At 44.6% G+C, this 72,089-nt stretch overlaps 1 long non-coding RNA gene across 2 annotated transcripts; it reads left to right on the forward strand.

Annotated features, from left to right (window-relative positions):
• The first annotated feature begins 254 nt into the window (after positions 1-254).
• LOC125425247 lies at positions 255-34,889 on the forward strand. Of its 2 annotated transcripts, XR_007243337.1 has the most exons (4): positions 255-384; positions 1,784-2,060; positions 22,032-22,105; positions 33,639-34,889. It is a non-coding gene; the product is annotated as an uncharacterized LOC125425247 (long non-coding RNA). The 2 variants fall into 2 exon arrangements; XR_007243336.1 differs by lacking the exon at positions 255-384 and having other exon boundaries at positions 1,114-2,060.
• The last annotated feature ends 37,200 nt before the right edge of the window (positions 34,890-72,089 follow it).

The raw sequence follows: 72,089 nt of genomic DNA on the forward strand, positions 1-72,089 counted from the left end.
GAATTCAAAACTTCACCCCCCCTAAAGAATCTATGCTCTGCATTCCGATGCAGATCTACTAGAAGAACGAGGGGAAGGGGGGGGGGAATGAGACAAGCAGCCCAAACTCCTTACAGACATCAGTGGGAGGGAACGGGGTGAGAAACGAGATACACAATTAAAATGGGGAGGGGGCGACATCGCGTGACTTAGCCCATTCGAGGGACGATCATCCTCATAATTCGAAAGGCTGCGATGGGCGATAGAGGGAGAGGAGCCGAGAGCCGGACTCCCAAACCGGTGGGGCTCTTTTCACGGAGCAGTCCCCATGAAATAAATGCCAAGTGGCAGATGAATAGGTCCAATCGGGAGAGCTACTGGACTGGAAGATCCTGGCCGGATTAGGTATTCATCACTTCCCCGCCGAACTGTCAACAGGGGTGTGTGCTACCTTGCCACGCATTCCTCATTGAAAACATTAAGGCGGCCGCTCCATTTTTCGCAGGGCGCTTAAACACCTTCTGTGGACAGCCAGGCCCTAAGAAGTGGCGCGGGGGTGGGGTGGGGGAGGTTTGCAGAATTCTTTTAACCAGGACCCCCTCCCTCCTCCTCACAACTCCATACCTGCTCCCAGGTTATGTTTCAAGCTAGGGAATGCAGAGACCTTGCCGGATTTTGTGGCAGAAAGGACGGGCCTGCTGTTGAGTTAAGACAACCACTAGAATTTAGGGCAGCCTATAGCACAGCTGCTTTGGCAAGGTCGAAAGGCATGGCCCGTTCTTGGGCACAGGGGAACAGGGTGGGTGCCTTGAGATGTCCGTCCGTTTCCCGAACAAAAGCACATCAGCAAAGATAAGTCAGTGGGGCAGACTTGACCCCTTCCTTCCAATAGTAGGATCAAACTCGCTCCTTGACAAACCCCCACAACTATTTGGCGAGATGGCTCTCCAAGAGCTCAGTTCTAGACGTGTTTACTTCTGTAAACTCGTGGGCCTGACTTCCCGGTAAGCAAAGATAATTCGATTCGGGGCACCCAATCCGCGGTGCACAGAATCGAGGATTTCCCTAACTTTTTGGGGTGACCCCGGAGGTTAACCGTCCCGTGCAGGAAAACTACCCGGGTGGTCTTGACTCCCACTTCAAACCAGGGGCACAGGAGAGCGGCGTTTCACACACGGAGAGAGGCAGGCAGACCTGGCCCCACACAGCCTGGCTGGGGAGCCTTTCCAAGCAACCAGTTGGGCGCCTTTCGCCAGCCCCCGAGCCGAGGATAGCGCTGGAAGCGTCCCCACACACACACCTCCTCCCGCCGCCTCTGCTGAAGACCTGGCCCGGGCGCCTTTGTTGTTGCTGCTGCCAGAGACCGAGCCGGCCGGGCTGCTGCTTAAGACGCGCTGATCCTTAGCTAAGCTGGCCCCGAGCTCTTCCTTGACTCCCCGCCTGCGCCCCCGGACCTCTCCGGCCATCCCTTCCAGCCCGAGGTGGCCGCGCTCGGCCTTCTCGAACTTCTGGACGCCGCTCGCCTAGGGCAGCAAAAAACTTGGGGCCTTATTCGTGGGGTGGGGGGCAAGGGTTGGGGGCCGGCCCAGGTTGCTTCGGCTGCGCCTAGCAGGGCGACGGAGCGCTCCCTCTCTCCTCTAAGCCTGTTAGGGACACATTCTCATGTCCTTAAACGTACAAGCAGATAATTGTTGGCGCTCTAGCTTTGTGCGAAGGGGGCCAGGGTGTAAATGCCGTTTAATGACTGCAGCTGCTGGCTGAAAACTGTCAATGGAATTGGCTAATGCAGAGGCCCCGGGAAAAGGGGGCTGTTTTTTTGTTTTTTTTTTTGCAAGCGAGCTGCAGAAACCGAGCGCCGCTGGAGCCGAAGAGGGAGCTGGAGAGGGCAGGAGAGACAGACAGACCGACCGACCGAGGGACGGCAAGAAAAGGAAGACGCAAAGGAAGAAAAGAGACCGGGGGTGGGGGGGGGGGGCGGATAGAGAAAGAAGCCAGGATCGCAGCAGCCAAGCCAAGCGCTCTTCATCCAGGCCACGGAAAGCAAAGACCTTCTGCTCTTGAGAAAATCCTTTCCGGATCCTGTAAGTGTTTTCCCCCTCCCCAGCTATTATTCAGCGCAACCACTTTTCTCAAGGAAGGCAGTTGTAGTTCACGCAAAGTTGTTGATTTCTGTTTAAGTATATATATGTGCCCTTTCTTTTTCTTTTCTTTTTAAAGCACGTTTTCCTCGTGTCTCAGGCTCGGAGGCTTCAGAGCCCCCAGACAGGGGAGAGGAGCCCTCCCTGAGAGCTCCCGTTTCCTAAAAGCCGCGGGCAGCGGAGAGGGGGGTCCCATTTCTCCTCCCCGCTGGCTCCTTAGGGCTCCTGGGTTCCCCGGATGGCACCCTGCTCTTGCAGGCGCTGGGTCTCCCGGTCAGTTGCAGGAGTTTCGGTCCAAAGAATGCGCTCAGGACAAGGCTGGGGGAGCCCTCGAACCACTTTTCTTCTGCGCCACATTTCGAAAGAGTTGTGTAAATCTTAGCTTTTGGGGTACGACCTTCCGACCGCTCGAAACGGGGTGTGTGTGTGTGTGTGTGTGTGTGTGTGTGTGTGTGTGTGTGTGTGTGTGTGTGTGTGTGTGTGTGTGTGTGTGTGTGTGTGTGTGTGTGTGTGTGTGTGTGTGTGTGTGTGTCCGTGCGCGCTGCAGACTGAGATGGGAAGGACATGGGAGTCCGTTCCCTTGGTTTCAAGGTAGTCAGTCCCTCTGAATTCAGTGGGGTGATGCTTAGTGCCCAGGTGGCAGGCTGAGGGCGTGGGGAGCATGGCCGAGGAGTCCCCAGATCTTCCTCGGGTCGCTTTCGGAAGACTCTTCTCCGGCATTTTACCATGAAGTAAATTCGACCGGGGTCAATTGGACTTTGGCCAAGATCTGCAGGTGCCCGCCAGCATTCCCGCCGCCCCTTGTCTCAGGTGCAGTATAGGAAATGGGGGCTCCATATTCAGTGGCTTGTTTGTTTACGGCAGTTCCCGGTACCCCACTACAGATCTCATGTCTGTCCGAAACGCCTGACTCGGTGGATCGACATTAGATTTCCCCTTCCTCTCTCCCCCTCCATTCAGAGGATGCTGGGCTCCCTCTGAAGATTTTAAAGGGCTGTGGGGCTGGGAAGGAATCGAATAAAAGAAAGAAGGGGGAAGAGAAATCAATCATTCACAATCACACTTCTGCACAGATCTGTCCTTTAATATGGGGCTTTCTTGAGTGGTACCCAGTGACAGTGTACTTTCCCAACTCTTGAATGACAGAGACTAGATTCCTCTCCGGAACAAAACACAAATGTTTGGTTCCTTTTTAAATATGACCCATGTGACCACTGTATTTAAAAACGCAAAGAAGAAAAACCGAGGCAACTTTCGGCACTTATTCAGTGACTTTTCTTCATTAAATCTCCTAAGGCTCAACTTAAAACTTTTTTTTAAAGTCCATATTATCTTTTTTTTAAAAACCCATCCCCATTTACAAATAAATTGAATGATTTCGTTTGGGAAGGTGAGAGGATTAAAGAAGAAGAAGAATGTAGTTTTGTAGGCAAAGAGTTCTGTAGCAACAAACTTCTTTGGGGGGGGGGGCGGTCAGAGGGAAGTCTGTGTTTCCAAAAGAGTTTCCTTGCCCTTGCTCCCCTTTCCCAGTTTTGAAAACGAATCTTGCAGCAGAGTCGGAAAGCTTTTTTTCTTCTAATTAAACTGTATCTTTGACACTTTTCCTTGAACATAGGGACTTTCAGCTAAGACCCATTCATTTCAATGGCACTGAAGTCCCAGTCAATGTCTTTTTGGCTTTGCTTTGTTAATATTCTACCCGTTTGTTGCCCTGAACCCAATGCGTTGGTTTTCCTATAAGGGGGTTACATTTCCACACCCTGAAGATCCAAAGCAAATCTGCTTTAAAAGAATACTCACTCCTTTCAAAAAGATGTGTTTCAAAGTTAAAACTTATTTACTTAGCGCGTTTTTGGGGAGACTCGCAGCGCAGATCCTTTGCAGGTCATGGGGAATTCAAATAATCTACTCCAAATTAAATAGGCAACCTTACAGTATGCATATTCACTTGTGAGTAAGTTAGTTTTACTCCAGTTCAAAGGGACTTGCTTCCAGGTGAGTGTTGATAAAATCCCAGTCGTTTTCACACTGGGGCCTCAATTCAGAGTTAGACACCATTGAGGGACTTATGCGGTCCTGTTGTACATATACCTGGGCTCATGGGAGTAAATGTATGTGTTTACTTGGACCCCTGGCCTCAGTGGGGCCTACTTACGAATAAATGTGAATGGTCCAGGATTTAACTGGGTTGCAGCTGATGAGTTTAAGATCAAAATAAATCTCACTGACTTCCTGGTAAATGGCCTGACCGTTGGCCTTATTTTTGTACAGCACCTTGCATTCACTAGAATATGTGTGCATGCATACAATCACACATGGGAAAGCAGGACGGTTTAAAGTAACGAGTAGTGGGGCACTATTGAAGAGGTGAGACTGACTCCCAAGAATAAAGTGGTTAAGGGTATACCTCCTTGGTAGTCATTTCCACCAAGCGCAGGAGGGTCTACTTGTGAATAAACGTGCCACATCCGTATACACAGATCGGTGTCAGGGAGGTCTTTGATCTAATTGAGAGCGCGATTTTGCAGTGATAAATAATAGAAATGCGCTGGGGTCGGCGAAGGGGACCGTCGTCTTCGTCGCTGTTCCTGGAATGTGAAAATGTTCTGTCACTTTCGCGGGAGCGGCGCTCGGTTCTGCAGGGAGGCTGACACCGCATCCGCAGTCAGGCCGCGCTGATTGACGGGCGCGTCATTTCGCCATCGGGTTGGCTGTTTTTAAGAGTTCTCTCCCAAACACAGGCAGGGCTGCTGGAGACGGGGTGTTGGGCCTGTGAATCAAAGGCCAGGAGAGAGAGGGAAAGTTAGAGTGGGCGAAAGACAGGGGCCACTGGAGCGGGCGGGGGTCTGTTTCCCTGTTTGCTCAGACTTTTTAAAAAAGTTATAAGTAGATGATGGGTCGAAACTTTTCCTTTCCTCTGTTTTCCCCCTTCCCCCTTTTCTTTTTGTGTTAGAGGGGGATTTCCCATTTCCTGGAATGGGCGGGTGGGGTGGGGGGAGGAATGGAATATTATCTGTTCTGTCTCTGGCGGTGACCCTCATTAGGGGGGCATCCCGCGAAAGGCCCCGCAGTTGGAAGAAAGCTGCCCAATCGGAGCGGTTGCACGCCTTGTTAGGGACGGTTAATGAAGCCTCGCCAGCGCCTGGAAGAAAGGTTCCCTCAATGGCGACCTACCTTATGTCAAGTCGTTACTTCTAATGAATCGCATCACACTCCTGCTCTGAATGGGAGAGGGGAGCGGAGGGAGAGCGCGCAGCCTCCCACCGACCCTCCCTCCCTCTGGCCGCGGCGTCTCCCCAACCTCTCCCAGGCTGCTTCCCTTCAAGGTTTCTCCTGCGCAGGACTGTGGTCCCGATTCTCCAGCACAGGCCGGCAAAAAACCGTGAGACCTCGTCTCCCACGGGACTGATACCCTGATTCTGCCCGACATGACTCGACCCTCGTGAAGACTTACTCGCGAGCAGCATGACTCGCAGTGCGGCCTCGGTCACGAGGATGGATCGAGGCTGGGACAGTGGTGCGGACAGAAGCGATTTGGGGGGGCGAATACGTGGCCCCTTTAAATCCGGGTGCTCTGGCCTTTCGCCAGCACCTTCGCTGCCTCTCCAACCTCTCGGCAACCTGCGGTTGTCTCCGAGGCTTCGCAGCTATCAAGGTTACCTTTCTGCTGTTTGCCTTTGATTTTCCGGTCTCCCCACCCTCCCCCCACGCCGACACTTTAAAATCAATTAGACACACACACACACACACACACACACACACCATTCTGACGGCAAATTATTCAAACAAATGTTTGGAAAGACCCCGAGGAAGAATTTGGCTACGACAAAAAGGTTTGATTAGCCCATTTCCTCCTCCCCCTCTGCCCCCTCCCTCCGATACACACACCTGCCCCCAAGCCCCCAAGCCAGGCACTTCCGGGGCACCAGCAACGGAACACCAACAATTAACCGAGAGTCACTCGCTTGCTCCTCCTTAAGGGACCCCAACTTGGGGCGAGGCCCTGCTTTGGAATATTGGTGGCCCCGAGATGGTCAGGCCACAAACAAACAGGCCTAGATCAAGTGGCGACGGTGGGGGCGCTCGATCTGCACAATAAATGCTGATGATCCCATGCGCCGATCCTCATCCATTATCTGCCCTCCACACTGTCTCTATATTGATTTCCTGACCTGCGTTACATGCCTGTGAAAAAGCTGCAGTCAGAGGTTGATCTGCAACTCACACGTGGAAAGCTGGGTGGGGTAGGGTAGGGTGGGGTGGGGAGGGGGGTTCTCCTTTGTCAGGAAATCTTACTTTCAGGACAGTACAAAAACAGTAAAATAACTCATCTGCTTGCCCACGAATGAGGGTAGGTGGATGCGCACTGCTTCTTCCAGGTTTCTTAGGGGTGCTCATTACAAAGGAATGACTAGCAGTGGACCTGGGTCGAGGTGAGGGCCAGGGTTCCCCAAATATGTCTCATTAGTCTCCCATCTCCATTTTCTCTCAGCTTCCCCAAGATCAGCCTTTGGGGATCGGTAGATGTCAGCGTTAGGGCTGGGTGGGGGGGGGGGTGTCTATAACCGTAACAAGGCGATCCTCGGGACGAACTGAGACAAACTTTTTTTCCTAGCCAGGAATACCAACAAGTGCAAATTTAGAACCAGAGTTTCGAGTTAATGTTGTCATCAGCCCTGCTGAGGTGTGTGATGTGATCTCTGTGTGTGTGTGAGTGAAGGGGAGAGAGAGATTCCGCAACACGGTTGCGGCCCAAACCGGGGCTGAAAACAAGGGATCATGGGAAAGGTGAGGAAGCGGAACAGAGGAGGAAAGGATACTTTCAGCAGACTTTGCAAAGGTGTCCTAAAGCGCGGTGTTTAATTGCTTGACTACCCACGGTTGTCAGTCACCCGAGAGCTACTTGCTCCGGAAGCCAAGGCGGATCCTCCTAGAGAGATCATAGAATCTGCATTACAGAGTGTGGGTTGGAGAACACTGCAGGCTGTGTGTGCCTTTAAAAACTCTCAGACTGGGCCTATATAAATGGAACTGCTCCAGATGAGTAAACGTCATTCTCTCTCACCCATACTCACACCTTGCAGGATCAACCCACCAACATTTCCCTGTATGTGTGAATTGCTTTAAAAGCTTCTTAATAGGGGGAAGAAGGGACAGATTTCCTCCTCTTCCGCCTCTGTATATTGGCTTTAATTAGTAGAGCGCCAAAACCATGATTTTAAAAAACCCTCCTTCCTGCTTGCCAGTCCAGCAAGCCACTATAGCTCCAGCGGTTCAAAGTGGTCCTGTTTGCTCAAACTCCCTCCAGAGCGCACTGAAGGAGAAATGTTGGCGCCCTGTACAGTTGAGGGGACCAAAGTCAGCCCCCAAGCGGGCTGACCTGTCCTGAGGATCGTGCAAGCCCTTGGCGGGGACAGGGGGTCGGCAGGTGCAAATGTAATCTCCTCATCGCCACATAAACCAGGGCTACCAAGAACTATTAAAGGTCGCCAAGACGTTGAAAATGCATTTAAAACAACCTTTAGAACCACAGGGCACGACCCAGGCAGAGTTAAGCACTTTTAATTCCCATTGATTTCAATGAGAAAGAAATAAATACTTGCTTAATTCTTCCATTGAAGTCAATGGGAATTAAAGGTGCTTAATTTTGACTGGTGCTTTCATGGTTCTGTATTGCTTATTCTTATCATTCCTAGCATGGCGGGGGAGGGGGGGGGAAGTTAGCTACGTCAAATCAATTGTCCATTATTACCGTTATTTTCTACAAGGATGGCACAGGTAAAGCAGATTCCTACTGAACCAATCGGGCAGCCCTCTTTTTTATGTAAATTAACATTCACTCGACCCCCCACCCCCACCCCAGTTTGGCGGATCATCCTCCGCCGGGGATTACTGGGAAACTTCCTTTACTCAAGACTAAGCAAATATGTGACGTCGTCGCCAAAGACGAAATCAGATCGTCTTTGTCGATTTCTGCTAAGGAAAATAAACATTAATTAAACACTGAGAAGACTTATTGAGGAAAAGTAGCCGGCCTGCCCACATTCCCGTTGCTGAACCAAGTACCGGTTTAATCCATGGGACTTTTTTGTTCGAAGTAAACGGGTTCAGGGAGTTACCCGATCCCAGTACTGACATACACTGCAAGCCGTAGACCCCGGTGATGTAGTAGGTGTCTTTTTAAACATAATGGCATGTAATCTCTAGCAAGAGAAAAGTTTGTGTATTTATGAATAGTTTAGGGGATTGGTTTTGCACTCTTTTTTCTCAGAAAGACCCTGTACATACTTAAACACATTTATCTTCACATGTTGTCCCTATCGTAACAAAAAAAGGGTGAATGTAAATATATCATAAGGATTGTCGGTGTGTTTGTGCGCATGTGAATGAATGAGAGAGAGAGAGAGAGAGAGAGAATTGGATATAGTTTCCTAATACTGTTGAGCCGCCATAGGAGAATTTAAATGAACTCAAGTAACTATTGCCTATTATGGCGCCGACTTCCAAGGAATGTGCTACATACATGTTTCGCACCCTGTGCAAGGGAATAATGTCGCATGAATAAATTGTATCACATTGCACAGATGTTTTATTCAAAACTCACAAATAGTGCTGGCCCCGCACATACTGCGTACACTCGCACTTGTGAGCAATTCTTGAGTTCTGTGACTGTAAAATTATATTGTTGAATTCACTTTTAATGAAGAATTATTATTTCCGATGTACTGACACATTTTAGAAGCCGGTGTGTGTCACTGAATAAAATAATTGGAGGAAAAGAAAGAAAGAAAGAGAGAAAGAAAGAAAGAAAGAAAGAAAGAAAGAAAGAAAGAAAGAAAGAAAGAAAGAAAGAAAGAAAGAAAGAAAGAAAGAAAGAAAGAAAGAAAGAAAGAAAGAAAGAAAGAAAGAAAGTGTCTCACATTTTCTAACAGTCACCGAAAGAAAAGCTGCCGTGGAGTGGAGGGCGACCGAGAAGGGGAGGGGGATTTCACTGGGGGATTCAATTCACAGGTTCATGCAGGCAGGCAGGAAGTGGGGTGCGGCCGGCGCGGGGAGAGAAGGTTTGCTGGGATACAGATCTGGATAAACTGAGCCTCGGATTTCCTTATAAATTAGCGGCTCTGCCATCGGAAATGATTAAGATTGCAGGTTCCCGCGCTGATCCATTAAGAGAGAAATCCGGAAGCAAGAGTCGCTTTTTATCGAGACCCACCAAACTGCCTCAGAGTCGGGAGCCCAGATTAAAACTCAGGCGCAGTCCAGAGTGACTCTGCCTCTGGGATTCGGAGATTTGGCGCCGCTTGCCAATACAAGTGGAAACATCAAAATAAATCACCGGGCATCCACCCATCAGGAGTTGTGGAGGAGAGGACGGGGGGGGGGGGCAGATCCCTCCACCTCCCCCCCCCCTCGCGCCCCTCCAGGGGCTTTTGTCGCGCCCATGAGTCAATGCCTTGCGCGCGAAACTTTTTAAGGCGAGTGTCAGCGGGCTAACAAACGGAGGGCTTGAAAGGCCAGGCGAGCGGGCGAGGATGCTCTTGACTTCTTAGCGGCCGTCGAGAAAAGGAGCCGGAGGAGCAGCAGCAGCTTACGAGGAGGGGCTCAATCAGCGGAGAGCACAAAGCTGGGGGATAACAACCGGGCCCGGGACACGTCCCGCTCAGCACGCGCAGCCCGGTCCAGCCGTTTGATGGGACGCTGAATAGCAGGGTCTGCCGGCTGCAGTTTTGCAGGGGCACCGATCCCCCCCCCCGCAATCTCCCAAGTCCCCCCAAATTCCGGTTCCTCTCACCCCTCTCTACCCTACACTTATTCACCTCCCCCCCCCCACACACACACACATACCAGATATAAGAGAGAGAAGGGGGAAGGGTGGGTCGGGGTCTTTCCGGAACGCTCCGCATTGCATTGCATTCAAAGGCTTTGAGAGTGATCCCGGTTCTAGGCGCCTTGCTCCCAAAGGTAATGTCCACCCACTGGAGGGCTACATGTTTGCTGTGCGCATCCAGAGGGCGTGTGGGTAGGGGGGTGTCTCTTGGTGCTCCTGATAGCAACTGCTTTGAGAAACACCGCTGGCCAGTTTGGCGTCTGCAGCAGATTCTCGTTCACCTTAACTCAACAGCAAATCCCTCTTAGCTGGGTACTAGGTTGAGGGTTACACCCGAAAGGGTGTGTTTCTAAACGCATTTCCAGGGGCCTAAGACCCACTGAACTCGGAGGGACTGAATTCTGAGGAAAGTGCTTTCAGTCAGCTTTCCTCTCTTTATCGATGACAGATAACAGGCCGATTCAATGCTCAGAGCACCGTGGGCTCGAACCAGCCAAAATGAAGTTCCCCTTGTTAAAAAAAATACTTATTGTTTCTTTCAGTATGCTTTTTAAGTCCATGCTCAGCTCTACCACTGATATCAGTTTGACAGAAAAAGTTATTTTAAGGACTTGTTATTACAGAAAAAACAAACATATCAATTATCACTATTTCAGGTTTTCTGTGGAAAATGTACTCTCTCCCCTTCAAAAGCTATAGCAAGTCAGCACGTTCCATCAGGTTCAGTTCAGTGCCATTTAATTTCATGCAATCCGTGGAGGATCCGAGTGGTCTCATATCCATCTTCTTAGAGGCCAGGGAATGTAACTACTTACTGCATTATCACTGAGCCGCATTAGCCATAGATAAGGGCAGGTAGATCTGGTGATAGAGTGAAATTCTTCCTGCAAGCTTCAACCCATTAAACTCCAAAGCTGATCTATTGGGTTTAATGTGCAGGGCAAAACAGTTTTAAGTCCCGTTGATCTGTACCACGGAAGCACCTACTGAAATCTCGCACACTGAACTAAGTGCTGACTTTAACACTGCTGACTTTTAACTGGATCGTGTCCTACCTCGTTAGCCCCAGGAAGCTGTCCAGCATTAAGTGGTCCACGAGAAAACAGCTTATCCTGTCTGTTGCTGTAGATGTATCTAGATGCAGTTTTGCATAGTTAACCTGAACACCTGATTACACATAGGGAAGCCCCAACCTTTATTTGATAGGCACAGAGATAACTAACGCATTTGCAGCCGGGAAGCATGTTTGCCCACTATAATTGTGCCCTAAGAAGCAAGTCCTGCCGAGATCAATGGGTGTTATTCATAGCTGTGCTAGAATTTCAGGCATGGTCTACCAGAACAGAGAGATGCCTACTGCAGCCATGTATCTACTGGCATCTGCCCTAACATATACAAGCCCCTATTTGTGCTTTCTCTCCTTCTCTCTATCTCCTCCCCCCCAACACACAAACACACATACATTCACTGAGAGTGCACCACACTAGAAGATCTGCGCATTACTTCTACTAATACACCTTAGATTGTGAGTATGACATGTCCTTTCAGGTAGCTATTTAATAAATGTAAAATTGGATCTTGGAAGTACAGCTGAGTCGATTTTGTACGCAGAGAAGGCTGTATTATTGTTGTTGTTATTATTATTGGCGTCACATCAGACTACAAATCAGAAATCAATAGCCTAGAGAAGACGGAGCTTTCAACAGGCTGGGGAAGCGATCCTAAATAGCCTTTCCTTCCAGCTAACTGTCAGAGGGGGTGGAAGGTGGATTGCTTTCTGGAAGGATCAGCCCACTTGAGTGGCCAGTCCTAAAGCTAGTTTAGTGACTTGGATAGATAAGGACAGACTGAAGTTGCTGGCTGTCCCAAGCTGCCTTATGCTGACTAGGCCTCAGAGCATACCACAGATGTTTTTGGCTGTTAAAGTTCATCCCTAAGGCAACCCCCCCTACTCTGAAGTGGGATCCTAGCCCCAAGGTTCCTCAGCCCCTCAGGTTCCTTAGCTGTGGTAATTCCCAGGAGAGGAGCTGGTGAAGACCCTGACCATGATCCTACCTAAACGAAGCACATGATTTCTGTCCCTGGAACTGAACTGAACATCTCTCCATGGAACAATGTGGGGAGGGGAGCTGTTGGTCCTTAATGGCAAAGCTTAGGCTGCTCTCCCCACCCAACCCTGCCCTCGGTGGTCTGCCTTCCAGCTAGCAACAACCTGCCTGGGGTCAGCTTCTTGTGGGCCCTGCTACAGATCAGCTCCAGTGAGCCTCTGCATCCAGCAGAGAGAGGTGCACAGACCAATGCAACTACAGCTCTAGGTACAGCCTTACTGAAGGCCCGCTCAGGCTGTGAGAAAACCAATATATGGCAAGTACTTTGAGGTTAGGTGGCGTGGCTGAGACCTCCGCTCTGAAAGACTCCTACAGGGCCAGACAGTTTCTTGGATCCAGCCCCAACAAGTGTTTACTAAGTGACAACTTGTGTCTATCACATGTTCACATAATGGGAGTTCTGATATTTCTCATATTTTCTACCAGGATCCAAGTTCCAGAATCAAGGTCAAATTATAATACTGAAATCAATTTATAGCCCATTTTGAGATGTCTGTTCCTTTGGATTTGAGCCTCCATTTGAGCCTATTGGTGATAACTGAACTTACTTCTAGCTGTCCTATTTAAACTAAACATAAATACACCTTGCTAAACTCACCGAAGGGTGCACTGTAAGGATCTTAGCCTTTCACCCCAGAGTTTCCAACTAGATTTCATAAAGTGATTAGGATTAGGGTCCACAAATCAGATCAGTAAAAATAGGAACCCATTGTTGGCTGGAAGTAGACTCACAATTGACTGGAGTCGTTATGGCTGCAGTCCTAAAAGCACTTTCCTGAAAGTAAGCTTCATTGTAAGCTTTCCTGAAAGTAAGCTTCTACTTAGGACAGTGGTGGCAAACCTATGACACTCCAGATGTTCATGGACTACAATTCTCATCAGCCCCTGCTCGCATGGCCAATTGGCCATGTTGGCAGGGGCCGATGGGAATTGTAGTCCATGAACATCTGGAGTGCCATAGGTTTGCCACTATGGACTTAGGAGAGCCCCCCCCCCCAAATCAAGCAAGGCTTGTACTTGTTACCACAAGACTTGGGGGGGGGGGGACACTTTGGAGGATACAGTTCCTATGAACAGGACAGACCTCCACATTCAGGATGAAGAATAGTTCATATGAAACAGTAAACAAAGGAATTGGATTCAAGATATTTTGCTAGACAGACCAAGTCAGGCTGTTCTTGTGTTCATCAGTCCACGAATGGCAGCTGTCCAGGTTCCTATAGTTGCCTTCCCTGGGTTATGGACCAGATCATCCACCCAAACACACCCCATCGATCTCTTCAGGGTATGGGTAGGGCTATGTGAATTAGGCCTGTTGTACTGGTGGGGTGGGGGCTTATGGACACCTAAAGTCAGAGGTCAGTGGTCCAATACTGGCTGTATTTTAACAGGCAGAGACTCAATGACCTTCTGCTATCGATAAACCTTGCTTTCGCCTCTGCTAGATTTTAAACTCGTGGATAATCCAAGCAACTAGTTTCTCTTATCTGAAAACCGCCCAGTAACCGTAGCCCAAATTCAAATCCACCTCCAGTAAATTTAGGTTGCAAACTTTCAGCATGGCTAGAAGTCCCACTGTGGTTTAGACCAAGTGGTATGTGAGGCACAGTGCAGGAGTGCAGGAAGTAAAGTTGATTCTGCAGTTGACAAGAGTGAATAAGGGGCCTAAAAACCAATCACTTTCTCATCTGCCCTGTCATACTCTGGGCTGCTAAGATAGCACATTTGCACCACTGTAAGGTGACTGTCTGGTCAGGGTGCTTGTTATCCTGTGGCCTGTTGAGCACAGTAGTTACTGCCTCCCTTCCTAAAACAGGCTACACTGCCTTGAGCTGTTCTCTTGTTCCACTCTCTCCCTTAGGATGGTGGCTGAGTTGGGACATTTCCGTTAAGGCTTGGTCACTACCTTCCTTGCTCTGTGAGCATATTAAGCCTCACCCTCTGCAGTTGGTTTCCAAGCCTTGTAAACTCTCAGCCGCCAAGCTCCACAGAAGGGAGGCAGGAAATCTGTGTTGCCTCATTTAACCTTTGGGTTGGGGGTGGTTCTATTTCAGTGCAACTCTGGATAGGGGGCATAATGTTTAGTGGAATGAAGTTGGTTAGTAAAACTGGCTTCAGACAGCCTTTTCACCGGTGCCTCCAGGTAACTTCAGGCCCTTTCTGATTCTTTTCAGTCTCAAACCAAACTCATTTTTATTGCCTGGATGTCTTTTATACAGCATAGCTGATGCTTCGATTTTAGCATTGTATGTGGATTGCAGAGGCAAATAAGAAAGATCCAAATGTAGATCTCCAGGACTTCTCAAATATATATCCTTTGCTCTGTATATATCTACTGAGTGATAGAATAAGCTTCATTTGCCCACACTGTTTGCATCTGTATATATGGCATTATATTTATTATATACTATAATAACAGTACCATTCAATATACTACAATATTCCACAACATTATACATACCATCCATGCTTTTTTTTTCTAGATATGACTATATTAATTCTGTAATAGTATGTATTAATGTGTATATTATGTATTTAATGTGTATATATCAATATAGCATTAAGATGATGCTATGTGGCTAAGAGCAGTGGCTAAGAGCAGGTGCATTCTGATCTGGAGGAACAGGGTTTGATTCCCAGTTCTGCCGCTTGAGTTGTGGAGGCTTATCTGGGGAATTCAGATTAGCCTGTACACGGGAATTGGGTGACCTTGGGCTAGTCACAGCTTCTCGGAGCTCTCTCAGCCTCACCCACCTCACAGGGTGTTTGTTGTGAGGGGGGAAGGGCAAGGAGATTGTAAGCCCATTTGAGTCTCCTACAGAAGAGAAAGGGGGGATATAAATCCAAACTCTTCTTCTTTATTGAAGAACAGAAGCAAGAGACTGGTTCCACTCCCAAGGAACTTATAGTGTGTGTTTGTTGGGGGGGGGGGAAGTATCACACATTAAAGGATGGAAGAGTGGAGGGTAGGTGGAATAATGAGAGTAAATGCAGTGATAGGCATTTCGATGTGTTTTCAACGGACCATGAATACTAGGAGCTTAGCCAAAATGGGGAAAGTGACTTGTGCACAGGAGGGAACATAAGAATGTAACAATATGAAGAGGAGCCCTGCTGGATCAGACCAGTTGTCCATATTGCCTCACAGTGTTGTCAACCAGTTTTTCTGGAGGTCCAGCAACAGTACATAGAGGCTGAGTCCTTTCCCTGAGGTTGCCTCCTGGCACTGGGCTTCAGAGGTTGGCTACCTCTGAATGTGGATATTCTCGTAGACTCCAGATTCCCTTCAGTCATCACAGCTATTAGCCACATCTGTCCCCCATGAATCCATCAACCCCCTTTTTAAAACTGTCTATGCCTGTAGCCATCTCTACACCCCCGGGGCAGTGAATCCCGCATTTTAATCACTCTCTGTGCAAAGAAGTATTTCCTTTGACCTATAGCCCATCAGGGAAGAAGAGAGAGAGTGGTGGAAAAGGTAAATAACAGAATAGGATGTTTGTATCTGTCTCTATATCAGTCAGTCATTAGGTAGGCAAAGTCAACTAGGTGTCTTCTCCTATTTTGTAAACAAAGTAATCGTTTATGCATCCAACCCTCTTCCTTTTTTCAACTTGTTGCGTCATCTTCCCAGTAAGACAACATGAAGGGGGAATGCGTTGCAGGGTATAGTCCTGATATATTTGCAATTTATCTGCATCCCTCCTCAGCAGGAAGTGGTCATGAACATCGTTTGGGTGAAGATCTGGGAGTTCAATCCCGGCTCTGAGCAGCTTCCCTTCTTGCCGGACCCGTTGGGACCAACAAACTTTCCTTCCAAGGGGCAGATTTCCGAATCGAAGTGTCACGCTACATCCCACCAGTTGCATAATCTAGAGGTGCGTTGAAACGAAGCACGCCCGAGTAAACGCGAGGAGATATTGAAGCACCGTGACGAGCTCTCGCCATCTTCTCAAAGGCTCGTGAGCTCAGATTTAAGCCCAGCCCTCTTCGATTCGATTCGTGACTCGTTTCAGTCGATTAAAGACGGTTCGACTCCCGGATTGCGAAGGGAAAGACCACGAAGAATTGTCCTGAAGGGCTGCTGGATTCGGGGGGGGGGGGGGGAGAGAGAGTGAATGATGACGCCCTCTATAGCATCAGTAGGCCTGCACCAAAGCAAGCCAGCTCTCGTCGGGACTTCCCTTGGCCACTCCCACTTCACCCTAGAACTTTGCATAAAACTTCCCAGTCTCCCCAAATGCAATAGCCGCCTGCAGTCCATTCAAACGCGCCACCTGTTTTAACCGGATTGCCCGGGAGGAAAAGCAGGTTTCGGTCTGCAGATCCACAGGGCAGTTAAAGCGAAGATGAGGCGCAAGTCGGACTGTCCTTTTAACATTCGAAATATCGGGTCTTCCGTCGGCTAAGAATCGGGCTCCCCCTTTCTCTTGTCCCCGAAAGTCCATGAGACTTGCTTGGGGGAGGCGACTTTGGAGACACCGACTTTGGAGCACCCTTCCTGGGGAGTAAGTCCCACGGAACTAACCTGGACTGGCTTCGGAGTAAAAATAAATTACTTAAGGCGCGGGAATTGGAAATCCTGTGCAGAGTGAGGGGGCGGGGGTCCACCCCTCTCCCCGCCCGGACTCCTTAGCCCCCCCCTTTGCTGTCCTCCTTTCCAGAGTGCTATTTATGAAGGTCAGCTGAAAAGGGTCATAGCTGCACTCCCCCCTCGCGAAAGATTTTGCTATTTACACGGCTATTGCTACACAATATTAAGTTGCAGGATAATGGCGAAAGGCAGCCCTGGCGCTGAACCGGTTATTCACGAGTGAGCAGCGTCTGTCGAATGCAATTCTCGTCTCTTCGCCCCGTTTGGATGGAGCGCAATCAATAGGCAGGAGGACGACGAGTTGGGGAGAGTCGTCCCCCCCCCCCCGCTCTTGGTCTCGATCGGGGGGGGGTGTGTGTGGGTGGGCAGGGACTGCTTTGGAAAGACGTCGCAGATTCAACACTGAGCCCATCCAGGTCTCGCAGGCCGATGTCCCAAAGGGAGCGGTTGCTGCGGGGTGAGAGTTGCGCGTCCTTTTCCTTTCGGAGAAGCTTCTGGCAACGCAGCAAGCAACAGGACAGCCCCCCCCCCCCCCACCTTCTTTGGCAGGCGACACCGACGGGATTTCAGTGGGAGTCCCGGGGACCTGATTACCGGCAAGGCAACCAATCCTATGCCCGCCGACCGACCGACAGGATCTGAACGGAGCGAGACGTGAATCGGGCTCCTTGCTGTTGGGACGTATATATCATTTCGAGCAGAGGCAAGTTCCGACTTCAAAGTGGTTTCCTTGACATTCGTCAACCAAGTAAAGCGAAGTGGCTCCAGTGAATTCAGCTTCAGAGGCACTGGCATTTAAACCCGTTTACACTCCAACCTAAACACATCCTTTGCTTCCAAGTGGGTAATGGTTCCGGTAGGGAAGCATTTCACAGTTGCATACTGAGTAGCATCTGAAGTATCTTGGGGCTTCAGATGGTCGACCGCGACCCACCTGTATGAGACCCTTTTAATCCCCGTCCTAAATTCTCCTACTTGAGCGTAAACTCCAGTGAAATCACTGAGAATTAACTTCGAAGTAGATGTAAAGATCGAGGAGGAATTCTGTCAAACTCTGCTGGATGCTTGGAAGGAGTATTTAATCTTTCCCTATCCAGAACTTGAATGCCAAACACTTGTTACAACGTACTTATTCACTTGTTTATTTTGCTTTCCTGGTTTGATCCTTAAACCTCTGAGAGGCACAAATTGACTTTTGAAGAGGCATTAAGGGGGAAAACGGTTACAATGACAGCCAGGTCCTATGCCTGTTTACTCAAAAAACAACCAACGGGGCTCAGATCCAAATACCTGCCCACATGATTACGGCACCGACGTGCTCAGGTGAGATCACTCCACCGGCTTCAGCAGCAGCTTCTACACATTACTCGAGTTTTACCTTGGCAGAGCAAGTCATGTAGGGAGGAAATGGCCGGAATTTGCCTTCAGTCAAAGTTATCTTACCTGGGTTAGGGACGAAACAACCAAACGCCTTCCAGTTGTCTGATCCAGCTGTGCACCATATGTTGCACACGAGCAATTTACAGTCTGTTCTTTAATCCGATTTCAAGCGATTGAGGACAATTTTTCCTGCTTAACTGGCTCGTGGATCTGGTTGCTCCCTTTGTATGCTGTCTAGATCGTCCATTCGTGTACGACATTGCCCTCTGGGGACAACTCAACACAATCATGTGGTTAGATTAAACTGATTATTTCTTTTGTTTATAATACTGAATATGGTCCATCCCATTTATTAATCTTTCTCAAGACAGAGTTGCAGAGCTCATGTTTTCTACTCATCCATCATCACGATCCCCTTACTTCGAAGTGAAAAAGGAAGGTCAGAAGAATCGAGTTAAGACAATTTCGCGTCCTCCTAATCCAGCATCCAGTTTTCCAAAGTGGACAATTGGCATGCCCTGAACAATTGCCCGCGAAAGGCAAAGGGCAAATAGTACCCACCAGCTGCTGGCCCCTGACATCTGTCACTAAGACCCATCTACAGACCTGTCCTCCAAGATCTTTCCCAAAAGTCCCTTCAGAAAGCAACCTGAAATGTCCATCTTGTAGCAAGGACTATCACCCCTCGTGCCTCGTGTGCCTGACTATTCTTATCTACCTTCTCCACATCATTCTCAGTTTTATAAACTCCTTTTCAGGCACTTCCCCCCCATTCTAGAATATACAACCCCCCACCCCCACAGCTTCCCTCAAATGGAACATCTTCCTTCCAATTATTCATCCGTTGGATTGCCAGCTGAAAGCAGGGTGGGTGGGGGGAACTTTTTAAGTAAGGTGGGGGTAAAGAATCAATGCCTCATATTCCATTCAAAGTTAGCATTGCATACACAAAGCAAAACGATTCGACTCGACAGTCACTCTTGCTGGACTGGCTTGTGGCTGAACCCAGCGCAGTTTATTGCTAAGCTTTTCAATGCAAGCTACCGACTGATGAGATAATCACCTCCAAACAGGTTACCAACTTAGATTTGGAATTGTAAAAGGTACAACCATCTGCATGTGTGTGAGAGCAAGGGGCAGGAGGCCGCCAAAGTTAAAGCACTTTCAAGACTGCGATCTTAAACACACATTAAAGAGTAAATTCCATGGAAGTCACTGGGACTTATTTCAGAGTAAACCAGCTTAACAGCACATATTTTATTTAGGACATATTTTATTAGGAGAGATTTGTGCTTAACTCTCACACTGAAATCAGTGGGATTAAAAACGCTTCACTTCGGCTGGGCCGGGCAAAATTTCTTATTGAAATCCCCAGGAGTTGCTTCCAAAGAAACGTCGTCGCGACTTAGGTGTTTAGGCTTCCAGATGTGCAAACAGGGATTCTGAAACAGTAAACCAACCCACCCTGGAATGTAAATATAGGAGTTAGCATACATTCTTTTTCCTAATATGTAGTTTTTTGATCATTAAAAATATTTCCTAAGCTTTTTCTACATAGCAAATCCCCATTTCGGAAGGCAAGATCTTCTCTCTCGGTAGCCGCGAGTAAATTCCTTTCAGGACGGTTTTTTGTTTGTGTGTTTGTTTTTCTAGACATAATAAACAGTCGCCTATTTCTAGAATCAGGGCACATTTCACCAGAAATGCGGGTTGCAGGTTCGACTTTCTGCAGGTGAACTTTCTTCCTCTAGACAAAAGTGTAGGCACCGGGGCAGAGTTAAAGCAGGGCCGGGTTTTCTTTCACAAACCAAAGGGCTGAAAGAAAGCCCCCGTCTCTCTCTCCCCCCCCTTTCCTTCATCCGTTTGACTTGCTCTCTCTATGGAGTATGGGCAACAGCTGGTACTTTAGGGGAAAGTTTTTTTAAAAATAAGAAAAGGGATTAAGGCCAGGAAACAGACACAAAAGAGCTAGTTTTCGCAGAGATGGGCTCCCTGAAAAGAAAGGCGCCCTTTCTCAAATACCTTCTATAGCCATATTACAGAGGACTTGCTGCAAGTTACCAGCCACTGACCTCAGGGTAAGGTTAGCTAAATTCGAGGGCAGGGGGATTTTTCAGAGTAAGAGTCTTGTGGATCGCAGGGGGAAAGCTTCCTTCTCCAGAAAAGTCGTATGGTTTTTGTCCCTCTGGGTGTGGGTGTGTGTGTGTGTGTGTGTGTGTGGGTGTGTGTGTGGGTAGAAAGCAGAAATAAACCAACTGTACGGGAAAGTCTTGGATCGGGGTTTACTCGTCCAGGATGTGTTGTTTGTTTAATGGCGAGAGGAGTCTCTGGGTTTGATGCCAGGGAAGCTGGCGCAGGTGCTGACCGTCAGAAGCACAGAGCCACGCTTGGAGCATCCGGAGGCCACGTTGGGCTTCAGAGGATCGCGTGCAAGATTCTTCCTTGTTAATCCCAGAAACTAGCGGCTACAATTGCATTCATTCCGAACTGAGAAGTAACCGACACCGTGCGTGAGTCTTCAGTCCTGTGCGCCTTCATAGAAGTAAGCCCCCTTGACGAGTGGGATCTGCAGTAAGGCGCCTTCACAGCAGACTTATGATGGCCCGGCAGGGCTTGCAATGAAAGAGACTAACACAGGTGCTTTGCCAATGCCTTCCTCGGCATAATGGCCACTTGGAAGTCTCCCTTCCAAATACTAACCAGGGATGGCCCTGCTTAGCTTCTGAAATCTAATGAGTTGAGCTATCCAGGGCAAGTGGGACCCACTCCCAAGGAAGCACGCCCAGCGTGACTATGGGCTGGATAGCCAATGGGGAGCTGTCCCATGATGGAACTGATGATTGGAATTCTGGTGGCACTACAGAAGTTACAATTCGTCTTCCTGGGAAGTAACTAACTGCGTTCAGACTGAAGTTCTCCAAATATGGTCGTTTGGTGGAAAGGGCCATGAGATATCCCGCAGGTTATGCTCCTAATAATGACAAATGGAAAACGGGTAGAGCTTCCACGAGTGCGGAGTGCTTTACATACATGGCATCGGTACAACAGCCCGGTAAGATAGGCCAACATTATTATCCTCGTATTGCCAAACAGGAGTAAGGTTGACAGCATGGCCCACTTAAGGCCACTTAGGGAATTCGGTCAGAGGTGAAGGTTTTGGGGGGTTCCAGTACTTTGCATTCAGGTTCCGAGTGCGGAGGAGCGACAGCGTCCAGACTAAAGGGAGGGATGCTCTGGCTATCCCAGTCATACGCTGCTGCTTGTCCACATTTTGAGCTGAACTTCCTTCCGAAGTACAGAGCCCTGCAGATGCCAGTTGAGAGATCATGAAAGGTTATTTCCCCACTCCACCCCCGCTGCCATTTCTGGTTTGTTTTTCTAACCTCCCTGGGAAGTTTGGAAATCCCCTTTGCTGCATTCTCGAGAGGATGGCAGTCAAGGAGACTCTTCCCCAACCCCTGCAGCTCAGCCTGGCATCTCGGACTGAATTAGCAACATCCGAAGGAAGGCAAAGAGGCAGCAAACACGCACACCACACTTCAGGAGCCCTTCTTGTTCCGCGGTCCTAGGCACACTTGGGTCTAATAGGGATGGAGCTTACTTCCGAGTAAACGTGCACAGCTCTGCATTGCGAACTGATCTTTAGCGACTCAGCCAGCCGGTTAAGAGAGCCCAGAGTGTCCCAGCAAGCAGGGCCCGGTACGATTTCCCACTGGGGGTTTCTTTGGGAGGTGACCGTGGTGGTGGTGGTTAGAGAAGGATATTTTCGAACTCCTGGAGGAGAGGCCGACCAGCGCCTGTAAGCTTCCCCCCCCCCCCCCCTGTTGGGGAGTCCTGCTGGGCGACCTTGGGCCAGACACAGTTCTCTCACAACTCTCTCAATCCCACCTACCTCACAAGGTGCCTGTTGTGGGGAGAGGAAGGGAATACAGTTGTAAGCCATTCTGAGACTCCTTAAAGGTAGAGAAAAGTGGGGTATAAAACCATCTCTTTTTCTTCTTCAGGTTCACCGGGTTGCAGTGCTGGTGGCTGGGAACAGAACAGCTGGTGTCCTGCCTTAATTGGATTTATGGACTAAGTAAGTAAACTACCATTTGGGGCCTTTGAGTATGAAGGTTTCCTATATACAAAAATAATAAAAATGAACTAAATTACCTTGTTTTGCTATGGGACTCTCCTCAGCTTGCCCTAGTTTGGCGCCTCTGCATGTCTGAACCCTCTCACTGTCTTTGAAAAGGGGGCGCCACTTTTTTTTTTTAAACATTCCCTTGCAGGTCTACTGGAACAGTCGTCAATAGGCAGAAGAGAAGAGATACAAAAGGTGAAGCCTTCTGTAGCCTGTCGCACTTGTACACGCAAATGGGTGGGTGGGTGGGTGGGTGGGGGGGGGGGGGGGGGGGGGCGACAATAACCCAGGAAAGTTGTCGGTAAAATGTAACCGGCTTCATTTTAAACCACATGTCTACAGGGGAAGCTGTAACTGATCGATCAGAAAACGTGTCTATGAAAATGTCTGTTATTCTGATCCCGGTGGAAGGCCCGGCCAGCAAGTCTACGCCAAGGCCTCCCGGACGGGGCGACGCACCTCCAGTCACGTGGTCGCCCCCTGCAAGGATCTCCGTTGCTTAGGCTGGAGCTCCTGTGCGTAGGGGCGCCCTTCAGAGGCTCCACTCATGTTTATGGTAGAGAAGGTGCGTCTGACCTTCGGACCTAACCCCTCACCGCCAAGGACAGGCATGCAAGAGCTGTCAGTCTGCCCACCTCTATGGCGGAGGAGGCCCGGGGTGCAGCAGGGAGCCTCGCGCCTGGCCTTCGGGGTCCACTGGGAGGTCGGCGGTTCAGCGGCCGGTGAGGCGCCTCCTGCCCGCGGCCCTCTTTTGTCTGCTCCCGGGTTCCTTCCTGCCGGAGGATGTGCCCGGCTTGCTTCCCCGGCCTGCCTCGCTCAGGCCTGGCGGCCTTGTTTGTTTTTACAGGCCCGGCAGAGGAAAAGCAGCGGCCCCTGGTGCGTCACCCACCCAGCCGGCCCCCTCTGGGGAACCAGAGGCAGCGCGGCCCGGCCCGGCCTTGTGTCGGGAGCCGCCCAAGTTCATCTAAAAGCAGCTCTCGGGAGAGGGAAGTCGGCCGGGTTCATGACCAAGCCAGGTCCTCGACCCTGCCGCTGCCCTCCGGCCTGACCCGAGGCGGCCTCCCTGTCGTGCGGGAAGGGCTGTCAGGCTGAGGCCTTCTCCGGTGCCACCGGGCCGAAGAAGGGGACGGGGAGAGGCCGCGGCAGCCGGAAGAGCAGGAGGGCAGGACGCTGCGCCTTCAAAGGGCCGGCTGGCAGGCGAGCAGAGACGGGGTTTCTGCCCTCCTTCGCCTCAGTGGGAAGGAGCGTTTTTCAAGCTCTTGTTTCCACTCATAAAGGGCCATTTATCCAAGAGACACAAACGGCAGCTTCTCTTTGTAGGGGAGGGCCTGACCAGGTGGTCCCCCAGGACATTTTCCTGGCGGTCAGTCCTCCTGAATCCCAGTAAGACTCTGAGCAGAACCGCCTCGGATTCCTGAGGCTAGTCTGACTCGAGGCCTCTACCCTTTCACAGGGGCTGCGCAGAAGAGGAATCTTGTGGGGACTCAGTGACTTACAGCTGAAAGCTGCTGAACACCCATTCGTTTTTAAACCACCACAAGATTCCTTGTAAATTGTGCTGCAACAGTCTACCACAACTAACACTGAGGCCTGCTTTACAGCCCCCCCCCCGCCCCCATCACTTAGTAGTAGGCACTGAAGCACGTCTCCCCTGCTCAGACTTATACAGACCCCCCTTTCAGTTAGCAGGCAATAACGGACACTTTTTGGGTACATTCCTGTAGTTCACCTGCATGGAGTTCATTACCTAGAAATGATTCAGGGTTGAAGGTTGGAATCCTGTCTAGAGACTGACATACCTCCTTAGCGACTTCAGAAAATGTTAGGACTGGGAGGAGGGGCATGAAGAAGTCTATAGTCTAAATTCTTGCCCCGCATCTGATCACTCATTCAACAAGCTTATGATGAATTTGACTTTGCCCCCAAATCCCAAGGAAATCCTTACTGTGTTCTTCTATGCTAAGTTTATTCTAAAATATGAGTGCCAGGTGTTTTTCTTTAAATGCCTAGTTAAGTATCCCTGACAATGGCAAATGTGCAACACAGGGTTCACACAAGAGTTTTTTGCTGCATGAAGTTTGAAATTGTCCAGAATTGTCAGTCTGTACAATTAGATCAGAACTTGTTTATATGTCATATTATAAGGCTGGTGCTACTACCGTGTTTTCCCGAAAATAAGACAGTGTCTTATATTAATTTTTGCTCCCAAAGATGCGCTATGTCTTATTTTCAGGGGATGTCTTATTTTTCTGTGTTCTGTTCGTCGGGCATGCTTCCAAACAAAAACTTTGCTACGTCTTACTTTCGGGGGATGCCTTATATTTCACACTTCAGCAAAACCTCTACTATGTCTTATTTTCAGAGGATGTCTTATATTTGGGGAAACAGGGTATGATGCAGTGGGAGTCAGGAAATCCCCTGATCAGATGTCTCCAAAGCCAGAAATCCATGCTGTAAAACTTATTTCTCAATCAGACCCCAAAGGGGAATTCTGGTTTTCAGTGTCTATGATGCTTTATGTTTTCTGGAAACATGACAAATAAACCAAATAATAAAATCTAGCTGCAGGTGGCATTAGGCAAACCCCTGTCTTCTTAACAGCTGCCCATCCAGTGCCCTGTGCGGTCTGGGGATAGTGATTCTGACTGGCCTTTACAGAGCTTTTGTAAAGGTTACTGAGATGATGTAGATAGCACTTTGTGTACTGTAATTTTTGAAGGTGTGCTGATGATGTCCCATATTGCTTTTTACAGAGGTACAGACATTGCCCACAACCCAGTTAAGTTAAAGAAGATATCCTGTTCCTAGGCAGTTTACCCTACAGGGTTCTCCACCCACCTTGTGAAACCTGATGGAGCAGGTTCTTTCCCTAGGCAAGGTTATGTGAGCTTCCTAGAAGCCAGAGGAGTAGGTGGGCCATACTGTACCCAGTGCGCACTCTGCGTCGTCGTCGTCGTCCCCCCCCCGTGGTGCCCCCCCCCCCCGCCACACACACTTACCTTAGTTCAGCCTGAAAGTGCAGGCTGGAAAAAGCAGCCTGTTCACTTGAGGCTGAAAATGGCCCTGTGGGAACTGCACTTCCCAGGAGACCTTGGGGCTCACAAGGTCTCCTGGGAAGTGTAGTTCCCACCAGGCCATTTTCAACCTCAAGTGAACAGGCTGCTTTTCCAGCCTCCACTTTCAGGCTGAACGAAAGTAAGTGTGTGTGGGTGGGGGGAAATTTTACGGCCCCCCCCCAGGTGCGCACCTGGTGCAATACGCCCCGGTCCCCTGGTAGCTCCGCCTCTGCTAGAAGCACCTGGTTGGCCACTGTGTGAACAGTGGAACTGATGGGCCTTGGTCTAGTCCCGCATGGCTTTTCTTATGTTCTTATGCTCCCTAAAGTCTACAGAATTCTGCAATGCATTGTGTCAACCTGTTGCTACACATTTTGGGGCAGGTACAGAAATTGTAAAGAAGCAAATGTGCACATGACCTGCTCAGCTACTTTCCATACTTCTGGTGTAACACACGCAGGGTGAAGTGTGTATTCCTCCCATAGTGAGATGAGTGTGAGCTGCTGGGATTACTGAACAGTGCAGTCCCATGCAGCTTTGTGTGTCACCCATCAAGTCACTTTCAACTTATATTGACCCTATGAATAAACAATCTCCAAAATGTCCTGCTGTTAACTGTCTTGCTCAACTCTTGTAGGTCAAAGCTTCCTTGATTGAGTTAATTAATCTCAGGTTAGGACTTCCTCTTGTCCAGGTACCTTCACATTTTGCTACCATTATTGTCTTTTCCAGTGTATTGTGACTTCTCAAAATATGATCAAATTACTATGGCCTCAGTTTAGGCATTTTAGCTTCTAGTGTGAATTTAGGTTTGATTTGATCTAGAACCCACTTTTTTTGCCTTTTTGGTAGCCTGCAGTACTGTAAGGTACCTTAGACCAAGAGTATAACTGGCCCAAGATTGGCCAGCAGGCTTCCATGGCATGAATGGCGATTTAAACATGAGTCTTCCTGATCTTGTAATCACTGGCTAGTTAAGACTGAAGTCACTCTACATCGGATTGTATGAACAGTGTCTGAGATTTGTGAGCTGTGCATTACTCTAGAATAAAGGACATAACCATATTCCACCTCCCACACTACTTTTTGAGCAGAAGGGACAATTATAGTCCTATAAAACTGTATTTTGTTTTTGTCCAGTAAATAAATTTCAAAATATTTTGGAAATCTTGTTATTTCAAGCTAATGGCAGGAAGGCACACAGTGGTAAACAGTGCAGGATCAATTGCCTCCATTGTAATCCCTGCTAGCAATTTGAAATTTCATTTCCTTTAGAGTTGGCATTTGAATTTTGAATGTTGTTTCTTGCCTGTTTGCGGTGCTGCTTTAATATTATGGAGCCTTGGAATTTTTTAATAGTACATTGTGATGTTATTGGTTTGTACTGTAAACCTTCCAAGAGCACTGCAGAGCTAGTATGGTAAACCCTAGTGAGAGAGCTGAGTTCAAACTATCCCTCTGCCATTGGTGACCTTGGGCCAGTCATTGTCTCTCAGTCTAGCTACCTCACAAGGTGGTTGTGAGGACAAAATGGAGGAGAGTCGAACTGCCCAGAGCTCCTTCAAGAAAAGTCATGATAAAAATGCAAGCTATAAATTGCTATTGAATGACTGATGGCTTTAATATTAACTAGTGTAATTAAATGCTTCTTTATCTTAAAGTGTTGCAGGAATTATTTGCAATGCATAGAGGGTGTGGATATGATTTCCAAGGCATCACATCTCCTCAAAACGAACTGTAAAATACTTGTATGTGCATTTGTGCAAGTACTGTGTCCAAAATTGCACAAAAGCATACAACAAACTTCATTCTGTTTAAAGTAGCGTTCTCTGAAGTCAAGAGGAACTAATCAGTTCATAGCTAAGGATATGAGCTCCTTTGGGAGGTGGGTTCACACTTGTCCTCTTGCCACAGGTGTTCTGAACCTTTCTTGTAGTGTTGAGGCATTAGGCAAGTACAGGCCCAGCTTAATTTTGTTTGTGGTCACCCTAACACTCTCTACCACTTTATTGGAACACATGTGCTTGTCAGGAAGATAACTCACAAATAGCACACATTATTTCAAGAATCCTTTAGCAGAATCCATCAAGTTCAACCTTGTTTTCCTGCTGCTGAAGGTTACAATGGTTTTGCACGTTGTATGGCCTGTAGAAATGCCCATTCTCCACCCCCGCCCCCCCCAAACACACTTACACACACAAATACTCCATATAAGCACTGGAAGCCTAGCTTTAGCCTACTACTGCACAATGTACCCTGGATGTATCTGAGTTATTACTGACATTTCCCCCCCTTGCACCTAATCCCTCATGCCTTTTATTATAATCCTACACATTACAGTTAATCTGTAACGATACCGCTTCAGAGGGACCTGTTGCTCACAGTGATGGTAATTTGTAACCTTGGTAACAATTTTAAATAATGAATCCAACAATGATGTCTACCGTATTTCTACAGTAGGAGGAGCTTAAGGATTATGGCTTCTGTAAGAGAATGAATTTAAGAAAATGTTAAGGGTGGCTTCGGCATTCTGACTAGCTAGGATTTCATTCTTTTGATTTTTAAGGATTGTCAGTGGATTAAGGTGTTTGAGTTTTTGGGCTGGCTTCCTTGGAGCAGATTGATCTGTTAGGGGAATGAAATGTGTTTGATTAATTAAATTTAAAAATGTAATAGAAGTTAATAAACCAAATTAATTAGACCATATAGGGAGTGTATTAAAATAAACAATGGAGACTTCTTTCTTTCCCACATGTGGGATCTCCATTGTCTGCAATATGGCCTCCCTTCTGCCACCTTCCCCCACCCCAGCTCTTGGCACCACACCTAGCCCAACAGCCAAATATTCTTCTGTTAGTCAATGCAAGGAAAAGAGGCCTCTGCCCTTCCAGGAGGGAAGGTCTATCTCTATTCCAACACAAAGCTCTATAGAAAAATCACACTAAAGCAGAAAGATTTGTGTGAGGACATTTGAATCAGAGATGATGTAGTGCTGTATAATGTCCATGGGATGCCAATTTCCACCAAAGAAGTGATCACTGCTGCAGACTGGCTCTTTTAGCCAGTGTGGAGAAAAGGAGGCCCGGTGTGTGTGTGTGTCACATGGCCTCAGTATCTTCTCCCCTAATGACCTGCCAGGATGGACCCTGGCTGCCAGGAAGTCACCCTACACAAGTGCAGCTGAAATGAAGAACATCTTCAGATAACTGTGCTCTTCTGCAGCTCCTTGTCACTTCAGTATATCCTACAAAAGATGACTTCCCAGTGGATGGTTGCTCAGAAGTGACAGGCCAATAATTTCTGCCAGGAAATATTCGAATAACAACTGGTGTCTTGACCAAATATTCGAATAACAACTGGTGTCTTGACCAAATTTTTTTTGTCCCAATCCTTGGAAGAACTTTTGCAATACCTCCTCCAGTGAACAGTTGCTCCTAGAGGAAAATGTAGGCAATCTGCTTGTAAGCACGAAGAATATACAAGAAGTATGAAAATAGTCATACTTCCCCAAGGGACTTCTCCCTAATCCTGTTCACTCTCGTTCATGTGAATGCCTTCTTTGTTTACCTTTACAAAGCCTGCACCTTATTTCAATCAGTGACAACATTTGCAAACACCTGAGAAGAATGCCATCAACTTGCACGATTTGAGGAATATTCGCAAATGCATTATTGTCCCAGGTTCCCTCCCTGTGCATATTTTACCTTTACTTGGGAAATATCCCAGGCTAAGTACTACTTAGAATCCCTGATGAATAGGGCTAACACCAAATCTACCATTAGTCCTTCTGCATGAGCTTTCTCCATTATTAAAGCTAACAAAAAATTGCTCACAAGCTGAAAGCCAAATTAAATGTAATTGCTTTTATTTATCTGTTGCTTTTATATCATTAAAATATTTTTAGTTACATTTTATAAAATAGCATCCACTCTGATTATCACCTGCCATATCTGTTGAGCCACTTCCTGTGTATTCACTACCACAACATTAGCGATTAAGTAGGGCGGAGTGGGGTGGGGGAGGAGTGTTTCATACATTGTATCTGTCAAGATATGTTACACTTTCTATTAATGAAAATTATTCTTGTTGAAGAAGCGATGAAGCATATCTTTCATGAGCACTTTATTAATAATCAATAGTTGTCAAAAATTAGAAATGTGCAGATTTAAGATGCAAAGAAGAATTAGAAAAGCGAAAGAAAATGAGCAACCAAATTGAGGCAGGACTATTTCTTCCCCCTTTTAAAAAATAAAACAAATTTGCAAGGTGGAAAAAAAGAGCTATTAAGCTTCTTTAAAAGATGGCTTTGTTGGTTTAATTATACTGCAGTTATTTTATAAACATGATTCAAAAGAGACTTGCCATATTGAATGTCAGTGAGGACTCAAAAGACATACGAATGACACACAAAAACCAGTGTATTCCAAATACAAACCAAAGGAGCTATTAATGAAAAAAGAGTTATAGTTAGCTAGCATTACAATATTAGACCATTAAAACCAAACATACAGAGCCTAATTTTGCCTTCCCTGCCACTCTCTCATAATGCAATTTGCTTCTTTGTTGTGAATGACAAACATTCACAACAAAGTCACCAGCAAGCCACATAGTTTCCACCATCCACCACATTGTTCTTTGGGCACAATATACACATCAGGAGCTCCTTCAAGGGGGAAGCAACTCATGCAAAGGCATGTATGCATTGGTTGGGTTCCTGGCCACTGGGACAAATTAGGAAGACATTCCAAGCACAAAACATCATTGCTTGCCTTGCAGTTCCCATGCTATGGAGAAAACGGTAGATTCTAGCACTAGGTGTGAACAGTGCCAAGTCAAGGTTTTTCTTTCCTTCCAAAGGCACATGAATAGTTACATGTGCAGCTCCCTATTTGGGGCAGATAACACTAAAGGGCTATTTGGAGTAGTGAAATGGCCTGGGGAAATGGCTGAAGTCCCTTGCCACTATACCACATCCCCAGTCTGAATCAGGCCTTTGGAATGCTTCAGCTCCTGGGGAACTCAGATGGCCTGCTGCAAGTCCCCATGGCATTTAGGAGTTACTTGCAGTGGTGGGACTAGAATAATTTAACAACTGGTTCTGGTGGTGGGATTCAAATAATTTAACAACTGGTAGTTTACAAGCACCATTTTAACAAATGGTTCTGCTGAAGTGGTGCGAACCTGCTGAATCCCACGACTGGTTACATGTAATGTCTAGCTTGGTCCTGCATTCCAGTGGTTTATATAAATTAAACAAATGGAACAAGCCTTCGGAATAAACAGGACTTCTTTCCCTGGGTGGGGCCTAGTATGATAGTAACGCTGAACTAAAATGTCAGGCAAATTTCATCAGCCTTGTGAAAAGTATTCAGGGCTTTCTGAGTTTTTCACACAGAATCCAATCACCCTCTCTCAGGTTTGGTGCTTGGTCCACTTCAGGGCTCTTCTTCCTTTTGTAGTCTACCTGCAGTTTTTGCTTCAGTGCAGCCTATTTTCCACTAAGTACAGTGCAGTCGTGATGTAGCCAATCAGCTTTGGCTAAAGGATGACATCATGGAGGTCTTTGTAAGCTTATAGGTAATGCCTGTTCTGAATAGTTTAATTAGCCCTCAGTAACACTATCACTTAGCCAAAGCTGATTGACCACATGGTGTTCTCATTGTTGCTTCAAGGAAGGCCATCTGAAGAAGAAGAAAAACACACACGATAGCAGCAAAAGCAGGTCTCCAAATAGCTTCTTGCCCTGAAAAAAAAATTACATGCCAAAATTTAACAGAGCACTTGTGTATCATACTTTAATGAACACAAAACACTTGGAAAATTAGAATTTTTAGTATTTTGTAACAGCCACAGATAACACAAGTGTAGTAATCTACAGTCATGAAAACCCAATATAAAAATCGACACAGGAATAACGTACACAGGCTGTCTTACGCATGTAGCTCAGTATTGCTTACTCTGATTGGAAATTACACTGCCACTCTCAATCAGAAAAATCCATTATTTCCTGAAATCCTTTAACTGATGACAAGAAGAGGAGGAGGATTTGGTTTTTATACCCCACCACCACCTTTCTATCCCTTTAAGGAGTCTCAAAGTGGCTTATTATCACCTTCCATTCCCCTCCCCACAACAGAACTGTTGTGAGGTAGATGGGGCTGAGAGAGTTCTGAGAGAACTGTGACTAGCCCAAAGTCACCCAGTAGACTTCATGTGGGGGAGTGAGGATACCAATCCAATTCACCCGATAAGAGTATACTAATATAACTCATGTGGAGGAGTAGGGAATCAAATCCAGTTCTCCAGATTAGAATCCACCAGTCTTAATCACTACACCATGCTGGTTCTCAGAACTGAATCCAGGGTCTTCCGGATCTAAAAAGTGCTCTCCACCAAAGTCCCTTACAGCCCTCCAATCTATTAGTTCACCAGAATGGTAAATAATGCAGAGCACAGCTGTAAACAACAATGATTTTGTAGTATTGCAACTTATTTTTTAACTTTAATATTTATTTTGCTGAGGAGCATAGAATGATATACGTAGTATATCTTCTGCTCTACTTTAGTCTCCCACTAAATGTGTAAGGTAGGGTTAGGATGAGTGACATGAGTGATATCTCATGATATTCATGGGCAATCAAGCACTTGAACCAATGTCTCTGTTGTTCTAGTCCAATGCTGTAACCTGCATAGCACATAGACTTTTTTATGCACACATTGCCTTTTTTATTGATTTTTTGAATAGGTGACTTGGGTTTATCAAAGTAATATCTCTGCTTTTAAAGGAAAATACTTTGTTCTACACTTTGCATTGTTTATTTACAGATCAATGCTGTGTTATTAGCATCTTTACTTATCAGTAAGGGCCTGTGAGCACCTGGACACATAGTAACCACAGGTAAAACCTTAATGTGTTGTCTTGCAGATGGCTGAACATGTGCTTTTGATGCTTTGTGCAGAATTCACCTTTCACTTCAAGCTAAGAAGTGCTGGAAAAATGATGCCTTTCAGTTCATGCTGAAAACCAAATTCTGTAGGTTATGATAGAAACATATGGCAAGTTTGCCATGAGCAGAGGGCCGCCAAATTGTAAAGTTTTCAAGTGTTTTTTTCACATGATCATCATGCTCTATAATTATGTAAACAGAATATGTGCCATTCACTTAGGACAGTGCAAATCATCTATTTCAAGTGGAAGCATGAGTTTTGTTAAAAGTTAGCAGCATCTTAAATGTCTTTCCAATTTAGCATGCTACCAGTATATAAGCACAGTTTTCAATTCTGTTTTTACAGCTGCAAAGTACTTTTTTTTCCTGTTCCATGAAACTTTTTGATTCGGTTTCCTAAGGCTCACATTTGATGTTACATATTATGCCAGTGGCCACTGGCGTTCCTGCCTAGGGACATGGGGTACCCCTTGTCCCCAGGCGCATTGATTGAGGTCACGTGGGGGGCGCCAAAACATCCTCCTACAGAGCGAGGGATTGAGCAAGCCCTAGAAAGCAGGCACTGAAGCAGCCACTGCTCCCAGTGCCTGTCGTAGCCCCGCCCACTCTGTACGGTGGCCTGGAGTGTCCAGGGGGCTGGGGAGAAGTCCCACTGGGCTCCCAGGAGCAGGACTGGGGAACTCCGCCTCCCCTCCCTCTAACCCAGCATGCCTTATTCGCCTTAAATTAAGTGTGGCATTACTCAGAAGCCTTCTCCCCGGCAGCCAGGCGCTGGCAGGCACAGGAAAAGGCAAGCTGAGCAGGGAGCCCAGAAGCAGCAGCAGAACTGAAGATGATGCTGGCGCTTGCTTGGTAAACCTTCAGATGGGGGTGTGTGTGACTTGTGAGAGATTTACATGCTTAAAAGTTAATTCCCACTTGCACTGGCTTGGAGCTGTTTCTCAGGCTAACAACCTACCTCATAGGGTTGGTGTGAGGACACAATTAGGAAAGAGAGTTGGTGGGGAGAAAGCCATGTATGTTTTGCTGGTGGTGGGAGGTGTTTTGTGAGCTGGTGCAAAAAAATCATTGTTTGGTCATTGTGGGGGAGGGTGGTCGTCCATACCTGGGGTGGGGATGGGGGGGCACCAAACTTAGATTTTGTCCCCGGGCTCCAGTTTGCCTAGATTCGCCCCTGCCAGTGGCCCATTTTAAAAAGAACCATTTATAGATGGTCAGTCCACCTAAAGATCTTTGAGGGCATGCTCATGTTGAGAATACAAGAATAAAGGTGGCATAATAGCCAAGAGTATGAGCAATCAGCCACAAAGTTTCAGGATTAAATCTCTCCTTGATTACATGAATTACTGTGCATGAAGTACTTTGAACACTTGAAATATGCTATAATATTTTTTAATCACAAGCATTACAATAACATATTGCCTGTTAGAATGTATAACTTTTATGAAATGTTCTTTTGCCTTTTGTTTTATTTTATCTTAGGTCACCCTGTGTAGAAGGCTAAAGAAGATGTAGATCAATGAATTCAGCAAAGAAGCAACCACAAGATGAAAGGAGGAAACATCTGTCAGACTTCTGTTTGGGTGCCTAAGGGTGCAATCCTTATCTCATTATTGATGGCAAACAATGATGTTAATGAATCAGCACTCCATTCATAAAACTTTAAAATTCTGCATACTTAAGGAGGACTTTTCAAATCTGTTCAGATTTTTTTTTTATGTATGGTTAGGGAAATGACGGTCAAAACAGAGGTGATGTATACCTCCAGTCAGTAGATGGTGCTATACTATTTCTTACTGGTATTATTATCCTATCTGGAAGTTCAGCCAATTGGCCAATCTGGCAGGGGCTGATGGGATTTGTAGTCCATGAACATCTGGAGAGCCGCAGGTTGCAGACCCCTGTGTCTGCTACCAGCAAAAATTCATTTAATAAAGATTATTTCTTCAATCAAGGATTAGAATAGTGTGAACAATGTAATGGGGAAAAATTTCAAGCCCACAATTCATAGCTGTCTCCTTTGTTCTTTGATTTCTCTCTGGTCTTTTATGCCAGTGATACATGAGAGGGTGGTTTGAATGAAAAGCTCCATCTATCAAGTTTAACAATTTCTCTGGTGTAACTTCTGAGCACGCTCATTGCCTATTCATGTCGAAGTGAGCATGCCCAGCTTGTTCTGCCTAGCTTTGCTATTCTTCTTTGTTTGTTCACAAGGCTCTTGTGGTAGCTGCAAACGGTTTCTCAAGTGACATTTGCTGACATTCAGGGGAGTGTATTTATCAGCTTTCTTCAGCTCACCTCTATACATGCAATCCATTTTATTTGTGTTCTTCATAGCAACCTTCTTTTTTCTATCCATGCCCTGAAAATAATAAATGGCGAGATGGCAAATTTCCCTAGCTGCACTAAAATGTCACTGTGAAGTGTGTATATGTGTGCGTGGGGGGGAAGGGGGGGAGATCTTTAATGGACTAAGTATAGCATTTCAGGTTGTAACTTATCAAGGTACTGGGAAATTCTAGAGTTTTTTTTTAATCCACAATTCTTTGGAACCACACTAGTGTAGGCAGAGAGTCTAATTATAAGTTACACCAGTCAGAGGTGGACAAGCATAAACCAAGTGGAAAACATTTCACGGCTGCTAATTTTATATCTCACTTCTTTGTATTCTCAACACTCTGCTACTTCGTTCCCCAACATTACACGGACCCAGTGTGTTTACCTATGTTCTAATTATATGTGTGGATATCATTTATTTGATTCTTAATTACTTTGCTTATAATTATCATGGAACCTGCTTCCCTTTGCTTTTGTTAATTATTGTTATTCTTTCCTCTAACCATTGTGCCTAGAGGCCTTCACATAAGCTATTCTAAGCATAGTTCAAATGCAGAGTCAGGCATGGTTTCCTACCCAGAAGAGCTGATGATACAAATGGATTAAAGGAGGAAAGAAGATTTTTATTCTCTATTGTACAACAAAGAGCCTTGACCCCAATATTCAAAATGTTTTATTTGTTTAGGACCCAGTCATTTAATGGAGGCCCCTGCTGGGACAAAGACCCTAAGAATGATTGCTGCCTATAATTTATATCATACTTTAAAATCTATAAAATAGCTTGCTGGGTGATTCTCAGTCTACCTTACCTCCCAGGGTTATTGTAAGGATACCCATGGAAGAGAAGAGCGTGATGTAAGCTGTCTTAGATCCCCACTGGGGAGAAAGACAGGGCATCCATTCAGTAAAAATCAACAAAATAACTTTCAAACTGGTTTGTTCTTCCAATATGCTTTGAGAAAAGGAGAGCAAGAGTTCTGCTTTACAGATGGGGAAATGAGACTAGGATTGAGCTGAGATGTAGAGCCTTGTCTCCTGAATGTCTAGCCTGAGTTTGCAGAATGGGGTGCAAAAGTCCTGTGTAAATTCAAGCGTTTGCTTTGATGACATATTTTAGCACTTCAAGATTGTTCAAAGTAAAGGTTGATTGACATCCAGCATGCTTTGTTGTTGCTGGTCAAACAGTCACAGTAGTGGAAGCATCATTACTACAGCTCTTTGGAACAGCAGAAAACAGTAGCTCAATTTTCTGCAGGGAATTCAGTATTATTGGACTCATACCCAGTGGTGGGATCCAAAATTTTTAGTAGCAGGGGTCTACGGTAAGGGGATTCAAAACCGTACAAAGCATCAATGGGGCTGGCCATGGCATTCAAAAAATAATCCTGTAAAGGGGAAAATAAAGTCCTACGGGAAATGAATGCACGTTATAAGCAGGCTGCCACGCATGCCGGTGCACCTCCTGCTAGACTGCTTCAAGTTCTGTGCGCTACTGCTGAGAGGAAGGGCGTAACTAAGGCAAAAATCATGTGGCAAAATCACCAATTAGTAACCCGCTCTCGGCACACACAAATAATTAGTAACCTACTCTCGGGAACCTGTGAGAACCTGCTGGATCCCATCTCTGCTCGTACCATTTTCTCTAGAGCCTCAGATTTTGAATTTTGGTAGCTAGCATTTTAAAGAGCAATGTTCTTGTCCCATGTACTGTTTTTCCTTCTTCCTAGATGGACCACATTGATGATCCCAATAATTAGGGCTTACATCGTGAATGGATGACGTAACATCACCGTCTTCCTGGTGCTTCCTGATTTAATTGCATGGGTGATAAAGCGATCGCATTGTGAATGGGATAACATCACAGTGCCACATAGCCAATCCACTTTTGCTAAATTATGGCTTCCTTGAAAGCAAGTAAACATAGCAATATTAATGATTAGGTTATTTTATTGGGAGCACTGAAACTATTTTGAAAAAGAATGACTTTTTAAACGCTGTTGAGCAGGGCTGCCGAAAGCCACCATGGACATCTGGACAAAGATTCCACTCCCCCCCCCCCTTATGATCCTGATCCAAACCATGCATCTAATTTTGTAATTTTGTATTTGAACACACTCATATATGTGCTCCAATATAGAATAAAGTAGGCAGCAGCTCACTGAAACATTATATAATAAGTCAGTAAAAAGTCTATCTACCCTTATACCTTTACCTACCACTAAAGCAGAGACAGGTGGTGGTGGTGGTGGTGGGGGTATCTTATTAGATCCTGAGGAAATATTAACTTTCCAATCACCTACTTTTGTTCATGCACCACCACCATTCTAAGTTGTCAACCAGGAATGAGAAAGAGACAAGATCAAGACTGATAAATGAAGGCAAGGGGAATTAGAACAGGAAAAGATAAATGAGAGCATATTGTGAGAGGAAGAGAGCAAAATGAGCAAAAATGAAGGGAAAACGCAGGAAAGAGGAAAGGTTGCTTTATTTTCTATGGCATTCTAACAGAGCTACTCCTTTGCAAGATCTGGCTGAGCAGACAAAACTACAAAGCTGAGGTGGAAGGCAAGGAAGTCCAAATTAGATTGATGGAAACCTTAGTCTTGCTCCAGTGTTGGCTTGATTGTGTAAAATAATTGAAAAAAGAATGAAAAATAGGAAAACAAAGGCAATGGCAACAGATACGACAAAAAATAAGACAAGGGAAGGTGAAGAGCAAGACAGTTTAGAGGGGATGGATAGACTTTCAGAAATGTCGATACAGTAAATACAGACAGTGACAAACCAAATTAAGCAATCAGAAGAAAGAACTCAAGAAAAAAAATAGACAATCTGAGGAGAATGCGCAAAAAGAATTAATGCTGTCTTAGTTTGGGTTTATCAGGATCTGACAAGCAAAGTTTTCCCTCAGCCTTGCAGCATTGCAGAAATACCTGGGCAGCAGAGTCACAGCAACTCCTGCTTACTGTTCTCTGAGCACTTCCGCACATGCAGAATAATGCACTTTCAATCCAATTTCAATGAACTTTGCAGCTGGATTTTACTGTGCGAAATAGCAAAATCCACTTGCAAACAATTGTGAAAGTGAATTGTAAGTGCATTATTTTATATGTGTGAAAGTGCCCTCTGCGTCCTCTGTACCCCTACTGGCTGTAGTGCAGAACTGCATTAGAAGAAAAATAAATCAGATGCATTCTGAATGCAGCTTGATGCTAATTTCAGGGGCACTCCAGATGACTTGTGGTCTAGCAGCTCTGCTGTTGAGTATGTCACCAAAATACTTTGGTTTCAATCCAGTGCTAGCTTACACTGAGATTCAGCTGTACAGTGTTTGCTGGTCCATTATTCCCTCTCATATATTTTTTCATCTTAGAGAAATTAACTAAACTTTAACAATCATATAGAAAAAACCAATTCTGATGGACAATACTTCTTTTATATATATTTTCTGATGGACAATACTTCTTATATATATATATATTCTGATGGACAATACTTCTTTTATATATATATATATATATATATATATATATATATATATATATATATATATATATATATATATATATATATATACACATACACATACATACATACATACATACATACATATACATACATACATACATACATATATACATACATACATACATATATACACACACACACAGACAGTGTGTGTGTGTGTGTGTGTGTGTGTGTGTGTGTGTGTGTGTGTATGCCACTCTAAACTTATATATATAAGCCACTCTAAACATTCTGATTGCCTACTTTGTCCCATTACTATGTTTTCTTTTACAAAGCCAAGTCCTGGGACTTTGATCCCACTTAAATGCTGCAAAGTGCAAAAGACTCAGCTATTGAAGCTGAGAAGAAACAACTGTTTTGGATAAGTTGATGGGTCTATTTCCCCCTGAGCCATTATTTTGTTGATGCTTTTGGAATGTGGAAATGAAAAGCATGTAACATGTGTAGCATTTTCCCCACAGGCTTTTAAAAAAGCGGTTGGGAGTCGCTTTATTTGATTTCCCCATTAAGCGGCTGCCCATCCAATGCTTTTGCTGACAAGGAAGGTCAAAGAATTTTCTATGGTGTTGAACTTCCCTGTTTATACACAGCATACAGTATACTGAAATAAGATTAAAAATCTAGGGCAGGGAGTGGGGAAGAGGAAAGAGACCTTGCAAAGTCTCACAAAGAACTTACAACTCATTTATTAAAATCTCAAGGTTGCTGCACTTCTACTGCAGGAAAACTGGCTGTTGAAGTACTTGACCAACAATGAGCCTGATCCGTCCAAAAATTTTAACAACTCTTTTCATTCTTGCCTTTGATATTCCCTTCAGATGAGGGCATATATAATCTGGTTATCATGCACTATTATCAAGATGCTGGTTGACCAGGAAATCCATCAAGGGGAACGTTAGAATGTGGATTTTGGTCCAGGAAATGTATTTTAGCGAGACCTTCCAAAAGTCTGAAAGCTGATTCTTAATTCTTTGTTTTCCAACATGGTGCTTGCTGATGCGTTTTCTAGGGCCCATTTCTTCCCCAAAGCAAAGAGCCAACCCTGAGCAGGAGGTGCTTCAGAAAATCCTGGAAGGGATCAAGCTTTGGATCTGCAAGGACAGACCATCCAGAAATCACTACCCCAGCACAGAACTTCTCAAGCAAGCATCCAAATTGCCCCCATGGCAGCCACTTTGTGTTCGCACAGACCACCCTTTCTCAAAACTCAAAAACCTCCAGCTGGGTCAACAAGATTTGAGGACCCCTATTCTAAGAGCCCACAGTTACAAATCTTTAAGGCACAAGGTCATACTATTTAATTTAACTGACTGACTCCCTGGTAACCTTTCAAAAATTAACTTTTGGCCATTGCGAATATAACAGTTACTGCTAGCCTGATCTCATCAGATCTTGGAAGCTAAGCAGTCAGTATTTGGATGGGAGACCACCAAGGAGTACCAGGGTAGTATAGGAGTACAGAGGCAGGCAATGGGAAACCACTTCCGTTAGTTTCTTACCATGTAAATCCTATGGTGTTGCCATAAATCAGCTGCAACTTGGTGGCAAAAAAGTTCTTTCTGCTTTCCAGGGGTCCTGCAAACCTGGACAGTAATGGAGATAGGGTCGGCCCAAGGGATTTAGACACATGAGGCCAAACATCCAAATGAGATCGATTTCCCTATAATATTATTATTATTATTATTATTATTGTTGTTGTTGTTGTTGTTGTTGTTGTTGTTGTTGTTGTTGCTGCTGTTGCTGTTGCTGTTGCTGTTGCTGTTGCTGTTGCTGTTGCTGTTGCTGTAGTAGTAGTAGTAGTAGTAGTAGTAGTAGTAGTAGTAGTAGTAGTAGTAGTAGTATCAAATTTATAAACCGCCCTCCCCTGGGGGTCTCAGGGCAGTGAACAACAAGATAAAACATAAGCCTCAAAACATAGAGTTAAAACACAATATAAATACCCCATATATAACCTATAAAAACAGGAACCATAAAACAACCGATGGCGTCAAGCACCCTCCCCCCTTCATACCCACGGGAGGCAAGATGGAAAACTCTGCAGGTCTCGCAGGGCCCTGATCTCCTTTGGGAGCCTGTTCTACTAGGTAGGGGTCAGGGCTGTAAAATCCCTGTTGAGGCCAGCCTGATCACTTTTGGGCCAGGGATCACCAGTAGGTCTTCCTATGTCCCCGCTACCAGCAGCAACAACAACTGTAAAGAGTCTCAAAACAGCTTACAAGTTCCTTCCCTTCCTCTCCCCACAACAGACACCCTGTGAGGTAGGTGAGGCTGAGAGAGTTCAGAGGAAACTGTGAGTAGCCCAAAGTCATCCAGCTGACTTCAGGTGTAGGAGTGGGGAAATGAACCTGGTTCACCAGATTAGAATCTACTGTTAATGTGTAGGGAATCAAACCAGATTTTCCAGTTTACAGTTCACCTGCTCTTAGCCACTACACTGCTGGCTATTTCACAAGGAATCACATTATTCATCTATCACGGTCAGTTTTATTTAGTTAGCTTGACTCTCCAGGGTCAAAGTTGGAGGACCTTTATATCATTCACTGGGATTAAACCTGGGATCTTCTGCATCTTCTGCATGCTCTCCCATTGAGCTATGGCCTGTCCTTTCCTCTCTTCATCACACACACCATTTTTTAACTTGTTCTCGGGACTCAAAAGAAGTACAAAAGACTTAGAGAGGTGGGAATAAGAAAACAAAGACCTCATTGTGCACATGCAGTTAGCAGCACAGTGCTCTGGCAGGGTAAATATAATCTTAGCAATACAACATTGATGGGTTTGGGGCTGAAAAAGAATCTTGTGCAAATTGCAAATTTGCCCCCAGCATTTAAAATAATAGTTTGTCCACTTCAAGTATCATCTTATTTCTGCTTTGCATCAGATAGGATTATCTGTCACCAATTTCATTTTTTTTTCATTTTCCTGTGTTTGTATGGAGAAAAACCATCCTGTAGCATTCAAATCTAATTCCTGAAAAAGTTCAAAAGATAGTTGATGCGTATTGCAAGCATTATCACTTCACTGCACACTCTAGTCATCCTAAAGTCAATATGAAACCAAATGCTTTAGGCCAAATGCTACTTTTCAGTCAGTGCTACATATCTTAGAAGCCACTTGATGTATATACACACACACACACACAGATACACACATACAAACACACACATACACATTCCCTATACCTAATTCAGAGTGCGTGTTTGAGGGGTTTGATAACCACAGGGGCCTATTGTGCCTCCAAGCTATACTAGAGTTTCTCATTACAAATAGCTAAAGTTGATCTCAGTACATGTCTCTGTGCTCTTCACTTTTGATGTGCTGGAATTCTCATAGACTTCCCAAACACCAGATTATCATTATGACCCTCTGCAATTACAGTGGTAAATCAGTCATTTTAAAAAGATTTTACTGAGATAAATACATATGCCTTTAAACAAAAAGTTTGCAGGACAGGAGCAAACATTAGCAACGGAACTATCAACACAGACAATAGTCGCATTCTATAATCTTTTATGCATTCACACTAGAAACTGCCTTAACTGCTTCCAATTTACCTGTGAATTCTCTGTCTTGCTTTGTTTTTAACAGTGCAGTCCTAAGTAGAGTTACATTTTTCTAAGCCAATTGATTTTAGTGGTCTTAGATGCAGAGACTGTCATAGGGGGCAAAAATCCAGGATGGGGCCCTAAAACCACTGCCACCTATACCATCCTCCCCCCACGCTGGGGCCAAGCTGGGGGCAGTCCTTGCCTCATGTGAGACACATTGGAGGTATCACCAGATGCTAGCTGCCTGAGCTCTGCTTGGAGCAGGTAAGAGTGGGCAGCATAAACCTGGGATGGGGTAGGTGCGATAGTGACAGTGGGAGCCTGTTCTTTTACTTCTTCCCCCTCTCTTTCATGGAGTAGGACCATGGGTAGTTACCTCCCCACACAAAACATGGAACCCTCGGCAGCTGCCCCTGTTGGCCATTGGCTGCTAAGACCACCCTACTTAGAAGGGTGTACCTCTACTTTGAATTGCACCGTTAGCCTCTCTCCTGATGGCTGATCTTCCCTGATAGCCAGATCAGCCCTGTCCATGCTGAGCTGGCAGAGCTGATTTGGCTGTCATTGGTGCTTAAATGTCTTAGTGACAGAATGCACTGGCTAGATGCATTCAAGGTCTCCAGTGCATTCCATTCATTTCGATGCACCAAGATGGTACACAATGGATGATTTTTAAAAAAGCAGGGTCAAGGGCTATGTGACATTGGCCATTTATAATTCTGCTTCATCTACCATGATTCTTCATACCTCTGACGAAAACTCTCCATTGCTGACAAAGGAGACAACCACCAAACAGTGAAATGCTCAGTCAATGTGCTCACTTTCCGTTGCAGTTGTCAAAGAAGAGATACATGAGGAAAGAAGCAAAGGCCCCAGGGAGAAAAGGTTATGGGACAGAGCAAAAGGGGACTAATTTGGACAAGAAAGGTTAACTGCCCCCCTCCCCCCATACTACCTGGACAAAAGCTTTTGGGACACAATAAAAACACTAGACCCATGCTTAATGGAAGCTGGGAATTTTGATGGGGGACATGGCACATCTCTAAATGGGCCACATATACCCCTCCTCACCTATGAGCTTGGATAAGTCAGAATTAATGACTTTTTAATTAATGTGTGACTAATGCCTGCCTTTTCAGTGACTTTTTTGGCATTCCTTGTAAACCAATTTGCTCATTTATTTATGAATAGCCACTTGGCCATGTTTATATTGACAATAACACCTCATAGGCAGCATAGTGACATCATTTCATTCACAACGGAATTCCTGATTGGGTGGAATCTCCCATGAGTCTAAATCAGGAAGAAGCAGTAGCAGCTGAGAAGGTAAATGGTTCAGAGAAAACAGCTAGAAGAAACAATAGCACTAAACAGCAGACTAATATTGACACTATCTAGCAGCACAATCCAGACAGTATTCTATGCACACTGCTAAACATTTCCAGCCCTATGCATGTGCACTTTTTCATGCACTGCAGAAGCACTGATGGGGGGGGGGGCAGCAGGGCACGGAGGAATTCCACCCAGGGGATTAATGCAAGCAGAAGAAAGAGAAGCAAAGACCCTGAATTTGTTGGGAAGAAAATGTTTCTGCAGATTCTATTTTTAAAACCTGAAAATAACTGGTGTATATTCAGTACAGCCTAGTATGGAATTCTGTGTACCTTTTGGAGTTTCTTTGCTTGTTAAAAATCCCCAGATGAAAGTTCGGTAACTAAAATCTGATGTAAATCAGGATGATTTCTTATGCCCACAGTTTGGACTCAAAATCTCTGCTTCAATTCCACTGCTTCCATTTGCAAATTGAATCCCGTGAGTTCATGTTCTCACGCCATTTATGGATTACCTGCCCCAGATTTTTATTTTTGAATCAATTGATTGTTATTTGTTATTGATTGTTATTTTTGAACCAATTGTATAATGTATAAATGGTGTCAAAATGGTGCAGAACAGTGTAAAAGAAATAAATTAATATCAGCAATATTATCAGCAAAAAGGATTGAAGCCAAACAACCCATGAAAAGAAAAAGCTACAAAAAAGGTATCTTTGTACATCCTTAACTGTTAAACTTCATCTGGATTCAGTGTAGCTCTTCACTGAAAATCATGCCCTTGATGTTATCCAGAGGTTACGTAGAAGAAGGTATTACCCATGAAACTAGAATGTAACTTCTAAAAATTACACATTAGAAAGGTGTAGAAAGATCTGATGCCTCAGGGCACCCTTAAGTCACACTTCAGCAAGCTACAAAGTTTTCTTTGGCCAGCTATCATACTGAGTTGTCTTCTACAACTAAGTTTTTGTACTCTTTCAAATGTGTCATTTGTTTTTCTTGCTTCATTGCTGTTTGGAGCATTCAACAAAAGACAATCCCTCCTTTTAATTCAAAGAAATTTAATCTATTAATTTATCTGTGAGGTTCAAGGGTTTTTGCACACAACAGTGCTCCATTTTTGAAGTGGAGTGTCACCTTTTTTCAGGAGAGAAATAGGGAATAGTTTCCTCACTGTCTCAGTTGATGCCGTCTAATCATTCTTCCTTACTTCAGCATAAGATGCAGCAGGAAAATTGTTTGTCCCCAAAAATTGTCCCCAAAATATTCCATATCCCCACTAATTTGAGGCTACTCACATTTTTTTCCTAATGTGAAGTTTATTAGAGCTCCCCCCCCTTTTTAACTATTATCACTAAGTCTTAAGAAGGAAAACATAAAGGGGAGCATTAAGATTATATACCGCAATTGGCTGGGGCGAGATACAAAGGGAACTTAGATCATGGGGGAGAGAAGGGAGAAAACAAAAAGGATGGTGAACAACTCAGAAAAGGATGACACATGTTAATGTTCACATTGCGTCCCAAGTTTAGACCAAATATTTCTCATGTGCTTCTTGCCTATTAGGTTGCCTTTCTGCAACCATGGATGGTTCAAAACATAACTTCCATCCACATTGGAATGTGTGATTAACCACACCAGTTTTCAGGAACAATGAAGAGTGCACCAGCTCCCACTCCCTGATGAGAGACAGAGGCCCAAAAGGGAGGGAAGCATGTTGCTGGTGTGGTGTATGATTGATAACTGTTGATGGCCTAGGCACTCTCCAACTCAAGCACACACACAAGCCCTGTCAAAAATCCTGTCAGGAAAACTAATCTTTCTTTCAAAAGCCTTGCTAAGTTCACTTTTTACCTCAGAACTTTGGTTGCAGCATGTGTGTGTGTGTGTGTGTGTGTGTGTGTGTGTAGATATATGTTGCCACCAAAATTCTGAGGTAAAAAGTGAACTTAGCAAGGCTTTTGAAAGATAAAACAAAACTAGATTTTATTTTACAAGCGGTTTCTTCTCAGGTTGTTGTTTCAGAGAGGCAATTAAGTGTTTCTGGTTTGTTTTGGCAGATATTTATTAGAGGTTACAGAGCATATGCAGGTACACAAAATTGGCAGTTCCAATTACAAGAATATAGCTTCACTTAAATATGGTTGTTTCCATTTCCAGATTATTTCACATATAGTTACACACAGAGAGAAGTGTATCTGTTTAGGGTAAACCTTTTCATAAGGTGACCAGATTTTCAAGGTTTTAGACGCAAGATGCGTGCGCGCACATGCGGCCACAAGAGTGCACTGCCTTCTGGGGCGCTACCTTGTTTCCTGCCCTGTGACAGGGCAGGAAACTGGGAAGCACCCTAAAAGGCAGTGCGCTCCTGCGGCCGCATGTGCAGGAGGCTGCCGCACTGCCTACGGGCGCTACCCTGTTTGGGGAGCCCCCAAAAGGCAGTGCGGCAGCCTTCCAAAAATCGGGAGAATTCAACAACCCCGTGGGACGTGGGACAAATTGCTCAAAAGCAGGACTGTCCCGCCAGAAGCGGGACGTCTGGTCACCTTACCTTTTCAGCAGTCCTGAACACTCTCCTAAAACTTTCACCTTTAACTCCAAAGGAAACTCACATTGGCTTGGGACAGATTAAGCTTTGGGGTTTCACTAAACCCACTTTTAACTCTGCTAGTTAAGCTAAACACACCCTCGATGACACAAGTATCTAGGTGTGGTCTCCTCATGAGACTATAGCCAAGCCCTCTGTGGGGCCTTAGGAGTTTCCCCATGAGATAAGCTTCCCTCTTGTTTTCCACCACCCCCAGGCCTCCTAGCCACTGGTGAAAACAAGGCTCTTTCCTCTCTTTGAGAACACAGGCTGCCTTATCCATTCTCCCTTTGACTATGGCTCTCTCTGCCTTTAGACTCGATCTCCCCTGACTGAATCTGTGGACTGACACAGTCTGTGTGTCACACAAGTTCACAAGCTGCTTTCACATCTCTTAAACTCCCAAACACACACTCTCTCTGACAGGCTTTTCCTGCTTTTATATCAGCCAGTACACTCCATCTGTGGCTCCTGGCTACTGCATTTCAGCCAGCCAATCAGGTGGTGCTCAGGTTAACACTTGGTGATCCTGCTCTGGCTGAACCGCACCTTTTAAAATTAACCATATAAAAGCCTAATCCGTCACACAGAGAAATCATGACATACAACATCTCAGTATTTCACATTCAGTATTACGAACATATTTGAGAGCCAGCATGATATAGTAGTTAAGGTGTCAGACTAAGACTTCTGGTTGGACACTGTGTGAACAGATGGCTGGACTTGATGAGCCTTGGTCTGGTCCAGCATGGCTTTTCTTGTGTTCTTATAAATCCCAGGTTCTAATCCCTACTTGAGCCATGGAAGCCCTAACCCTTGCTAGACCTCCAAGGAGTACTAGGATCATGATGTGGAGACAGGCAATGGCAAAGCATCTCTGAACATCTCTTGCCTTGAAAGCCCTAGGGGGTTGTCTAAAACTGTGACTCAGCATGAGAAAAAATTAAAAACATAAAAAAGAAAATTCAAGTTTTAAGGATTTGCATGACAAGTTGCACAGCTTGGTAACAAGAGTCACCCACCTGCAAGCAGTTTGCCACAGAAATGTACTTGATAATACTGGGTTTGGAAGATGCCTTCACTAGGTCATGCTACCCACCCTTTAGTTCAGCATTGTTTGTACCGATTGATTGTGACTCACACGTAAGAAAGGCCTTATGAGGCTTGCTGTCTAAGATCCTTTACGTGGAGATATCAAGAATTGAACCTTCTGTGAACCTGTGATATGTGCAAAGTCCATGTTCTACCACTGAGCTGTTGGGCCCTTATTACTGATCTGCCTCCAAGCTGGGGGGAAAGAGTAATATGTTTCCTAACAGTCACATTTTGTGGTGTGCAAAGGAGTATCCACAGCTCAAAAGCTGTCTAGACTGCTTGACATATATATCACTCGCATTCCCTTACCACCAACAAGCGCTTGCGGTGCTTACAGCTCAGCCATAAATTGGGATACAAATTCGTGCAGTCACTCAAGGTGATAAGACTCATAAATGAGGTGGTGATCAAAGTAATATGTAATATTACCTAAGACATGTTCACCCTGTGTTGCACTGCAGTTTGCTGAAAAAAGTGCCTCTCCTGGACAAGTAGAATCCCTCTGCAAAGGACCCCGTACTCATCATGGTGGATAATGATTATGAGGTGTCTCAAATCCTGGATTTTCAGCAGCATCAGGGCTGCCGCCAATAGTTTATCCATTGGAAACACTGTCCTGCAGGGAAAAGTGAGCGGGTTGTCGCACGCCATGTTGCTGCTCCCCATCTATTAAGGGAATTTCACTAGCATTATCCAGCCAAGCCTGGTCCTGAGTGAAAGGGAACTGTCTTGGGGGGGGGGGGGGGCAGAATATCAAGTCTTTATCTTTAGGATCTTACCATGCGGCTATAAATAGCAGCATCCAGATTTGGAAGTGGGGTGGGTGGGGATCAGGTTTTGGGTATCCTGAGATAAATTATTTCTTGTAGGTTCCCCCTCACACTTGGCTGCACTTATACAAACTTCAGCTGCCCAGGGCAATTAATTTCTCTTACACGCTTACACACACACACAGGGAAAAGTGCAGTGTTACTGGTCTGAATGAACAAATTAAATAGGTAACTATTTGTTAAAATATTTGCATCCCTCCTTAAGACACTTGGTATTTCCTTTATTTTAATTGGATTTATATCTCGCCCTACCCCACCCAAAGGCCAGGCTCAGGGCAGCTTACATGTAGTCAACTTATAACATATACAATCAATACATAATACAATAATCAATACAATCTATAAATAATGCATAGTACAATCAGCAATGTAAATAATTTAGATCAGAACAATAAATAGTTAACATTTACAGAATATAAGACTTGCACCTTTCTGCTTTCCATTTCAATCTTCAACAGTGAATAAGTTTACCCAAATAATGCTATAAATAAATAAATCAGAAATAATAAGAGTTCCCAGTAAAACTTATTAGGCCTGCACACCCACGTCCCTTCTCCAACTATACCAAGTCAGACCAAAAATGACAAGGAGGTGGTGCACCCTGCCCCCAAACAGTCCCCAAATAGGCAGCACCCTTATGTCACTGGGAAGTGTGTCTTTAGTTTTGATGTCACTGCCAAAAAAATCCCATGACTGTATTTCCGACAGCAAAGCAGAGACTGAAAAGATGATCAGAATGTAAGGAAAGTGAGATATTCCTTGAAGGAAGCTGGGGTTCAAGTGATTTAGGGTTTTAAAGGTCCAAACTAGTATTCTGATTTGGGCCCTGAAAAAAACTCAGAGCCATCATAGCGGTTTCAAAGCCATCTGTATGTGAATCTTCTCTAAGTTCCTTGGACTTCCTGAGATTAGTGACAACACAATGCCATATGTAACATAAGTAAAAACATGCAAATGTACAGCCAATGCTACAATATGTAAAGGCTGACAAAGTCTTGGTGTCTGTGTGTACAAAGAATTTAAATAAATATTAACTGCCCTGTTGTTACCAGCAAGGTTAACTGTAGTATTAGGAGCAGCTCTGATTGTTCAGAGACATCAAGATTTGACCTGCTCTGGAGTTGTGCTCTCACACCCATCAGGAAGAATTAAGTGCTAAAGGCCAAAGTCTATAAAGTCAACCACTTGTGTCCTTACAAATATGTGGAAGTGGTATGTGGCATCCACTAGGAATGCAAGATTTCATGTTCTATTAATTGTGTGTGTGGCCGGGGAAGGACCCAATTTGGTTTGGTGGGCATGGTGAGCTTCATCTCTCTGACAACATCTACTGGTGATGACATAGACCACTGTTGTCACTTCACAGTAATTAATGGAGAATCATCCTATTAACTAACAATTACATATGAATTAATGGCATGTGAAGTCTTATCCCATCTGAGGAGGAAATTAATCCTGACACATTAGACACTAAGGAGAAAAGGTGTTGATGATCTATGTAGCTTCAATGAAGCTCTTAACTGTTGATATTCTATCATTTCAGGATCACTGGACAATGTTGCAGTAATGAAGTCCAAAGAATGAGACTGGTGTCTTGTATCAACATATAATTTCTGGAAGGGAGGAAAAGGAATGCCTATTTTAAATGGAGCACTGAAAAGTATATGTTAGAAGGACTAAAACTGTAATTGTATGCATATTTGCTTAGAGATATAGATTTACTTTTCAGTAAATAGGCAGAGGATCAGGTTCTAAGAACGCAATTTACCTACAATTCTAAAAACACTTTCCTATAAGTAGATCCTCACTGAATAGATTTAAGTAGCATTCTGAGTAGACCTGCTTAGGACTGTACTTTGAATGTCATTCTCACCAAAAATGCCAATGAAATTATTTAGAGCTACACTTAATTACAACCTCATCTTGTAGAGTATGTCTCACCAAACCTTACAACTTCTGACCTATATTGATCTGAACATCTTCTGCACCAGTTTACCTACATCCTTAACAATACAATCAGATATTTTAATGTGTAAGCACATGAATTCCCATGCACTAGGAAAATTGTGTTGAATCTTTCCTAATGTACAGTGTTCTTTGTCTAATTAATCTCTTGTTGGTTGTTTGATTTTATTGCACTGTTCGTCATTCTATTTCTAACTTTGCTTGTCAAGTTTGTTTGTAATGAGATAACACTGTTGTACGTTGAGCTATCAGAATGAAATCTGGTAGACACATTCAGGTCACAATGATACATTTCAAGTTCATTATTCTAGTTCACCCCTCACATTTTTTTCCAGGCTGTAAAAGACAACATGATCTAATATCTCTGTGGAACAGTAAAGAACACAGAGACACTAGGTTGGTATTTGGTCGTCATGCTTCAGAACTGGAGTCGATCATTGTTTTGGGAAAACAGAGCACATTTCATGGGGAAAACCTGGTTTTTATTGGCTTAGAAGCAAAGAGAAAGATGTTGAGTTCGAGTTTCAGCACTATACTCTTACAGGGAACATCTCCTTTCTACACTTTTACCCTTGAGGAAAGGGAAAGTTTCTCAAAATGCATTGGTTAGTTTCAAAATATCAGTATCAAATAATACTGTCTACATTGACTGGTCTTTCCCAGCTCCTCTGCCACAGATCCTTTCAACTGGCAATGCCAGAAATCAAACTCCTAGGCAATCCTTGAAAATGCAGTTCTGAAATCCTCCTGGATCAGCTGCAGCTCTTGAGCGATCATGTGGCATCAGGTCTTAGCTAACATTGGTTGGTTTTACTCCTCTTGGATCAAAGAAATCTGGATAGAGTTACTTATGCATTAATTACACCCTAACTAGATTACTGTAACATCATCTATAAGAGACTGCCTTTGCAGAGTGTTTGGAAACTGCCACTAGTAAAAAATATAACAGCCAGATTGTAGGTTGGACCAGGTCACTCTATTTTTGTTTTGTTGTCATGAGTTTCCAGTTAGTTCACTGGACTCAATGCAAAGTGTTGTTTGTGAATTTTAAAATCCTGTTCTGTGGCCACAGTAGCTCAAGGATCATCTTCTTCCACATAAACATGTCTACTCAGACCACTAGGGGAGGGCTTGCTATGTGAGCCTCTGCCATTTGAAGTATTCTCACATGGGCAGAACAAAACCTACTCTCTGTCTGGGCCAAACATATTTGGGGTGTCTCCAACTGTCAGGCCAATTGGTTCAGCCAACAATGTCTGCAGGAGGGGAATAGATGCTAAAGATATCAGTTTTCTAGCTGTTTTGTGACAGCTTGGGCCATCCAGAGGTTTTGCCTCCAAGACAAATCACCAACTTCTGAGGTTCTTTTCCTGATTCTACCATCCAGATGCAGAGGCCACTGATGCATTAATGACCCATGGCCCCTAACTCTCCTTTATGCCTTTCCCCCAGTCCCAGATTTCTAAAAGGGGCTACTGCCGGGGACAAACCCATTTGCCACAGGTTCCCCACTTAGGAGCTTAACACTGTGCTGTCTGCACTTACACGACCTCCATTTGAACTGATCACTGACATTTTAAAGGTTTTTTTAGGTTTAAAACCATTTTCTTAGTGGCTGTAACCTTGGCCCGATGCATTTCTGAGGGGCACTTTCGGTGGACGATTCCTTGTGCATCTTCCACAAAGATAGTCTTATGTACCAACCCCCTCTTTCACCCAAAGGTTGAATTTCGGTTCCACAGAAAGGAGGAGTTATGTCTCCCTTCCTTTTGCCCAAACCCCAAACACCCCAAGGAGAAGATATAGCACACCTTAGATGTCAGGAGGGCTCTTGTCATACATCATTAGGACAGCGCACATCAGGTGAACAGATGCCATGTTTGTCTCATTGTCCCCTTATAGCAAAGGAAAGAGTTATCAGTCCAAACCATAGGCAAGTGTCTCAGGGAATGCATCTCAGAAATCTATAGGGCACCAGGTCTGGTTCTACCTAAGGGCATCACAGCACATTCGGTCAGGGGAGCAGCCACCAATGCTGCACTGTTCAAGAACGCCTCCATAGAGGAAATCTGTAAGGCAGCCATATGGTCCTCTTTAGCAGCAGTTCTCAACCTGTGAGTCATGAGCCCTTTGGGGGTCGAACGACCCTTTCACAGGGGTCGCCTAAGACTTTCTGCATTAGTGTTCTCCATCTGTAAAATGGGTAAATGTTAGGATTGAGGGTCACCACAACATGAGGAACTGTCTAAAAGGGTCGTGGCATTAGGAAGGTTGAGAACCACTGCTCTATAGCCACTTTCACCAAACATTATAAACTTGATAAGTACAGCTCAGCAAATGCAGCCTTCAGTCATAGGGTCCTGCAGCATGTGTTAGATGTATAGATTAATTCCCCAAACCCCCAAGGTATGGGACATTGCTTTAAAAGGTCTCAAAAATCAAGATGTCTTCCTGCTCAGGCGAGAATGACTATTGAATACTTACTGTGAAGGGTCCTTCTCCTCTGAGCCAAGGAGGGCATCTTGCCCGCCTGGTTTTTCAGCGTGTAAATTTAGATAGACAAATTTAGATAGGCAACTATAGATACTAAATAAAAAAGTACTTCTATTAGAATTTTCTTCAAAGTTCAGCTTCTAGTTAGGACTCCCACAGGAACAGGAAGCTGAAAATCAGATCCTTCCTCTCCAGAATGCAGTGGGAATCACCCACAAATCAAGATGTCCTCCTTGGCTCAGAGGAGAAAGACTCTTCATGGTAAGTGTTCAATGGCTGTTTTGTTCCAAACTGTGTTCTTGCTCAGCTAATCTAATGCAAACCAACCCAGCAATATGTGGCAGGATAGGTGGGAATGAAATTTAGGGTAGAAAGAAGGCAGAACCTAACCAGGGTGCAAAATGGGAAAGGCAGGCAATAAGGCAAACTTGTCTAGACAGGAGAAAGGTGAATCTAAGCACACGTAAGTGCGGATGTGGAGGGTCAATTTTAGGAAGGAGAGAACAATGGGAAAGAAAAAATCATAATCCACCTGTCTTGTGTGACAAAGGGTCTTACAGCTTGTGCTCATGATTATGGAAGATAGCTCCAGAGGGGAACCAGCTACAAAAATAGAAATCTGGTGATGCCTTCTGTGCACCTGGATGCCAATGGAGAAAATCTGCTATTGGTCCAATTTACCTGTGATAGCATTAGATCAAATTTTGTGAATCTGACTGCCCATTGGTGGATCTTTGATTTTTTTCCAAGAATGTTTATTATCTTGAAAATCTAACTATTTATTTTATGGCCCAAAAGAGTAAGGAGCTCTGGTGTTTCTTCCCATATTTCTGGCATCAGGAGAGCAGAGGATGGGTGGTGGTGAGTTATGCAACAAGGGCTACTAACTTTTGAACATTTGCTAGTCATGTCACTTGCCATTTATCAGTAATTTGATGTGTAGTCATAAGCAGAGGCCTTCTATGCTGTAAAAATTTTCACCTTCTGATTTCTGCAGATCAAACCTCTGTAATGCATAGGAGCTAACCTGGCCATTTTTCCTGTCCAGCTGGCCACCCTACTTTTACAGCTAGCCAGTGTGGTATAGTGGTTAAAAGTGGTGGACTCTAATCTGGAGAACTGGGTTTGATTTCCCATTCCTCCACATGTGGGGAAGATTTTAATCTGGAGAACTAGGTTAGATTCCCCACTCATCCATATGAAGCCCGCTGGGGGACCTTGGGCGAATCACAGTTCTCTCAGAACTCTTTCAGCCTATAGAGGCAATGGCAAACCATCTCCAAATGTCTCCTGCTTTGAAAATTCTGTGAGGTCACCTTAGTCAGTTGTGACTTGACACCACTTTATACACACAATGGGCTATGTTTGAACAGATAATCCTCAAGATACAATAATGTAAACAGAATAACAAGAGGGGCTGCGGACCTAATTCAGCATGATTGGATTGTAAAGGGCCAAGCGCAATTAATGGGAAAGTTCTCCAGCACACACACCAGTGAAATACACAAGAGCATTTTCTTACTTCCTCTGTATTATGTATATAGATTATATAATAGTTTATTATTGGAATGTTTTTAGCATAGCTGCCCCATCTTAAGGAAGATTTTTTAAAGAAACAAAGCTTTCAGCCCCGAATTAGTTCTATAAATGTTGCAAACAAATCAGATATACAGAAACCATTCCCAGGAAATTGCACTCAACTTAAAAAAAGTTGTGCCCATTAACATTAAATGTGGAATAACAAGATCTTAAAGCATCTCAGGATTTAAAAATTGTAATTTGTACAGAAACTAAACCCTTGTGGAGTTGCTAAAATGTCCAATTCATTATTATTTTAAAAAAAGATTAAAAAATAATTTCTGAACATTAAAGGGCAATCAAGCACCAAAGAAATTATTTAAACTTTCCATAGTAAAAAAAAAAATCAAAACTCCACAGCCGAAAAATGCTGCATGAGTATTGATGTCTATTAAATATTTACTTTTCTCTCTAGCTCACACTAGAAAGAGTAATTTGTATTTGGCAGAAACTGGCTGCAATTACATTAGTCAATCCAAAAGCCCAACTTGCTCATGCAAAATGCAAACAAATTAGTTAAAATGGTTTAATTAGCAGACTGTAAAAATGCAAAGCAAGGCTGGCATAAAATGGTGCACAATCCAAGTACACTTTTTACAGAATAAACAAAGACGTAATAGAAAATAGTCTAATCAATCCTACACTACCCAAGAACCCTAATGGAAAACTACATACTGGGGGGGGGGGGGGGGGATAGGGAAGAAAACTTCTGCAGCTGGTTTCAGATATCCTCGTGTGAAGTTTATAGTCAGGATAGAGCATCTGTGCATTTCTTCCAGTCTATTTGTCTTGTAACTCAACAAGTCAAATACCACCCTACTGAGCTTTATCAGGTGCTTAACTGCTCTTTCTGCAATCTTTAGCAAACAACAAAGTCAAAGGGTTCCCAAGACCTTGAAGGATAAACAGAAATGGTCTTTTCTGCATGCACACTTTACCACAGATTTTCCCATCAGTCAAACTTTGTGCCTTGGAAATGTTTTCTGTGAAATCATTCTGCACATCTCCTTCCCCCTTGTCATATTGGAGGTTCCCCCCCTTGTCTCTTAAGTTGCATTAATTCCATATGCTACTGCTGAAAATGTATTATTCTTAGTGGTTGTGGGATGTTATCCATGATGCAGAAGAACAACCCTCCCTCTTTCTTTTGTGCAGGCACTCTAGCATTACTGCTCAGTTACAAGGAAGCAGCAATTGCAAAATGTCTGCACTTCAATTTCTACCATCGAAAAATACTCATACAAAATGGAAGCAACAAAAAAAACAGAAAAACTGGAGCAGGCACCATTACCTGAAGGAGCAGAAAAACGTAGCTCTGCTCCTCCCCAAACATATTTTCTGAACAAATTAGAGCTGCACACTATCATTAGTGCAGCCGTCTCTTGTCAACTTCCTCCTGCAAAAGCAACTTCCCTAGTCAATTTCACTGGCTCTTAACTATGGACACAAAGTGTATCTTTGTCTTAACGTTACTTCGCTAATATGATATGACAAAGATTTTGTTTTTTAAAAAAATCCTTTCAAAAATGGAGGGGGAGGAGAAAATGGATGAAAGGGAGGTTGGGTGTGGAGCAGAGAAATAAAGACAGTTTCAACATGATCACATGCTCAAGGAAAGCTGTCTCAGAAGTGGATTGAAAAAACAATGTGGTAAAAGTGCTTGGGAAAACAATGGAGGAAAAATGAAGGGAAAACATTTCTGGAACCAAACAGAGGAAAAACATGTAGAATTAAAAGAAAAAAAGCATTTGGTGGAAAGATACATTGTAAACAACTCACGCAGAACAGATCGGTGTCTTACAGGCTGTGAAGAAGAGATAGCTTTTATACAATACAGTGCAATAGAGTGTAGAGTAAAGTGTAGTAGAATATAATGTAGTGTAGTGCGTCCTAGTATAGTAAGCAATATGCTGAATCCAGCCCTGATGTTCAAAAAAAGATCCGGCTGGCCTCAACAAGGGCCAGGGCTTTTACTGCCCTGGCCCCTACCTGGTGGAACAGGCTCCCTAAGAAGACCAGGGCCCTACGGGACCTTCAAAGTTTCCGCAGGGCCTGCAAAATGGACCTGTTCCACCAGGCTTTTGGCCAGCCAGGATGACCATCTGACCCTCATACCATCTGACCCTCATACCATAAATTCTATGAATTTAATATTGTTATAGATTGTTTTTATATTTGTATTTATATGATGTTGATGTACACCGCCCTGAGCCCTCCGGGGGAGGGTGGTTTAAAAATGGAAATAAATACATAAATAAATAATGATATCACTGCTTATATTCAGATGAGGTCTGAACAGTGCCAAGAAACCAAAACGTTCCTGGTGGCTCCACCTGCGAAGCCAGTTGTTCACCTCCACTATTCTTCTTTTCCTCCCTGGGCTTTGTCCTTCAACGGGGAGCAGAGATTAAATGACCACCTGTGAATCCAGGTCCTTCAACTTCCTTCCCAGAGCCTAAACATGTCCCAAAAGCTATGTCTTACAGTGCCATTTGTTTCCACATGGATCAAAAGGAAGGAGTAACAATCAGTGGGCTTGACAAGTCTTGTCAGCCTCTCTGTGTTATCTTGGATTTTTGCCCCAGGGAGACAGCACACCTCTTGAGACATCAGTGGCTCAGCAGCTGCCTGAGGCTTTTCTGAGTATCATTCCCCAACACAGTACCCACTCCATGTTCAAAAAAATTGCCCATGTGGTTGTGAGGTAGTTTACACATTTGAACAGCTGCTGCCAGAAGAACCAGAAGATCAGTAAGTTGCCAGCCTCAAACCAGGGATGAAAGTAAAAGGTCCATTCACTCCCACCACCACTCCCATACAGCCACTACTCTCTCACCCCAACATCCAGAAAGTTATCATGACAAGAGCAAGCGGGCTGCAGAGAAGAGAGAATCAAACTGCCACCACAATAGCTATCCAGGAAAAGAACAAGCTGGCCACAGTGGGAGGGCAATGGTTTTAGTTCCCTTTCTTTATAGCCAGCTTGCTCTCCTCTGGACAACCTTACAATCTCACTTTCTCACCTGACCTGCTGTGCTCCATGCTGAGGAGAAAATGAGAAGGCAAAGGTGGAAGTTCTTCCCCTCATATTAGACAGGGGTTGTCCAGAGAGAGACAACCCAATACACATAGAGGCTAGAGCTGTATTGTTAACATTAATAGTTATCTGCAAGTAGGGTCGCATCTCTCCCCCCTTGCTTGGCTTATCAAGGGTTCCTAGATTCCACCTAGGGGTGCCAACCTCCAGATGATTGCTGGAAATCTCTACTGGTCCAGGAGCAACTCCTTGACTCCACTGCAGACAGAACTGGTCCTGGAACAGCACCAGACCTCCATTTCTACTGCCAGGCTCAGGAGCAGTTCCCAGGCTTCAAGGTCATCACTACTGAGCCCTGAGCAGTTTTCAGCTACGACTAGGTCTAGAGTGGCTTCTAGGCTCCACTGTAACTGTTGCCAGGTGTGGAGAGACTCCCAAGTTCTTCCTCAGATGCCATCAGGTTAAGAGCCACGCCAAGCCTCCATAGCCACTATCGCCAGGCCCAAAGCACTTCTCACAGTCCATTACAGTCTTTGTACCCATAGCCAACTTAAGTAGCCAATTCCCTTCCACGTGCCGCTGGATCCATTAATTAGGATCAGCCTCTTAGCTGAGTCATCATTTCTCTTCCCGAGGAGCACCAGGGCCTAGATCCTGTAAAGAGAGTAGTGGCTGCAGGCTGGCAGGTAAACGCTCCTCTTTCTGTCCATGGCCTCCACTCTGGCTCTTTGCCTTATCCTTTCCTGAGGGAGACTGTAGCAGGTCTGGAAGGGGCCTACACATGCTGATGCCTCCTGTCTTGAGGGCCCTTCTGACTCAGAGGCTGGTTGTCATGGTGAAGAGTTCTTTCTGGAAGGAACTTCTGCTTTACTGGGGCCTACCTTACAGGGAGTGTCTGCCAGCGTGTGTCTCAGGGACAGGTCATCCCCTGATGATGACACTGATTCAGAGCTGCTCACGACACAATTAGAATATATGAAATAACTGTATGTGTGTTTGGTGGGGTGCCACAAAGGGCAAGTGGTAGTCATGTGTTACTTTTGGTTGATGGAAATTGCCAGTGGAAATTGCATCTGTGAGATGAGAACTGTGTACCAGAAGCATAAACAAATAGATCTGTGCTGATCCAGGAATTATTTCCCCTCCCCTCGCATATAAGAAGTACAACATTCCTACCTAGAAAATTCAGAACAAAATCAAGATTGTGCAAAGAAATAAAAATATTTCTTATTTTGACTTTGCACTTTGCTTACTCCTGAATCATTGAAATAAAACAGCAATTGACTACTAACTGAAAATCAGAGTGTCTTGCTGATTGCACCCCAAAACCACTAAGAGGCTGCCATAAATTGTTCTGACAGAGTCAATGGAAAATGAAGTAGAATATCATACCCTGAGATCTTGGGAAATGACAAGGAGGGGTTCACAGCTCAAAGGTAACCATCTGCTTGGCATGTAGAAGATCCCAGGTTCAGTATCTTCAGGTAAAAGGACCAGGGAGGTGATGTGAAAGGCCCTCACCTGAAACCCTGGAGAACTGCTGCCAGCCTGAGTATACAGGACTGATCCTGATGGATCAAAGCTCTGGCAACTTTATGTAAACATGCCTGACTATGTATTGATCAGTTAATCCAGATCTGACTGGGTGATTGAAAAGTCACTCAGATGAGATGAGCAGGATACATCTGTATAACATGTTAGGATCACCTGAATCCTTACCAACTTTACCATCCCATTGTTTGGCTGTATAGCTAAATATTGCCTCATTTCCTAAGCCTGTGTATCCATTTTAATTTGCCAAGCTCTATCACCTCAGAGCGATTATATTATTATTGATACGTTCAGCCCACGGCATCGCTGACAGTTGCTGTGGTTTTTAAAAACTCTTTAATGCATATAACATTCAAACAATAGACCTTTTGTCACTGAGGAATTCTCACATTAAAGCAGCTATTGTGTAGGAAAGAAAAAGCGACACTCCTTATATATGCAGCATTGTATTAGCCAATTATTGGGGAATTCAGAAGTTTCTGTTAAACATTTGAGACATAATGCCTCCCAATTTCCTTCAGAAAGGAAACTGTTCTTTCATCTACAGTGCAGTGCTCAGATTTGGGTAGCAGTTTATTATATAAAATAATTTATAATATATCTACTTGTTTGTAGGGTCCTTCCAAACCTAATAATTTATAATATATCTACTTGTTTCTAGGGTCCTTCCAAACCTAATAATTCATGTTTTTCATAAACAGCCCCCATCCCAGGTTTGTGAGGTCATACTGAGAGCCAATATGGTGCAGGAGTTCAGAGTAGTGGACTCTAATCTGGAGAGCCAGGTTTGATTCCCCGCTGTGCCCCGCCCCCCTTCACAAGTGGCAGACTCTTATCTGATGATCTGGGTTTGGTCTGCTGTTTCATAATTAGCTTGTGATTAGCTTGTCAGAGTTCTCTCTTCCAACTCTCTAGGTCCCGCCTATCTTTCAAGGTACCTGTTGTGGAGAGGGGAAGGGAAAGCAGTTGTAAGCCACTTTGAGACTCCTTGCAGGAGAGAAAAGTGGGGTATATAAACCAACTCTTATCATCATCTTCTTCTGATAGAAAATATCAGAATTATCTCAGACCTATCTACCATCCAGGTGGCTTAGCAGTACAGCATAACATGGTCCACAGCATCAATAACTGCCAATATTTGATGTGGATATAATATTACTTTTAGCTGGTCATATAATATAATTTTTAAATGGTTCACTGCTTTGAAAAGTGTTATTGAGAGGGAGTATATTAATTAACTATCAATTCAAATCATTCCACCTTTTCTCTTTCAGTGTGCATTGTGTATTACTGTTCTCAAAGCTGACACTGTTGACTGGCAATACACAGTTCACAGAGTATACTCAGTAGCGTATCTGCCTAGGGACAAGGGGTATCCCTTGTCCCCGGGCGCCACTCTTCTGGTCACGTGGGGGGGAGGCGCAAAATCAGCCCCCCATGTGACCAGGAAGTCCTGCTGTCTCATCATTTTCACATGCCTGGACCCCGAGGCACACAAAAACGATGAGACAGCAGGACTTCCTGCTGCCTCCAAGCACCCTCACCCCTGCCCTGGACTCCCCCCTCCCTTCCTTCCCCCCCTGCCGGCTGGGCTCCCAGCCGGCAGCCTGCAGTCTCTTCTGACCTCCCCTCCGGGCAGGCCAGAAGAGACTGCAGTCCCAGCCTTGGAGACCTTCTTTTATAAGCACTGAGGCTGGGGGTGGGGCTTGGGGAAATGAGTGGGGTGACATGGGTGGGGTCGAGGGCAGTGGGGGGCAGAGCCTGGGGGCAGAGGCTGGTGGTGGGGTGGGGTGCGGCAGGGGGGCAGAGCCTGGGGGGGCGTCCTGGAGACAATTTGTCTCCGGGTGCCATTTACCCCAGGTACGCCTCTGAGCATACTACCTTATGCAAGCCCAGCTCAGTCCCTGGGATTTTGTCCCACAAACTATCTTTTGCATACCTCGTATCTGGTATTCAAAAAATTGTTTGCATGTGTGTTAATATTGATGAAATGAGCAGTGGAGTGGGGGCTATAACCCCACTATAACCACAAGAGCAACTTCCGGACACCATGCCTCTGACTGACAGGATTAGCACATGGTGCCAAAAACCTCATGCCCTGCTTGTGAACATGGCCATAACATCTCAGTTGGTCACTGTGAGCAGACCATGGAGCTACATGGATCATTTGTTTGGCAAGTTCTGTATTCTTATTGGTTGCAGTTATAAAATGTTATACTGTTAATAAATGGGCTGCGGCCTATTCTCTTCCAATTTGACAATGGTGTTAATAGTTATTGGAGTGAACCTCCGCATATCCGCACGCAACAGACTTATTTAGAACTTGTTGGTTACATATAATTTATCGCAGATCCTTGGAGGAAGGCTTTTCTCTTCACAAGCTTTGGCAGCCAGACAGTCACTAGAGAGCTGCCTACATGAGTTTTTTGCACATCTATCAGTGGAATCGGTGTTCAAAATGCAACACTGAGCACTCACAAACATTGTGTGTATTTGTAGTGCTCCCTGGAGGACTGCTGTAAACCAATAAACATTCCACTATGTTCTCAGTGCATTAGCTTTTTGCCATTTGTGACATATAAAAGTATTGATCATGTTCTGCTCCTGGATTTCAATAGTATTCCTCATTTAAGAAGCAATTTAAGAAGAACCTTACACAGTTTAATGATAATGATAGAAACATACAACTCATCTATTAAATTGATGAAGATTATTTGATGGAAATAAATCAACAACTTCCTTCCTTCCTTCCTTCCTTCCTTCCTTCCTTCCTTCCTTCCTTCCTTCCTTCCTTCCTTCCTTCCTTCCTTCCTTCCTTCCTTCCTTCCTTTGTGCCTTTCCATACCTCTTAATAAATTAGTTTTTTAAAAGGACCTAAAGACAGCTAGCCATTGGTGATTTCTGAAGTTTTTTGGTTATTACCCCATATGTCCCAACTCGACCTCTGCACTCAGCAGAGGCCAATTTACTGGAGGTCCCCGCCCCCTCAATGATGCAGCTGGCCTCCACTCGAGCCAGGGCCTTCACGGCTCTGGCGCCAGCCTGGTAGAACACTCTCCCTCCAACTGTCCGGGCCCTGCGGGACCTTGGGGATTTCTGCAGGGCCTGTAAGACTGAGTTGTTCCACCGGGCCTTTGGAGACACCGGCCGCTGAGGGTGCCCCTGCCCCCTCCTCTTTACCCCCATGGGCCCTAATACCATCAGGACCCATTATTTTGCATTAGGAGGTGTTTCATAAGGCCGTGGGCAATGCTTTAAGATATGACTGTGGTTTTAATTATATGTATGTTTTTAGCTGATGTTTTATCTGTACACTGCCCTGAGCCTTCGAGGATAGGGCGGTATACTAAATTCAATTAACAACAACAACAACAACAACAACAACAACAACAACAACAACAACAATAATAATAATAATAATAATAATAATAATAAATATTCCATAACCGAAGAAGAGTGAGTTGGATTCAGTGATGCATCAATAGAAGGTACTGATGGTCACAGATTTTCCCATATTCCCAGCAGTCCTTTCCAAGCCAGTGAAATTTTACTCCCAGGATAGTGAGACCCACACGGAGTAATCGCCACATCAGCCAGCGGACTCCAGCAGACTCCAGTGACAAGGGAAAATTATGTGCAATTGCCCTTCCCAGCTTTTTGTGTGGTGGAGCAACACTGATGGAAAGGAGAGACCAATTTTGACCACTGCTCCCTCCTCACTGCAGTCCTCATATTACTTCCCAGAGACAGAAAGGAGGTAGGGAGAAATCTAAGGGCCTTGCGCTATCCTTGTTCAATCCTTGTGTCGGATCAAACCCAGTTAATAGATGTGTACACTTTTGTTTCACCTCCCCCCTGCCCAATTTTCATCAATTTCCTCTCAAAAGCTTTGCTCATTTTCATTACATTTATGTTATTCTCAACCTCTATTGCTATTGCATTTGTTTTCATTGCTATTGGTTTCAGTGGGAAATACATTTCCAGCAATAAAGTATTTGTTTGCCTTCCAATTTGCAAGCAAATTTTGTTTTCCATCCAAGTTGGGTGAAATTTTCAGATAGTTGTGCCCCAGTATGTGATTTCCTTAGCCAAATTTCAGGAGAAAGGAGCCCAACCAGTGGTGGGATGCAAAAATTTTAATAACAGGTTCCGATGGTGGTGGGATTCAAACAGTGGTGCCACCGCACACATGCACCTCCAGTCCCTATTGGGCAGGGAGGTTTCTTTAGTAACCCCTTCTCGGCACTCAGAAAAAATTAGTAACCACTTCTAGAGAAGTTGTGAGAACTGGTTGGATCCCACCTCTGAGCCCAATGTAGAGGCAATTAATTTAATTATGTTCCTCTTTTATATCAGTATCTTCCACTGACTAGAACTGAAACAACTATAAGGTATAATGGCATTACTGGTTTCTAAAATATATATTTCCCACATTTTAGGGATAATCATACATAATCCTGCTTCTTTTCCTTAAACAGAAGAAAAAATACCTTAATTCCCCCCCCCCCCCCAAATGACTGTCAATGATTGTGAATCAGCTAAACTGGGGATTGTATAAACAATAAACAAAACTGAATGAAAAATATATAAACAATAAATCAACATGTCCAAATAAACAAATAAACGCATAAGAGACCAATATGCTTAAGTAGTTGCCAACTTCCAGGAGGGGCCAGGAATTCTCCTGGAGTTACAACTGAGCTCCAGACTGCAAAGGTTTGTTCTCCTGGAGGAAATAGGACCTTAAGAGGGTAAACCTTATGGACTTGCATATGCACTGAACTTCCTGTCCTCCCCAAACTCCACCTTCCCCAGACATCACCCATAAACAGAAATTTGTCAAGCTGGAACTAGCAACCCTATTGTTTAGAAGTCATGTGAAGGAGCATATACACATCAGTATGATAAAGCAATGCTGGTCAGATACTAGACTTTATTATATGGGTCTATATAAGGAGGTGGCTAAATGCTATGAACCCACAAGATTTGGCCACTAAGTTTCCATCCTGCTTTCTTTTAGTCATGAAGAGGAAATTAGATTGTTGTAATAGACATGTTTTTAATGTATCATGTTTTGCAGATATTAGCTTGAAGGAAAGATCTTATATTGTATTTTGATTCTTCTCCCACTTGCCCCCCCACCCAAGAATCTGAATTTCTGCACTTAGCTTCATTGTTTATTAAATATTTATTATATGCCCTAAGCCAGAGGCAGAGCTATAAGGGGGCGGGGTGGGGACAAATGCCCCGGGCAACTGTGGTTGGGTTACGTGGGGGTGGAAAATCGCCCCACACCCCTCCTCCTTCTCCTTCGGCCTGGCCCCACCCCACCAAACTGCTCCTTGATGAGGCAGGGCCAATGGGGGAAGGAGGCCCAGCCCTGCCAAACTGCCTGAGACTGCCGCTGCGCTGTAAAGGTAAGTGGGGAATGGGGGTGGGGGCCAAACAGAGGCCTTCCTTCCCCTGCCACTCCAAAAGCCCTCTCCTGGGTCTGAGGAGGCCTGGCAGAGGCCTTCCCTCCCTCCCCCCCGCCACCATCCCAAAAGACCAAAGGCCTTTCCTCCTCCACCCCACCTTGCTACCCTCCCTCACCCCTAGCCACCCCTTGCCACCCTCTTCCCTCCCCTAGCCACCCCTTGCCACCCTTGCCAGGGACTTGGGCTATGATTTAATGCTGATTTGGGAGGGACTTAGTGCAAAAATCATGAGGATCCGTGTTTTCCAAGCAGGTTTTTGTGCCACTGCGATGCCACGGAGCATGGGATGTGTGATTGTTGTGTTCAGCCATGTTGCCAGGGGCATGAGCTGTGATGTGCTGGTGACTTTGAGGTGACCAAGTGCAAAAATCAGGAGGATCCATGAGGATCTGTGTGTTTTAAGCACATTTTTGTGTCACTGTGGTGCCACGGAGCATGGGATCAGTGACATGGGGGGGGGGAGAAATGGCACCCGGGGCAAAATGGTGCCCAGACCCTACCCCCACACCCCCATGTGATGCCCTCCCACTTACCTTAGTTCAGCCAGCTGTAAAGAGCAGCCGGCTGAAAAAGCAGCCTGGCTGTCCTCACTAGGCTGCTCCGGGCTTCAGCCAGGCTTGGGGGGGCGGGAGAAGGGAGAGGTTGTGGGGGTGACTTTCCACCCCATGTGACAACCCCCCCCGGCATGGAATGCAGGATTATTGTATTCAAACATGTGTCTAGGGGTATGAGCTGTGATGTGCAAGTGATTCTGGGGTGACCAAATCAAAAAATCATGAGAATCCATGAGGATCCATGTTTTTCAAGCAGGTTTTTGCACCACTGCAGCACCACAAAGCATTGGATGTGTGATTGTTGTGTTCAGACATGGTGCTAATAGCTGGAGTTGTGATGTGCTGGTGATTTTGGAATGCAAAAACCATGAGGATCCATGTTTTTCAGGTAGGTTTTTGCATCACTGCAGAACCACAGAGCATGGGATGTGTGATTGTTTTGGTGCTGTCTGTAGACTAAGACATGTTCTATAGTTTCATGGTGGTTTCATTTCATTCCAATGGAAAAATCATATGAATTCATGAGGATCTGTTTAAAATCATCTGGATCTGGCTTTTACCCAGATTTGTGAGTTGGTGCATGTTCTATAATGTGATGGTGACTTTGAGATGATCTGGTGCAAAAAAACTTTGTTTGGTCATGTTGGGGGAGGGCGGCCACACATACAGGGGTGGGGGCAGAAAACTCAAATTTTGGCCCAGGCTCCATTTTATCTAGCTATGCCTCTGCCACAAGCATTTAGGACTGTACATTCATTAGGGTTGCTAACCTTGAGGAGCGCCCTGGGGATCTCTGGGAATGACAACCGATTTTCAGAATAAAGACATCACTTCCCCTCAAGCAAATGGCTACTTGGCAGGTGGACTCTATGGCAGAATATCCCACTGAGGTTCCTCCACCCCACCCCCTGCCCCTCCCCTGCAAATCTCCAGAAATTTCCCAACCAGGAGTTGGCAATCCTAAAATTAAATAATGAAAGACATAATAGTGTGTCAGTCTGCTGATACCTCCTCAGTCAAGGAGGAGGTGTTAGCAGGCTGACCTATGATAGAAATTGTGGCAGCTGAAAAACATGAAGAATGCACAATTTCCTGGTCTCCTGTATGATAAACAGTGTCTGAGAGATACAGGCTCCTGCTTATATACCTGGCTATATTAGCTATAGGACAGCATAGAACAAATTTTAATTGCATTATGAATGCTTCTAGTACTCATGGTGTAAATGAAGAGTCATCATTCTCCAGTTGTTTTTCACTTTGGGTGGAATGATATGTCTGATATGAAAAATTATGGAGCTTCATTTGCATATTGTTTAATTATTAGAGATATATCCACTAAGTGGAAAAATGTTTAATATTTGTAGCATGGTTCACCTTACCATTCAGAATCTTCCAGTATTTAAATAGGGGATAGGGAACAGGAAGGGATACTAACTGCTCTCTCATACCTGAGGTCTGAATTGAGAGGCCTTCTCCTTGCTGTTCTTTTTTGGGGAAGCTTAAGGGGCTTAAGGTGTGTTTAAGGGGCTGTTTTCCAAGGAAGGAAAGAAAATGAACAAATCAGAGATATGGCTATGCTCAGATTTCTTCCAACCATTGTCCCGAGGCGGCGGCGGCGGCGGCGGCGGCTGCTGCTGCTGCTGCTGTTATTGTTGTTGTTGTTGTTGTTGTTGTTGAATAAGAATAAGAATAAGATCCCACATTCGGGAGGGGACCTGGCAGAAAGCCAAAGATGGTACTGATGAAATCAGGGGGGACGTCATGGGGGCGGCTAGGATTTCAAGCCCTTTTACACCATTGATGTTGTGTAATGTTAGGTCTATCAACTGTAAGACTGGTACTTTGCAGTTTTTTTTCTGAGCATAGTGTAGACCTAGCATGCATGAGTGAGATCTTAAAGTTGCCTTAAAGAACTAGTCCCCAGGTTCTCAGTCCTCCATCAATCACAGGCAAAGGGCCAGGGTGAGAAGCAAGTGCTCTTCATCTGGGAGGGAGTCTATCTCCATCAGGGCACTCCCCATCCTAGAGATTCCAGGCATTGATTGTGTTGTTCTGGTGTGGTGTGGGATACTGAAGAGAGTCAGATAATCTAGCTGGTGTACCATCTGTATAACGCAAAAGCTGATACTCTGCCATGCGTACTGGACGTGGTATCCAGCTGGGCCTTGGAGTCCCCCAGACTAATAGTTATGGAGGACTTCAACATCCATTATGCCCATCCTTCACTGAGTTTTTATTCTCGGATGTCATGATGGTTTGTTATATTGTTTCACTGTTATATAAAATACTGTGAGCCACTCTGAGACTGTATAATAGGGGAGGGCAGTCTAGAAATTCAATAAACATAAATATAAAGATGAGAGCGCTCACAATTCGCACTTGCCTTCCCAGTCGTCTTAATTTTCTGGCAGTATCTCTTGTTACCTGTGCTGTTTGCAATAGTTCAAGATCAGCAGATGGGCAATGCCAGTTTACTTTCTTGAAGACATCAGGAACTAATATAATGCAGCACTGAGAGTTTTTCACGATTCAGATCTCCCTTCTGCCATGGAAGCACACTGGGTGACCTCAGGCCAGTTGCTATTTTGCAGCTCAACTGACTTCAAAAGGCTGTTGTGAAGGGGGGAAAAGGGAGAAGAGAGACCCATGGAAGCTACCCTCAGGCTGTTGGGGGACGGGTGGGAGAAAAATGAACTAAAAAGTTATATCTGGAACACCATTAGATTAGTATGGAAATAGTATTCTCTAATATTAATTAATATTACTCCTGTACCAAAAAAACCTTAATTCAATCTATTTGTGGGAATAATTACTACTTTGTAGAGAGAAGCTGGTTAAAAGAGCTAGGAAGACCGAGCTCTTCCACCAGGCTTTTAGATCTTGCCAGCAGGCCTGATTGGAACATCATGATCGCCCGTGGATGTCTTTTAAGGGTTTTATTTCCATCTGTTTATCTTATTGCTTTTATTGTTTAAGGCCTTACGCAGCCTGGGACCATCGTACCTTCGAGACCGCATCACCCCATGTGTCCCTGCACGGCCTCTCTGGTCGGGGGAGGCCAATTTACTAGTGGTCCCTGGCCCTTCAGCAATGCGGCTGGCCTCCACACGGGCCAGGGCCTTTACAGCTCTGGCCCCGGCCTGGTGGAATGGTCTTCCTCCAGCTGTCCGGGCCTTGTGGGACTTTGGTGAGTTCCGCAGGGCCTGTAAGACAGAGCTGTTCCGCTGGGCCTTTGGAGGAACCGGCCGCTAATGGTGCCCCCTCCCCCGCTGTGGCCCTGACACCTAGGTCACCTACCATCTAACGAGACTCGCCATGCCTCCCTTTTTAGGGGAGAGGGAATTTTAAATCTGGAATGCTGAGCGCCAATCACATATTTCTAATTATATCTCTATTTACTGAGATTATTGTGTAAATTAAATTTCTAGTTTTATCGCTGTTTTTAAATGTTTAATTATTTTATATTGTTATTTTTATATGCTGTACACCGCCCAGAGCCCTTCGGGGATGGGGTGGTATAAAAGCCTAATAAAATAAATAAAATAAATTGTTGTAAGTTTTAACTGCTGCGGCTGAATGTTTACATTGTTTTATTGCACTGTTTTATCTGATTTATGTTGTTCGCCACCCTGAGCCGTATTGGGAAAAGCAGGATATAAATTTAAAAATAAAAATAAATAAATAAAATATGTGTTTTGAGTTTACATTAAGAGAACATCTCGGTATGGGGTTATCAATTTTATGCATGAACTGAGAGGGCACTGGTAGTTGCTAGAGCTGGGAATAATCTGGAAATTTCATTCTGCTCCTCAAAATGCCCTCCCATGTACATTCAGGAGCTTGAAAAGTTAATTTCTCCTCCCCTTTGCATTTAACTAAATACTTGACTGTTCTCAACATTTTATTCTCTGTGGAACATTCTCAGTCATCATCAGGTCAGCCACTCCAGAGATTTCTCTCTCCGTTTGTTCAGTTGAAAAGTCATATTTATTGGATATTTCAGTAGACAGAAAGCCTTACCTTTTTTGTGGGTGGCCCAGTTGCATGGCTTTTGTTATCCTCACAGGGGCTGGTTAGTTTACTGTTAGATATCGTTATCCTCTTGCACACATCCTCTCTTACCCATATTTCTTGATATCGCCATAGCAAATTGCCCTACATTGCTGCTAAAAGGCTTGTTTTATCACCTTGGTTAGCTTGTTGATACATAATAGGCCTCATTGAGGAGGACATCTTGTTAATGACATTCCATCCTTTTACATATTGATATTGGTATCTGAAGAGAGAACATCTCATTTCCTGAATATGATTACCATTTTAAAATCTTTGTGTTCAGGAGAGCGGGCGTGGGTCAGCATGGTGGTGGGGAATCAATTCTAGAAATCAAATTAGGAGTTCTGAGGATTTTCCCCCCCTCCTGCCACTCAGTCCAGCTCACATCCAAACACTAATATTGCTCATTTATTTTGCCCCTGTTCCTTGAGTTATCTGTGTCGTACAGACTGGTCTTGCATGTCATGTTAACTATCTAGTATGGGAGAAAGCTAGAAGAATGCTTGTAACCATGCTCTGAGCAAGCATATAAGGTAGGAGAAAGGACATAAAAGAATGCATTGCTGTTCCATTTCAAGATCCTGGGATATTTTAATTCTACTAGGAAGGAACTCGTGGCAGCTAAAGATGGAGCTATAATTAAACTGATATGGCATTCATGGTTTCCATCAAAAACTCACAGTAGTTGTCATATATTTCCCTCTACCCCACACTCCATCTTTTAAACTATATGGAAATCAATTATCTCAACAAACCAGCTGCAAGGACTGTATGCCAACCACTTACTCCTGAAGTGAATAAATTATTTGAAATTTATTATTGATGTGAACAACTCTCCAAGATTTAAAGCACCAGGCTATTTTCTTCTTTTCCCTCTCCTTCTGGGTATTTTACGTGGAATTTTGAACAGCTTTGCCATTATCCTCTGATCGCCAATTCATGAAGCCAAACAGTTATGCAAATCTCTAGAATGCAGAGGAGGTCTATGGGTGATGTACACCGGAAAATGATGCTTTGGCTGACAAAGTGCCGGGGAGTTAACAGTCCTTTACATTTAGTGACAAATGTGTTCCTGATTTACCCCATCATGACAGATACAGAGTAAAAGGGGGACATCCGAGACTGAAAGTACCATTTGTGTGTCAAGAATGTTAGCAACCTGGAGTGGTGATAGGCACTGGTGTCTACAGGTTATGAAACGGAGTTGATGTGATGTCATTTTGGTTCTCCTGTAACCTGGTTATCTCTTGCCAAGACTTCATGTATGATTAGTCAGTTCAGAGGGGACAGCAAGCCTTATCAGGCACGCTTCCTGACATCGCTGTCAACTTAAGAGATGTGGTTAAGGAATTTAAGATGAGGTGTCACATCTTCATACCAAATCCCAAACCCCTATCACCTAAGCATTGGGAGACTCCTTTTATAAACATTAATGGAAAAGAAAGGTGAAGTTGAGGCTGGATTTGACCTTGTAATGCATTTTGCATCTGACATCTTCCTAAGTTAGCATCTTTATTTTTATACAACATTTTTTTTGAGCATGCACATGCAAAAACCCTTGTAGGCAGGTTTCTGTAAACATAATATTCATTAATACTAATCGGGAAAACCATTTAGAGCTATCTGACTTCCAGTCTGTCAAATGTACTAATCATTTAGGGAGTACAAATAGCAATTGCTTCTGTAGAAACCTCACATATTTGAAAAGGCACTGCACTTGGAATAGCGGGGAAAAAATCCCACGATAATGGGAAGCATAATAACATTTTTTAAACATTTCATCAAAAGAAACAGACTGCACACTGGACTGCTTGCCACCATATCCATATTTTTAAAAGGCATCATTCAAAGGCAACTAAGCAGCATGCTAGTGTTATGTTTTTAACTTGGTTCAATAGCGTGATTCCTGTTAATAAAAGCCATTATGCTGGAGAGATCTCTCCTGCTTCCCAAAGTTAAAATTTGTAACTAGGCTGAAAAAAAATTGTTACATGCTATAAATCAACATACTGCAAAAACAAGACTTGCTAAAAGATTTGGAATACTTCATCATAAAGAAGACTCAGTAAACTTGTCCCTGTACTTTACCATCTATGTCAGATATATCTTCTCCACATTCATTGATTTTCTTGGAAAGAATTTGTTTAGCTCCCTTTGGAGAAGCAAGAAAGAGGCAGTGGGGCTAAGTAATTCTCCTTTCTGTGCTATCTTAAAGGCAGTGGACCACCACAAAGCCAGCAATGCCAATGTGATCCTTAACCACTGACGACCATTGCAGCATACAGCAGTAGCTGCAACCTTTACATATTTATGATCCATATTGCACCTCATTGTGTGTGACCCACTTTTCACTTTTGCTATCTACTGGCTTTTCTCCTCTCTTTTCTCCATCTTTCTTTTCCTTCTCCTAAAAAACAAACCCACACAATTTACAAAACACAGCAGTGATTCTAGGACTTCTTGGTCCATTGGGAACATCCTTACTGGGGTCACACCCCTCCACTCGACCAGTGATCTGTATGAGAATGAAAGTGACTAGTATCCTTTTGTGCGCCTTACAAGCTAGGCTAGTCAGTTGTTCACAAGTGCAGTGATAATATCAGAGAAGACAAAGAAATGAACTGTGCCAAACAGATGTGCTGACTCTCCGTTATGCTGAACCTAGTAAAGATCACCGTTAGCAGCTGCTGTCAGCAAACATGGATTCAGAGACTGGAAATACCTGTCAGGCTTTAAGCAGGAATATATGCATCCTTTTCAGATTCAATGATTGTTACTGATTCAATCTCTGAAAGCTTTCAGGCTCTCTGTACCAATTCATGGAACAAGAGCAATGGGCCAACCTTCTAAGAACAAGTATGAAGAGCAATGACATAGAAAAGGTTGACTTTTTCAGTGGACATTTGTAAATCCTGTGAGCAACTTAATATAGATTCCCAGAGGATGGCTGAAAGACACACGCCACAACACAGTGTTAGCATTTATTTTCCTTATTTAAACCACTTCCATAATCATTGGGTCAGTTAATAAGAAATGGTGTTGAAATGATACTGAAGGCTCTCTGTTTCTACTTTGGGTCAGACATTCAATAATCACTATTTACCAATCATTAATAGTCCAGACAACATGTTTTGGCATAAGAACTAGAAACTTGAGACTTGATCTAGCTTCCCACATTTAAAGCTGAATCTGAGCATCAAAGGAATGTTTTCATCAGAGATGCTTCGACTAATTTAGAAAAAGGAGAGGGGCAAGAATTCCCTTTGCCTATGGTGAAGCTGCCACCAGAACAAAGAAGTGAGAGTGAAAGGTAAGAGGAAGGGGAAGGGGATTGTCCAGCTTGCTTGCTCCCTTCCTCCTCACCCTTTCCTCTCACTCAGTTTGTTCTGGAGGCAACTTCATCACAGGCAAAGTGGACAGATTGTAACCACTGTGGTTTAGTGGTTACAGTATTGGACTAGGATCTGAGAAACCAAATCAAATCCTGATTCTTTCATGAAAGTTTGCTGAGTTATCTTGGGCTTTGAGAAAAGCTTTTCTCAAAGTTCCTTCCATCAGATACAGCAACCTAACTTGACCTTCATCAACCTAACCTACCTCATGGAGTTGTTTTGAGGGCAAAGTAGAGATCAGGAGAGCAGTTTGTCCCTACTGAGTTGAAAGTGGGGTATAAATAAACAAAATAAGTATTTTTGAAAGCACAAAATCTGTTTCTTTAAGTTTCAATTATCCTTTCCACCCCACCATTTTGATTTTCTCCTTTCAAATGTGAAAATATATAGAAATGAAATTCTTGAACTGGAAGGGTCTTGAATGATCGTCTACTGCATACCCTGAAGTAGGCCAAACAGTCTGTTCTTAAACAGCCTCCTACAGATCACATTCTCCATCTTTTGCAAGGAACATATTTCCACACATTCCACATGACATCTTGCTCCATTGCTGCCATGCATTAGTTCAGCTCTA

This window comes from Sphaerodactylus townsendi, linkage group LG01 (assembly GCF_021028975.2).
Source record: "Sphaerodactylus townsendi isolate TG3544 linkage group LG01, MPM_Stown_v2.3, whole genome shotgun sequence".
NCBI lineage: Eukaryota > Metazoa > Chordata > Lepidosauria > Squamata > Sphaerodactylidae > Sphaerodactylus > Sphaerodactylus townsendi.